Source organism: Eleutherodactylus coqui, chromosome 4 (assembly GCF_035609145.1).
Source record: "Eleutherodactylus coqui strain aEleCoq1 chromosome 4, aEleCoq1.hap1, whole genome shotgun sequence".
NCBI classification, from domain to species: domain Eukaryota; kingdom Metazoa; phylum Chordata; class Amphibia; order Anura; family Eleutherodactylidae; genus Eleutherodactylus; species Eleutherodactylus coqui.
This window is the reverse complement of record NC_089840.1, coordinates 243,923,164-243,991,860: the sequence shown is the minus strand read 5'-3', so window position 1 is coordinate 243,991,860 and position 68,697 is coordinate 243,923,164. Positions and strand designations below refer to the sequence as shown.

At 46.5% G+C, this 68,697-nt stretch overlaps 2 protein-coding genes across 3 annotated transcripts; both read right to left on the bottom strand.

Moving 5' to 3' along the window:
• Positions 1-3,258: 3,258 nt before the first annotated feature.
• LOC136624910 (free fatty acid receptor 4-like) lies at positions 3,259-20,049 on the bottom strand. Its single transcript, XM_066598825.1, has 3 exons — positions 19,503-20,049; positions 11,992-12,120; positions 3,259-3,803 (listed from the first exon to the last, which is right to left on the bottom strand). Exons 1-3 carry the CDS (start codon positions 20,034-20,036, stop codon positions 3,402-3,404), a joined length of 1,065 nt encoding a protein of 354 aa, XP_066454922.1. The 5' UTR covers positions 20,037-20,049; the 3' UTR covers positions 3,259-3,401.
• A 15,810-nt stretch (positions 20,050-35,859) lies between these two features.
• CEP55 (centrosomal protein 55) lies at positions 35,860-68,076 on the bottom strand. 2 transcript variants are annotated; one of them, XM_066600970.1, is made up of 8 exons: positions 67,995-68,076; positions 64,122-64,305; positions 61,366-61,599; positions 54,020-54,079; positions 48,500-48,641; positions 45,431-45,741; positions 37,635-37,760; positions 35,860-36,905 (listed from the first exon to the last, which is right to left on the bottom strand). In XM_066600970.1, the coding sequence occupies exons 2-8, from the start codon at positions 64,284-64,286 to the stop codon at positions 36,705-36,707; spliced, it is 1,239 nt and encodes a 412-aa protein (XP_066457067.1). In that variant the 5' UTR covers positions 64,287-64,305; positions 67,995-68,076; the 3' UTR covers positions 35,860-36,704. The 2 variants fall into 2 exon arrangements, with proteins under 2 accessions (XP_066457067.1, XP_066457068.1); XM_066600971.1 differs by lacking the exon at positions 61,366-61,599 and having other exon boundaries at positions 36,016-36,905.
• Between the last annotated feature and the right edge of the window lie 621 nt (positions 68,077-68,697).

Genomic DNA, 68,697 nt, shown 5'->3' with positions numbered 1-68,697 from the left:
CAGCAGGACACATATTGCCAGAAAACTGATGTATAGATGTGGTCCTCCTCACACATACGCATATAAATATTTGCGTAGGTGGGTGCCACGTTTGAACCCATCGCAGTACCCTGTCGCTGCTGGTAGTACACCCCCGCAAACACAAAATAGTTGTTTACAAGGATGTACTCCAGCAGCGACAGGGCAAACTGCTGGCAACCCACTGACCACTCAGATTTTTCAAGGCATCTTGTCACTGCTGATAAACCACGCTCATGGGTGATAGATGTATACAAACAAATATTTATGTGGGTGAATGATGTCGGCGGCTTTGTTGCCGCGTCATTTAACTCTCGCGATTCATTAGAGTATTTGCATATGCGCACTACACCTTGGAGACACTGCAAGGCATTAGGGAGAGTGAGGACACATTAGGGTTACACCAATGGTATGTCTGTATGTTTGTAAGCACACACCTGTTGATTGTTTTCCATTTTATTCTGCTGCTATATATGGAGGGTGTGATGTGGGTCTCATTATGCTTGACAAAGATCTCCTATAGAGATCGAAACGTTGCAGCTTTTACTCTGGAGGTAAAATAAAGTTTTGATTTTTTTTTGCATCACTTTATGCTGCCACAAACTACTTTCTCCTGTGTCTGGCTGGAATCCTGGATCCGGATTCCTCTTAGTGGCGTGCATTTTTCCAGTCCTGCTTCACTGTGAGACTATATAAGAGTGCTGCTCGTGCTTATTATTTGTTATGCTTCACATTTGGTGGTCTTTTCTCCAAGATAAGAGACTCTGGATCAGATTTTATTCCCTGATCTATTTACGAACTAGTTGTAACATACGTAGAAGTCCATGGGAAGCCTTATTTAATACACATATTGTTTTCCAGATTTGAGGAAATTAATCTCTTTTTTCTTCCTAGGTACAACAAAAAAACCATTGCCCATTCATGGCTGAAAACATTCCTGGACTTCTCTGAGGTAAAACGTCAAATGAACTAGTATTTCATTAATGAAAAATTAACATCAATAACTGCTGATAGGCATGATGAATTTCTGAGGTTTTGGACCCCAAGAATAGACTATGTCTTCCCTTCTTAAAACAATAAACCCCTAGCCTCATTATAATAAGTCAATCAAGGTACTTCTACGCTGCTTTGCACTTTCTTCCCAGGAGAGAAGATTTCCCATCTTCTTTTTCCCCTTTCCTTCCTTTAGTACTTTGGCCTTGGCCTGGCCAATTGTTTTACTCATGACACCTCCAGTAAAGAGGTTTACGGAAAAATCTCAAAGATTTTATCATTTCGAACACCACCTGTAGTCTTTTTGCCTTACTAGTTTACACATTGTTCTGATGTAATGCATTTATAATATGCTTCATTTTTTCTTTGTTCCAAAATTTCAAAATTTAAATAAGAACAAATGTAAAAAAAAAAAAAAAAGCCTTGTGCCAAGTTATCCCCTATCTACAGGATACGGGGTCACTTTATGATCAGGGGCAATCCAACTGATGGCAACCCAACCGATCTCGAGAACAGGGGTCCCAAAGGTCGTCTCATGAATGAAGTACCGGTTGAGCAATCAAACTATGGTTCAATTCATTTCAGTTGCTGCATATTGCATATTCTGCAATTTTCAGTGCTCCCATCAAAATGAATGGAGAGGCAGCACACATGTGTGGCCACCGCTTTATTCATGCATAGACTTTTGGGACCCCTGTTTTCAAGATCAGTGGGCGTCTCAGCAGTCGGAATCTGCTTTCTGTGCTCTCTGTAGCACACCCTCAGAAACAGCAACATGGAGAACAATGAAGTGAAGAGTCACACTCATAGACCAACCAAGCATTTACTTCCCAGGCTGACAGTGTGGGAACAGAGAGCCCAGTAAGTGTAAACAGTACACCACTGGACTGCTCAGGACCTGTGCTATAAGCACTATAACCTAGTTTATGGTGCATATAGGATGTGAAAGAGTCCCTTTAACCCTTTCCAATCCACTGTCTGACGTCTGAAGACATTATGAGTTAAGGCTGTACAGCTCCGATGTTGGAAGACATCCGTCGGGGTTCTCTTACTGTATATTGCCAGCCCCTCTGCTGTCAGAGCCTATCCAATGTGTCACCTCATGCAGTACTGGCTTTAGCCAGCAGATAGCGCCATTGTATAACGGCAGAAAAAGAGTAAGCCCCCTAGGACAACCAGGATACAAAATGGATTGGAAAGGGTTAAAATAATGGAAAGAAAATTAATTATTTTCTAAAAAGCAAGTTAAAGGGGTTTTCCCATAAGTAAATATTATATTTCTTTGGGATCAAGTTAAAAAAATGCTCTAGATTTTGCCATTAAATCTTTGTTATGGTGCTGCCTGGTATCAGATATGGAGAGAAGCAACTGCATGTTGGATGGGATAGTTACGGAGTAAACCATTCAACGCATAATGAGTATTGTGCATGGTGGGACAAGTATTCTAAGTGGTGGGACTTGTGCACGGTACTTGCTGGCGACACAAGTACCTCTCCCAGGATGCAATTATGTCTGTCTATGCCCAGTAACATATAGACTTGGATAATTCCTTTAATATTGCTTGATTGTTGGTTTAAGATTACAGGTTTCTTAGAAATGATGATCTTATTAAAGGCATTATAGTATTAGAAAAACATGGCTGCTTTCTTTAAAGATCAGTGCCCCACGTATCCTCCTATTGTACAGTATATGGTATTGCAGGCTAGTCACATTCACTTCAATAGAGCTGAGCAGCAACAGGAAACACAACCACTGGACAGGTGCGATGCTGTGTTTCAAAGTACACAACCATCTCTATGTAATTCTGGACAACCCCTTTGGTATGAATGGTGTGTCAAAAGTTAAAATAAAACCACTCAAAGGCAAATTCTTGTCATGGAAAAAAGCTTGTTGATATAAGATCAAGGTGAAATGGCAAGAGTTGAGTATATCAATAGATATCTATCAGCTGATCAAAAAGAAGGGCGTGCAACATTATAATATAGAAAGAAGAGCGACTGACATTAATGGGCTTTTAGGAAAACCCAATATTAAGATGTTTTTGCTCTATATAACAGAATGCTATCTATAAGAAAGGCTCACTAGATGGTTGCATCATGTCTCAGAGGAAAAGTGTCTATAGCAAAAAAAGTTCAGTGAAAGAAGGAAATATATGTTTATGGATGACAAACTAATTTGTCTTCAAAAAATATATATATAAGGTTCCATATACAACCCAGCACCATAATCTCTGTGGGGTATATCCTTTCCCCAATATGTCCTTGTATAACATAGCATATTGAGAATCTAGAAAGTCAACAATCATTACACCTCTGAACCGAACAAACATAACGGGTGTACAAGACTAGAGTACAATATTCATTTTTGCTGGAGTCCTTATATAAAATGTCTCAATTTTTATTTGGTATTTGATGTACCATTTTATTCTCATTCCGTTTAGTCGTTGTCCCTGTGTCGTCCTCGCTGTCCTCAAGGTTTCCACAAAAGATGACCCTCCACCATTTCTGCTTGAGCAAATTGATGTTGTACAAAATTGGATTAACTATTGAGTTGCAGAATGTAAACCCTATAATCCAGAAGAAAACAGTTGGCGATAAGTTAAAGTTGTTCATCAGGTTATAAAAAAGAAGCAAAAGGACGATTATAAACAGGGGGGCCCACATGACAAAGAAAGAGATCATGAGCGTTAAGAGAGTTCTGAAGAGTCTGTAGTCTTTCTGGGACACACGGTACTGGTGGACTTCAGAATAAGCCGTGCTGCTGATCATCCGCTCCCTGATTTCCTTTGTGATCTTTCAAAAAATAGAAAATGTATCAATTTGTTAATTTATATTCAATAGATCTTTATAATGTGTAGACAACCCCTTTCAGTAAGCAGCCCAACAAACCGTAAATTTTGCCAAGACAAAGTTTTCCAATATTTTTCCTACAGAGCGGCTCATCTTTCTGGCTCACAAAACAGGTTGGTGTAGACCCCTCTATAATGTCCATATGGCCTAATAGGGCATCTAGACTGGGGTTGTCTTCAGGAAACAACACATTTAAGTTATCCACCTCTCTACCCGCTTCAGCTCTGCTATGTCTTATTTTTACACTGCTGTCCAAAACTACACAATTTTCCATGCGTAGTCTTTTGGAGGCTAATGCTATAAGATGATGATACTCAGATGGAATGGCTCCAAAATTACTTATAAAAAAGGGTCCTCTGATGAACCTGCTATCCTGAAGAGAAAATACATCAGACCATGGCTGCCCTTTTCGGGGTGACCTCCCTGCATATTAGACAAGGAGAATATAGAGTGTAATAAGAGCAGAGTATCTTGTTTACTAATGCTGCATGACCGACACCTTGCCAACATTTTTAGCTGTGCCTTACTGCAAACAACAAGAAATGGTAAAGTGATACCACACAGATTGGTCTGCCATAGTTTATTGGTTTTATATCTAAAAAAAAAAAAATCATTCTGCAGCACTTTTGTTAGTTGAAATAGGATTTCCACCCAGAATGTAAAAATAACAATATATGTAAAGCTTATATTAGGGTATTTCACATTTGCACGCGAGGTTCTGCTTTCCTGCTCTGTTTGGAGATAGGACATGCCACAATTTTTTTCTCTCTCAACATCGCATGAGTGAAGACATCGCAAATGTAAAGGAAACCATTGGAAAACATTGGTTTCATAAATATGCTTTTTTTACTCACTCTTGCATCTCATGATTTTATCGCCTGTGTGAAACCACTCCTGAAGCTCCTTCACGCTTGTGAGAAAATCCCGCATGTGAGAGTAACTGAAAATGCAGAATTATGAAACCAATGTTTTTTAATGCTTTCATTCCCATTTGCAATGTTTTCACTCATGCGATGTGGAGTGAAAAAAAAACTTGCGGCATGTCCTATCTTTCTACATTTTGCTTTTTCTATTTCCCATGTTTCCCTATGGAGCCTCCTTTTTATCGCATTGCAAACCACAAACTTGCAATTTACGCGCGATGCACTGCGTATTTAACATTAGAAAGATCTATTGACTTCCGCCTGAGAAAATCGCAAGTGGCAGTAATGTTGCGATTTTGTCACAATCACCAGTGTGAAGGAGCCCTTAGAGTGATAGCTATAGTTTACAAATTATACTTTTTTTAAGCTTAGATATTTCTGTTCTATGTTCTGTTGCAGTTATTTTTCAGGTATTTGTGACAAGTTGTCACTATGCTATTGTTAGAACATGCTCGCTAAATGATAGTTGGTCATCAATTATTATAGATAACAACTAATATGGTTGCACTTCCTGTTGCTACTTCTGAAAAAATGCAATTAATTTGAGCCCCAACGATGTCCAGTAGAAGAAACCATTGAGCTTGAACAAAGACTACGACTCCTTTGTTCTAATCAATAGACTGACAATGTTACTTGTTGAAAGACCCCCCTTACCAGGGAAGCCACTGTAGACGTGTGTTTGAGCCACTGTTAGGGGATATTTTAGGAGAATGGTCCTCAGAGTAGGGATGTTCTTGGCTTTGGAGCAGTAAATACCAAATATGGGGCGCTCAGTTGTAGCACCCAGTCTGGTCAAGAAATAGATGCAAAAGGGAGCCGCAGTGCACAACAGGGTAAGTGATGCACTCTGTGCAGATCAATGGTTGTGACTAGAGATGAGCGAGCACCAAAATGCTCGGGTGCTCGTTACTCGGGACGAAATTATCGCGATGCTCGAGGGTTCGTTTCGAGTAACGAACCCCATTGAAGTCCATGGGCGACCCGAGTATTTTTGTATATCGCCGATGCTTGCTAAGGTTTCCATTTGTGAAAATCTGGGCAATTCAAGAAAGTGATGGGAACCACACAGCAACGGATAGGGCACGCGAGGGGCTACATGTTGGGCTGCATCTCAAGTTCCCAGGTCCCACTATTAAGCCACAATAGCGGCAAGAGTGGGCCCCCCCCCCCCCAACAACTTTTACTTCTAAAAAGCCCTCATTAGCAATGCATACCTTAGCTAAGCACCACACTACCTCCAACAAAGCACAATCACTGCCTGCATGACACTCCGCTGCCACTTCTCCTGGGTTACATGCTGCCCAACCCCCCCCCCTGCACGACCCAGTGTCCGCAGCGCACACCAAATTGTCCCTGCGCAGCCTTCAGCTGCACTCATGCCACGCCACACTCATGTCTATTTATAAGTGCGTCTGCCATGAGGAGGAACCGCAGGCACACACTGCAGAGGGTTGGCACGGCTAGGCAGCGACCCTCTTTAAAAGGGGCGGGGCGATAGCCCACAATGCTGTACAGAAGCAATGAGAAATATAATCCTGTGCCACCGCCATCAGGAGCTGCACACGTGGGCATAGCAATGGGGAACCTATGTGCCACACACTATTTATTCTGTCAAGGTGTCTGCATGCCCCAGTCAGACTGCGGTTTTTTATAAATAGTCACAGGCAGGTACAACTCCGCAATCGGAATTCCGTGTGCACCCACAGCATGGGTGGCTCCCTGGAACCCACCGGCTGTACATTAATGTATCCCATTGCAGTGCCCATCACAGCTGAGGTAATGTCATGTTTAATGCAAGTGGGCTTTGGCCCACACTGCATGCCCCAGTCAGACTGGGGTTCTTTAGAAGTGGACACATGCAGTTACAACTCCGTGTGGACCCACGGCATGGGTGGCTCCCTGGAACCCACCGGCGGTACATAAATATATCCCATTGCAGTGCCCAACACAGCTGATGTAACGTCAGCTGTAATGCAGGTGGGCTAAAAATTAATTGGATTACACTGTAGGCGAGGGCCCCCAAAAATTGGTGTATCAACAGTACTAATGTACCTCAGAAAAATTGCCCATGCCCAACCAAGAGGGCAGGTGAAACCCATTAATCGCTTTGGTTAATGTAGCTTAATTGGTAACTAGGCCTGGAGGCAGCCCAGTTAAAGTAAAAATTGGTTCAGGTGAAAGTTTCAACGCTTTAATGAGCATTGAAACGTATAAAAATTGTTTACAAAAATTATATGACTGAGCCTTGTGGGCCTAAGAAAAATTGCCCGTTCGGCATGATTATGTGAGGTTTCAGGAGGAGGAGCAGGAGGAGGAGAAGAAATGTTATACACAGATTGATGAAGCAAAAATGTCCCCGTTTTTGATGGTGATAGAGAACGATGCTTCCATCCGCGGGTGCAGCTTACGTATGGTTTAGGTATCGCTGCTGTCCGCTGGTGGAGAAGAGAAGTCTGGGGAAATCCAGGCTTTGTTCATCTTGATGAGTGTAAGCCTGTTGGCACTGTCGGTTGACAGGCGGGTACGCTTATCTGTGATGATTCCCCCAGCCGCACTAAACACCCTCTCTGACAAGACGCTAGCCGCAGGACAAGCAAGCACCTCCAGGGCATACAGCGCAAGTTCAGGCCACGTGTCCAGCTTCGACACCCAGTAGTTGTAGGGGGCAGAGGCGTCACCGAGGACGGTCGTGCGATCGGCTACATACTCCCTCACCATCCTTTTACAGTGCTCCCGCAAACTCAGCCTTGACTGGGGACCGGTGACACAGTCTTGCTGGGGAGCCAGAAAGCTGGCAAAGGCCTTGGAGAATGTTCCCCTGCCTGCGCTGTACATGCTGCCTGATCTCTGCGCCTCCCCTGCTACCTGGCCCTCGGAACTGCGCCTTCTGCCACTAGCGCTGTCGGATGGGAAGTTTACCATCAGTTTGTCCACCAGCGCCCTGTGGTATAGCATCATTCTGGAACCCCTTTCCTCTTCGGGAATGAGAGTGGAAAGGTTCTCCTTATACCGTGAGTCGAGCAGTGTGTACACCCAGTAATCCGTAGTGGCCAGAATGCGTGTAACGCGAGGGTCACGAGAAAGGCATCCTAACATGAAGTCAGCCATGTGTGCCAGGGTACCTGTACGCAACACATGGCTGTCCTCACTAGGAAGATCACTTTCAGGATCCTCCTCTGGCCATACACGCTGAAAGGATGACAGGCAAGCAGCATGTGTACCCTCAGCAGTGGGCCAAGCTGTCTCTTCCCCCTCCTCCTCATGCTCCTCCCCCTCCTCCTCCTCCTCCTCAATGCGCTGAGATATAGACATGAGGGTGCTCTGACTATCCAGCGACATACTGTCTTCCCACGCCTCCGTTTCCGAGTGCAAAGCGTCTGCCTTTATGCTTTGCAGGGAACTTCTCAAGAGGCATAGCAGAGGAATGGTGACGCTAATGATTGCAGCATCCCCGCTCACCATCTGGGTAGACTCCTCAAAGTTTCCAAGGACCTGGCAGATGGCTGCCAACCAGGCCCACTTTTCTGTAAAGAATTGAGGAGGCTGACTCCCACTACGCCGCCCATGTTGGAGTTGGTATTCCACAATAGCTCTACGCTGCTCATAGAGCCTGGCCAACATGTGGAGCGTAGAGTTCCACCGTGTGGGCACGTCGCACAGCAATCGGTGCACTGACAGATTAAACCGATGTTGCAGGGTCCGCAGGGTGGCAGCGTCCGTCTTGGAGTTGCGGAAATGTGCGCTGACACGGCGCACCTTTCCGAGCAGGTATGACAAGTGTGGGTAGCTTTTCAGAAAGCGCTGAACCACCAAATTAAAGACATGGGCCAGGCATGGCACGTGCGTGAGGCTGCCGAGCTGCAGAGCCTCCACCAGGTTACGGCCGTTGTCACACACGACCATGCCCGGTTGGAGGCTCAGCGGCGCAAGCCAGCGGTCGGTCTGCTCTGTCAGACCCTGCAGCAGTTCGTGGGCCGTGTGCCTCTTCTCTCCTAAGCTGAGTAGTTTCAGCACGGCCTGCTGACGCTTGCCCACCGCTGTGCTGCCGTGCCGCGCGACACCGACTGCTGGCGACTTGCTGCTGCTGACACATCTTGATTGTGAGACAGAGGTTGCGTAGGAGGAGGAGGAGGAGGGTGGTTTAGTGGAGGAAGCATACACCGCCGCAGATACCAGCACCGAGCTGGGGCCTGCAATTCTGGGGATGGGTAGGACGTGAGCGGTCCCAGGCTCTGACTCGGTCCCAGCCTCCACTAAATTCACCCAATGTGCCGTCAGGGAGATATAGTGGCCCTGCCCGCCTGTGCTTGTCCACGTGTCTGTTGTTAAGTGGACCTTGGCACTAACCGCGTTGGTGAGGGCGCGTACAATGTTGCGGGAGACGTGGTCGTGCAGGGCTGGGACAGCACATCGGGAAAAGTAGTGGCAACTGGGAACCGAGTAGCACGGAGCGGCCGCCGCCATCATGCTTTTGAAAGCCTCCGTTTCCACAAGCCTAGACGGCAGCATCTCCAGGCTGATCAATTTGGCAATGTGCACGTTTAACGCTTGAGCGTGCGGGTGCGTGGCGGCGTACTTGCGCTTGCGCTCAAACTGTGGCGCTAGCGACGTCTGGACGCTGCGCTGAGAGACATTGCTGGATAGGGCCGAGGACAGCGGAGGTGAGGGTGTGGGTGCAGGCCAGGAGACGGTAGTGCCTGTGTCCTCAGAGGGGGATTGGATCTCAGTGGCAGGTTGGGGCACAGGGGGAGAGGCAGTGGTGCAAACCGGAGGCGGTGAACGGCCTTCGTCCCACCTTGTGGGGTGCTTGGCCATCATATGCCTGCGCATGCTGGTGGTGGTGGCTCCCCAGCTGATCTTGGCGCGACAAAGCTTGCACACCACTGTTCGTCGGTCGTCAGGCGTCTCTGTGAAAAACTGCCACACCGTAGAGCACCTTGACCTCTGCAGGGTGGCATGGCGCAAGGGGGCGCTTTGGGAAACAGTTGGTGGATTATTCGGTCTGGCCCTGCCTCTACCCCTGGCCACCGCACTGGCTCGGCCTGTGCCCACACCCTGACTTGGGCCTCCGCGTCCTCACCCGCGTCCACGTCCTCTAGGTCTACCCCTACCCCTCAGCATGGTGTATTACCAGTAGTGCAGAAACAGAACGCTGTAATTAAATGTGCCACTTATTGGCCTGTGGTTGGACGCTGACTTCGCTTACGGAACGCCAGGAAATAATTTTGCGCAAGCCTGCTGTAACACTTAGCTGGCTGCATATGAATTAGGAGGACAACTACACCCAGCACAGACCCAGAACACTGAGGACGGTCACAGGCAGCCCAAATAGATTTTTTTCCCCAAATGATTTGCAAAGGCCCACTGCCTATATTCAATAAATATGTCTTCTGTCCCTGCGTCACCACTACTGGCCCTGGAGTATTTAAAATAACTGCAGACTGTTGCACTGTGGACTGGAATACAGCGGTGATTTAACAGCCAACACAGAGCCAGGAAATAATTTTGCGCAAGCCTGCTGTAACACTTAGCTGGCTGCGTATGAATTAGGAGGACAACTACACCCAGCACAGACCCAGTACACTGAGGACAGTCACAGGCAGCTCAAATAGATTTTTTTCCCCAAATGTTTTTGGAAAGGCCCACTGCCTATATACACTGTATATGTCTTCTATCCCTGCGTCACCACTACTGGCCCTGGAGTATGTAAAATAACTGCAGACTGTTGCACTGTGGACTGGAATACAGCGGTGATTTAACAGCCAACACAGAGCCAGGAAATAATTTTGCGCAAGCCTGCTGTAACACTTAGCTGGCTGCGTATGAATTAGGAGGACAACTACACCCAGCACAGACCCAGTACACTGAGGACAGTCACAGGCAGCCCAAATAGATTTTTTTCCACAAATGTTTTTGGAAAGGCCCACTGCCTATATACACTGTATATGTCTTCTGTCCCTGCGTCACCACTACTGGCCCTGGAGTATGTAAAATAACTGCAGACTGTTGCACTGTGGACTGGAATGTGATGTAACAGCCAACACAGAGCCAGGAAAGAATTTTGCGCAAGCCTGCTGTAACACTTAGCTGGCTGCGTATGAATTAGGAGGACAACTACACCCAGCACAGACCCAGTACACTGAGGACAGTCACAGGCAGCCCAAATAGATTTTTTTTCCCAAATGTTTTTGGAAAGGCCCACTGCCTATATTCAATAAATATATGTCTTCTGTCCCTGCCTCACAATATATGTCTTCTGTCCCTGCCTCACAATATATGTCTTCTGTCCCTGCCTCACAATATATGTCTTCTGTCCCTGCCTCACCACCACTACTGGCCCTGGAGTATGTATAATTACTTGAAGGGCGCAATGCTCTGCACGGCTGATATACAAAAAAAAAAAAGTGCAACACTGCAAAAAGCAGCCTCCACACTACTGCACACGGTTAGATGTGGCCCTAAGAAGGACCGTTGGGGTTCTTGAAGCCAAAAATACTCCTAACACTCGCCCTATAGCAGCTCCGGCACCAACAGCACTTTCCCTCCTCTATGTCTGAATGCATCTGTGGCGAGCCGCAGGAGGGGCCGATTTATATACTCGGGTGACACCTGATCTCGCCAGCCACTCACTGCAGGGGGGTGGTATAGGGCTTGAACGTCTCAGGGGGAAGTTGTAATGCCTTTCATGTCTTTCTATTGGCCATAAAAGCGCTCTAACGTCTCAGAGATGAAAGTGAAAGTAACTCGAACATCGCGTGGTACTCGTCACGAGTAACGAGCATCTCGAACACGCTAATACTCGAACGAGTATCAAGCTCGGACGAGTGCGTTCACTCATCTCTAGTTGTGACGTTTTGGGTGCTAGGCCTGACTGTTAGAGGATATATATACTTATTAGGAGGCCATATGACAAGGTCTTGATTTGTTGTTTATGCATTATGTTGATGTAAAGTGTTGTGAAACACAAAAATGCTGGAAGGAGCCAGATTGAAAATAAACTTTAATGTGGAAGTAATTTTACTCCGTGGGCCAACTGTCTTATGTAGAAAAATGGCGACTAATCCCCCAGTTGTGACATGCTGTCTGCTTATGAAATGCCCCCCCCCCCCCCCTGAGTGTATTGGTGTGTATGCCTTAGGTAGGGATGGTTATATTAGATTTCTAAAAGTACTGTAGTTATATTCCCAAAATATTAAAAATGTCATTACCTTGAAGATCTTGGTGTAGCTAACTATAATACTTAAACCTGGTATCAAGAAGTCCAATATTATAAATGATATATCCCATACAATTTCTTCTGCGACTGTTGGCCAAACAAGAGTGCAGACCTGGACATCCTGATGGGCACAAAGGAGAAGATCAGGCACAAAAGCAAGCACAATTCTCAATAAGTTGCATTGCACAAATAAAAATACAAACAGAGGTTCAATAATAATAGTAGACACATGTTACTTGCCCAACTTGTATGCAGCGGTTTTAGATCCATTTTCTAGATAACCTGTGAGAAACACATTGACATTGGGAGAGCTGCAGGGGCCATGAAAGATTGTTCCGATACTGAATAACATTGCTTATTATTCATTGCCTCTTGTGTAACACACAAACCAATGTAAGTGAATAGCTGTGGTCTTCTCCATTCTTATATAGCGTCTGTTTTTGAAGAAACGGTTGAAGACCCAAGATGACTCCTTGTCATTGTTAGACGTGGGAATTTGTCTGACCAATAAGTTTACTTGTGAAAGTGTGAACTTGTCTTTAAATTCGCATCATATCAGTATCCATAAAACTGGTAGGGCAAATCTGCTGCGACATCTACTCCTGGGAAGTTTGTTAACTGTCAGAAGCTTTTCCTTTTTGAATAATCTTTCTCACTGAAGAATGACAAATTTCAAATTATCTGGAGATGGCCTTATAACCCTTCCCAGATTGATGTGGAGCAACAATTGCTTCTCTAAGGTCATTGATGATCTATTTACTCCTTAGCATTGTGTTAACACACTTGAATGCTCCAGACCAGCAAACTGCCCAAATTTCTGCTTTTATGGAGGTGGTCACAAATACTGATGATCAATTATTCTTACTTCAGCATTTGATTAGCATTCTTCCTTAGAAGCATTGCCTTTTGCGGAGAATACAGTGTTGCACAAATACAACATATATTAGTCAAGGGAGTGGCTATTGCTTCGTTATACAGAACTGGTGTGTGCGATGGAAAAAAATCCATTTATACAAGCCAATGATAAGCTTAAAGGGGTTGTCTCGTGCCGAAACGGGTTTTTTTTTTTTGCATAGGCCCCCCGTTCGGCGCAGGACAAACCCAAGGGATGTGTTAAAATAAAAAAAAAATATTACTTACCCGAATCCCCGCTCTGTGACTTCTTCCTTCTTCCTACTTCTTCCTTCTCCAAGATGGCCGCCGGGATCTTCACCCACGATGCACCGCGGGTCTTCTCCCATGGTGCACCGTGGGCTCTGTGCGGTCCATTGCTGATTCCAGCCTCCTGATTGGCTGGAATCGGCACACGTGATGGGTCGGAGCTACACGATGACGCGTAGAAGGGGGCGGAGCCAGAACGCCGCTCGTGCCCGGACCGACCAGAAGGAGAAGACCCTTCTGCGCAAGCGCGTCTAAAAAAGCAAGAAGACCCCGAAATTAGACGGAGCCATGGAGACGGGGACGCCAGCAACGGAGCAGGTAAATGAGTAACTTCTGTATGGCTCATATTTAATGCACGATGTATATTACAAAGTGCATTAATATGGCCATACAGAAGTGCTGAACCCCACTTGCTTTCGCGAGACAACCCCTTTAATGAACGCTCATCTGAACATTTGTTCCTGACCACTAGCCCATGTAAATATGCCTACAATCAATAAACAAGAAAGCACCTATCCTCAAGATAGGTCATCAAGGATTGGTGAAGGTCCATTGCTCAGGATTAGAGATGAGCGAACGTACTCGGTAAAGCACTACTCGTCCGAGTAATGTGCTTTATCCGAGTACCTCCCCGCTCGTCCTGAAAGATTCGGGGAGCGCCGCGGAGCGGGGAGCTGCAGGGGAGAGCGGGGAGGAACGGAGGGGAGATCTCTCTCTCCTTCTCTCCCGCCCGCTCTCCCCTGCTCCCCGCCGCAACTCACCTGTCAGCAGCGACGCTCCCCGAATCTTTCAGGACGAGCGGGGAGGTACTCGGATAAAGCACATTACTCGGACGAGTAGTGCTTTACCGAGTACGTTCGCTCATCTCTACTCAGGATCCTCACCAATCAGCTGATATCAGGCCAGCTGTCATGGTGTTGTTAAGGATTGTTTAATCACTCATTTGCATGGCTTTTTCCCATGGAGCATTGCCTGTTCTAGATCATCCTATCTACACCTATTTGCTGCTCTCCACAAAGAAAAGCATTACCCCTCCCCTCCTAGAACAAAAAATGATTGTTGTTTTTTTTATTTGTGGGTATATGACAAATGAAACTGTACTTTAGTGAAAGCCAAGCAAACCTAATATTTCTCTCTGCTTATGTTACACTTATGATTGTGGGTCTAGAGAACTAGACGAGAAGAATGTCAAAGCTAATAATAAGTTTACAGGAAACCAGCAGAACTGAATAGCAGGTGCGCTGTGCAGAAAATTGAGATTTGAAGAGGATTGCTTAAAGGAGATGTCCCGAGGCAGCAAGTGGGTCTATACACTTCTGTATGGCCATAATAATGCACTTTGTAATATACATTGTGCATTAATTATGAGCCATACAGAAGTTATAAAAAGTTTTATACTTACCTGCTCCGTTGCTGGCGTCCTCGTCTCCATGGTGCCGACTAATTTTCGCCCTCCGATGGCCAAATTAGCCGCGCTTGCGCAGTCCGGGTCTTCTCCTCTTCTCTATGGGGCTCCGTGTAGCTCCGCCCCGTCACGTGCCGATTCCAGCCAATCAGGAGGCTGGAATCGGCAATGGACCGCACAGAAGCCCTGCGGTCCATGAAGACGGAGGATCCCGGCGGCCATCTTCAGCAGGTGAGTATGAAGACGCCGGACCGCCGGGATTCAGGTAAGCGCTGTGCGGGTGGTTTTTTTAACCCCTGCATCGGGGTTGTCTCGCGCCGAACGGGGGGGGGGGGTTTAAAAAAAAAAAAAACCCGTTTCGGCGCGGGACATCTCCTTTAATGTTGTACTTATAATGTTCACAGTGTTTTATTAATGACATGTAACAGTATACAGTAAAACCTCTACCAGCATTGACATCTACTAAGGCCCATTTTGAGTAAGGCTATTTTTTTTGCCAAAATTTTGCCTCTAGTAACATTGGTTGCCTCTAATAACACCGGCGTGTGCCAGACCACGTGACCTTGCTGCTGAACCCATGTGATCTCCTGCTCGGTGTCTCCTCCTCCTAATGCAACCCACCCTTCTCCATTATCGGCAACGGGTAATACAGTAGTACTGTACAATTGCACTCCAATGTAACACCCCAGAGAGCACAGTGATAACGCTGAGGACAGATGATGTACTGTAGTACAGCAGATGTCACCTGCAGTCCTATGTAACAGCGCGCAGAACACAGTGAAAACACTGAGGACAGATTATGTAGTAGATGTGACCTGCAGTCCTATGTAACACCACAGCTAACACACACAGTAACAAGTTCAATAACATGTTACATGCTCATTTATTCTTTACAGTAGTCTTTTATATTCATTTATTAATGTTTTTGATATTAAAGACCATATTTATTCTCCATTAAATGTGGTTTGGAGTGTTTTTTTGGAATGTCTAGAACAAATTAATTGGATTTACATTGATTCCTATGGAAATTACCTCGAGTAGCAAGGGTTTCAGCTGATTGCTTTTGGGACGGATTACCAACGTTAGTAGAGGTTTTATTGTACATACAAAAACATCTGACTCATTTTGAAGTCCCTGCCCCAAAATAAAGTATCTTACACTGGTGACTTTATTTTCTTTCCTCAATTCTATTTTTAAAATTATTCTTCCACTGAAAGTCCTTCAGAAAATGTATTCTATTATTAAATAAAACAGAACTCAGCGCCCTGTGTAGTGTAGTCTGGCCCTGCAGTCATATTGTACCCTCCTCTATGTGTCCACTACTTCTTACAAACCTCCCAAATATGTCAGCAAAAATGAGGCTTTGGATATGTAAGGGGGTAGTGTATTATGCTTCTAGAGCAGGGTATCAAACTGATTTTCACCGAGGGCCACATCAGCCTTATGGTTGCCTTCAAAGGGACGATTATAATTGTAAGACTGCAAACCCCATAGTGGCCCGAGTGGTAATAGGGTCACCCATAGTGGCCCCAGTAGTAAGTTACCCGCATAGTGACCCTTTAATAATAGCGATTCCTATAATGGCCCCAGTAGTCATAGTACTCCTATAGTGGTCCCAGTAGTAATAGTGACACCCATAATGGCCTCTGTAGTCAAAGTGCTACTATAGTGGCCCCAGTAGTAATAGTAACCCTCATAATAGCCCCTGAAGTCATAGTTGTCCCATTGTGGCCCCAATAGTAATAGGGTCCTCCATTGTGGCCCCAGTAGTAATAGGGTCTCCCATGGTGGCCCAGGTAGTAATAGGGTCCCCCATGGTGGCCCCAGTAGTAGCAGGGTCCCCCATGGTGGCCCCAGTAGTAATAAGGTCCCCCATGGTGGGTCCAGTAGTAATTAAGTCCCCCATGGTGGGTCCAGTAGTAATTGTGTCCCCTATATTTGCCAAAGTAGTAAAAAGTGACCCCTACATAAATAAGTTTATATGTATATATATATATATATATATATATATATATATATACACACATACATACACACATACACACACTATTAAACATATATAAATACACGCACAGGAGCGCACGCTTATATATGTACAGGCGCACACTTTATATATATATATATATATATATATATATAGAGAGAGAGAGAGAGAGAATACGCAGAGGTGCACACTTTTATATATACAGATATATATATATATATACACGCACAGGCACACACGATTATACATGTATATATATTTACGCGGGCGCACACGATTATACATACATACATATATATCTACACAGACACACACACACACATATATATATATATATATATATATATATATATATATATATAATACACACACACACAGGTGCGCACACATATATATACACACAAGGACACTTACATTCTTATATACAATGCAAACACGTGTTTATATACCCAACAGAACAATCTGTATATTTACCTGCATCCAATGTGGTCCCAATGGCAGGTATACTGGCTGCTCTAAGTCCTTTTTGGGGCCCTCCTGCATACTTGGGCCCCTAATGGCTCCGCAGATCTGCTGCCATGAACCGCAGGAGGGCCGGTGAGAGGAGTTCAGCGCTGACCGGCTCTCATCCTGCAGCTGCTCCTCCTCAGCCCTGCTCTCCTTGCACCAGGGATCATGTTATCTGTAGGCTTCTTCCCTCCTCCGCACACCGTTGTCAGGGTGATATCGGCACTCATCTATTTTTGTCTGCTCTAATAGACAAAACAAGCCGATAGACGATCTCATACTGACAGCAGCACAAAGGGTGAGGGAACTTGCTGCACAGCTGGCGGGACACATAAAATGAGGTGGCAGGCCGGATTCGGCCCGCGGGCCTTGTGTTTGACATGTATGTTCTAGAGTATTGTTTTTTACCCTGCAATGAGTGTTGTATTTTGCTGGCCTTTAGTTAGCAATTGCCGCTATTGTGTTCTGGTTTTACTAGGAAACTTTTCCCTGGTTGGTGGATGTCTCCCAGTGCATATACTTGAAATTTGGGAGAGAGGAGTGTTTTGGCTGCTCTTATGTTTAAGAGGTCTTTTAATTTGTTTCTGAGTTTTTTTTAAGATCGATATTTTAATAAGTTGTTGTTCATTGATTTTTTAATGTAGCTTCTCTATACTAGAAATTTGAGAAGGGAGTTAATTTCCAATTCTCTGCTTTTTGACCTTTTGATGTTGCTTTTGGAGCAACTGGTCGACTTCTACAAGCGAGGTGTTTACAGTTGCATAAAGAGATGGGAGTAGAGTGTGTCCCCTAAGTGGCACCTATGTAGAGAAGGACTAATAACTGTGCCAAGTTCCATTGCTCTCAGTCCACAAGAAGTGGGACAGGGAAAATCTTCAATGAACGCCCCTCGTATGTTGAAGGATTTCACAGTGTGTGCTTCAACCCTGTGGCCAATTTGTTTCACATCAAGTTTTATATCGGCGAGTTCATTTATCACACCGAAAAGAGATTGTGTAAAGATCTTCTTAATAAAGGAGCAGGAGATTAGATTGTGGTCTTGATCTTCATTATGATCTGAGGTGTTGGATGAGCCATCTGCATCAGAGTAATCAAGATCCTGTTTTGACAAGACATCTTGTGGTATTTTAGATCTTTGTGCAGCCAGTGAGTTGTATTTCTTAAGTATTTATCCACCTTTGCTTGGTTTTTATGAGGCCTGTTTACTTGTAAGACCTTTATTTTTGTCTTTGCTTGGCTTGACCACTTTACAGTGGTTTCAGGGTATGAGAGTTATATTTTCATTTTGATTAGTCTAGCTCGTCAGTTCAGACCTGAGATGAGCTGTGTTAATGCAAGCTGAGGTGGAACAGATTATAAAGGATGGAGAGTAGATTCTGCTTGCTATACAGTCTTTATGGCGGAGCTGCAGGGATGCACATATATTTAAGGCCTCTTTCACACAAGTGACAAGGAGAGAAAATAGTAGCGATAGCGCACCTGTGCAATATCGGTGCGTTTTCTTGTGGAGATATCGTGATTGTGTCACTACAAAGTCTATCTATTGTTTATGGTGATGGCATTTTGTCAGATAAAGCTATATTCTACCCATGTCCATGGACTTTGGAGACCACAACTGTAGTGGAGATTTTGTTTCCAAACTTTCATATACACTAACGTGTATGTATGTCAACTGTATGCCATTTTTGATGGTTCTGTTTTGTTTTTACACTGGTAGTGGACATATTAAGATAGAGTAACATGGCAACTCTTGGCCACAACCATGTTGGCGTGACCAGAAATCACTGTGTAGCCCTGCATCCTTACATTGTTACTGAAGTGAACGGGTTCACGGTGCAACTCACAAGTTGTAAGGACTCACGGGTAACAAAAGAATCCAAAGTTGTTTCTTTTGTTTTTGAGCCATGTGGGTTGATGCAACTGGCAAGTTGCACTGTAAACCCTACAAACAGTCTCCCCATGACATCCAATTGCAGAAAAAGATACATACAAGAAGACGGGTAAAGAGAATGGGTAAACATCTCCGTAAAAAAGGGAAAAAAAAACACCATCTTCCAGACCACTCCTTAGAACAAGAAGTAGAAAATATGGAAGTCAGAAAAGTTGGAGTACTAAACATCTCCAAATACATTTTCAAAAAGAAGTATCTCGAGGTCCTCCCTAAAAGGACTCTTTTAGTTTCACTCACCCCTCAGATTCTTTCATTTTATTTGTAGATCTCAATAAATTCATTAGAAGTCTAACCATTAGCCACTACTATTCCATTCAGAGAGTAGATAACACGCACAAAACAGAGGATTTCTCTTCACCCAAACTTTAGAAGTCCACTCTTCATATCCTTCATGACCCAATCACAACAAATCTTAAACCCAAAAGTAATTTTTATCCTGTGGAGAAGAAGGGACCATTTATCAAAACTTTTTGGAATATTCTTAAAGTGACTTACCCTATTATTCACTTTCTGTGTTATTACATTGAACAACAGAAACATGGGTAAGGCTGTCATGACTGAGAAACCCCAGATGGTCAAAATTCCTATTGTCACCACTTTAACATTACAGGAGGTAGCTTGGGACACCTTCATGATGTACATCATTCTCTCCAGGCTCACAGCAGAAAGGGAGATCAGGTTGACAGAGCTACTGAGGCAGATGATAAAGAAGATCAGATGGCAGAAGAAATCACCCAAGACCCAAGCCTCCGTCCATCGGATGACTAAGATGAGCGGTATTATGCTGATGAACAAGAAGTCCGAACAAAACAGGTTCAGTACAAAGCAGTCGGCAGTTACTAGTTTCTTCTTTCTGACTAGCAAGATAATGGCACAAATGTTTACAAAGCATGAGAACATGAACACTACAGAGAGGAAGGTGGTCTCCAAGACTTTCACTGCCAAGGTTTTGTCAAACTCCGAGTAAAAGTTAAAATAGATAAAGTTGCAGTTTTCTTCAGACTGACATGGTTCAATCATGTTGGCCATTGTAAATCAGAGGTTACAAACCACAATCATACATGAAGTGCAGCTATATCAAGTGGTGGTCAGTAGGCCTCAGAATTGATGACCGAGCAGTAGAGAGCAGAAGCTCTGGAGTGATGAGGTGCAGCTCAGGCGACTTAATATAGTTCTGCAGTGTAGCCAGTCCTTCTTTAATTTGTAAAAAGGAAGTTACACCGTATTCTTATAAATATCCACTCATCTAAAGCAAAGATGAAGGTGTTGTGGTTTTATGATGCCTTCTCTTGTATTAGTAAATAATTGCTTGTACTTATGTTCACAAGTGATGATAAAAATATACAGTTTCCTGTTCTGATTCTGTATCAGTATCTGTCCATCCCCAAATGAACAGCGTGGTAGATTGAGTTTTATTTTCTCTTAGATGAGACTTTTGTACTTAGTGGAAAATCTTTCTCATCTCGTTCATTGAGGGACACAGCTGAAGACCATGGTGTAGCTACTGCCACTAGGAAGTAGACTCCTACTAGCTATACCCCTCCAAGGAACCAAGCTAATCAGTTTGTATGCAAACAGTAGTAGCAGCGAATTAGGATAGGAAAACAGACAATATAGAAGATAAAATTATTTTCAAAACGCTAACAGCTTAGCACTATGTGCAACATGAACCCTCCAACAAAAGGATAAATATATAAATATAGAAAGTACTAATACAGCATGGGTGGGTGCTGTATTCCCCAATGAATCAGAAAATAAATAGATTTTATGGCAATTACAAAATTCTTGTTTTTTTGTCTATCATTGGGGAACACAGCTGAAGACTGTGGGACATTCTAGAGCAGTCCCTTGGGAGCAGTAAAAGGACTCATGTTCAGTTCATAGCAGTCTGTAAAACTCTTCAACTGAGGGAGATGTCGGCTGATGCAAAAGTATGCAACAAGAAAAATTTTGAAAAGGTGTGCAAAAAGGTCCATGTATCGGCCTCACACACTTGAATAGCGGAAACATCACTGCGTACGAAGCCCCCACTGCCCAAGTTCAGTGTGCCGTAATGTGGAAGGGAGGTGCTCTGCCACCGCTGATTGGATCCAGCGAGAAATTGCCACTTTGGAAGCCAAAAACCACATCTCGAGCTGTCAGGAATCATGAACAGAGTGTCTTAAAGAGGCCACCTGAGAAAGGTAGTTTCCCAAGGCTCACATAAGATCTAGTTTGTGAAGAGCGCGTTTTTCGGGTGAACTGCGAAGGGCAAAATAAATGAAGAACAATGTCTTCATTAATATGGAATGTCGATACCACCTTAGTTAGAAAGGAAGGGAACCAAACATAGGAACCCCTTTGTCTTGAACGACAGCAAATGGCGATGTGGTCAACAATGCTGCGAGTTTGGAAACCTGACGGATGGAGGTAAATGCTACCAAAAAAGAGGTAAATGCTTCCAGGTCGAAAAGCAAAGTGGAATCTCGCTCAACAGTGGTAGCGTATCCAGTACACGATTAAGGTTTCAAGGTGGAACAGGAGAATGGTATGGAGGGGTGGCATGATCAACCCCCTGTAGAATTGTACGTATTGCTGACTTTGAGGCCAGTGGGCATTGGAAAAGCATGGATAGAGCAGATACATGTAGTACTTTTAAGGAACAAAGGTTCAAGCCCATATCCACACCCTTCTGTAGAGAGCACAGGGGATGTGATAAAGAAAAACGTATATAGCCTGGAAGTTGCGTTGTTTGCACCATAGGACATTTAAAAAAAAAAAAAACTTTTACAAATACAATGGTAAACCCAAGAGGAGAAAGGCTTTTCAGCCTTCATCATGGTTTGAATGATATGTTCCATAAATTCCCGGGCTCTCAAGACTGCGGCTAATGCCGTTTAAAAAAAAACGTGGAGAAATTTCGGTGGAAGAGCGGTCCATGTATGAGAAGATTCTCTCAAGGAGGGAGGCGCCATCGAGAGTTAACGAAATCTGCATATCACGCCAATGGGACCAATCTTGAAGTGTAGAGGGATTAGTGGGAAGGGGGAAAATGCATACAGAAACTGGAATTCTGTTCATGGAACTACTAGTGCATCCACCACTCAAGCTTGGTGATCCTGAGATCTGTCCATATAGAGAGGCAGCTTGCGATTGAGTCTAAACGGCATCAGATCGACATCCAGTTGGCCCCACTTTCGACAAAGTGCTCGAAAAGCTTTGGGATGCAGCTCCCATTCTCCTGGATCGAATGTCACCCTGCAGAGGAAGTCAGCTATCCAGTGGTCTTACTCCTGGTTTGTGAACCGCCGAGAGCACTGGAAGATGATCCTTGGCCTAGATCAGGGGTGTCAAACTCATTTTCACCAGGGGCCACATCAGGTTTTTGGTGAACTTCAAAGGGCCGATTATAAGACAGTACAGTAAGGGCTCGTTCACACCAGCGTATTTGCGTACATAATATGCAGAGAACAGAAGCCATTGATGTCAATGATTTCATTCACATGATGTATATTCTCACACAGCATGACCTATATTGTTTCAAACTACGCACCCCAATAGGCCATTGAAGTGAATGGGCTGCGCAAATACGTGGTGAATGCGCAGGAAGCCTATGTATTCAATGCATATTTGCGCACCATCTCAGGGGCCCATCTGCGTTCTTTTCTGCGTGCCCAAATACGCAGGCATTAGCGATTTTCGATTGCGCAAATACGTAGCGTATTTGTGCGACCGAAATGCAATTACGCCCGTGTGAACGAGCCCTAATAGTGACCCCCATAGTGGTCGCAGTAGTAATAGTGACTCTGATAGTGGCCCCAGTAAAAATATTGACCCCCACAGTAGACCAGTTAGTAATAGCGATCCCCACAGTGGCCCCAGTAGTAATAGCGACCCCTACAGTAATATTACTCCCTCCCAGCAGCAATATTACCCACTCCCAGCAACAATATTAACCCCCCCACACAGCAACATTAACCCCCACCAGCAATATTAACCCCTCCCCCCTGCACCAATATTAACCCCCTCCCAGCAACAGTATTAACCCCCACCCACCCAGCAGCAATATTAACACCCCCCCCTCCTCCCCTTCCCAACCCGGCAGCAATATTAACCCCCTGCCAGCAACAATATTAACCCCCTCCCAGCAGCAATATTAACCCCCACCAGCAATATTACCACCCCACCCGACCCCCGCAGCAATATTAACCCCCTGCCAGCAACAATTTAACCCCCACCCCCACCCCCCAACACACCAGCAATATTAACTCCCTCAGCCCCGGCAGCAATCAGCATTATTAACCTTCTCCCAGCAACAACAATATTAACCCTCACCCCCCAGCAGCAATATTAACTTCCCCCTTCCCCAGCCATGTGCTTACCTCCACGATCCGAGGAGGAACGGTGCTGAGCCCGGGTGGCATATGAACTTTTCCCACAAGACTTCTGCACTATTGAGCAATTCCAGCAACCTGATTGGTTGTTTGGTTCTCTGGGTTGGCTGATTCCCCAATCAGATTGCTGGAATTGCTGACAAGTGCAGAAGTCTTGTGGAAAAAGTTCATATGCGTCCGGGTGTGCACTGACATCAGTGAACAGCACGGCACGCTTCCTCCCTGAGTCCTCTCCTGCGGAACTGAAGAGCAGGGGACTCAGGGGAGAAGGGACCAGCGCTGTCAGTGTGATTACCAGCGGGGAGCTGCGGCACCCCAGCTGGTAATCACTACAGTGGTGAGCGGCCGGATTCGGCCCGCGGGCCTTGTGTTTGACACATGTGGCCTAGATCTTTATTGCCTATGCAATGACCCTTGTGCTGCAGGCTCTGCCTTGATGATTTATGTATGCAACAGCCATCGCGTTGTCTGTACTTGAATTGGACAACCTGGCAGCTGAGGTGTGAAGTGACAGAATGGCCCAAAGCTCCAAACACATTTATCGGCAGTTTGGATTTCTGTTCGGTCCAAGTACCTTGCGGTATGAGACTTCGCAGAGTACCCCTCAGCCGAAGAGACTGGTTGTTTTTTTTAATTCTTTAAAAACTTTTTGAAGTATATTAACATAAAACATCACCAGAGGCAACTAGAGGTGAGCGAACGTACTCGTCCGAGCTTGATGCTCGTTCGAGTATTAGCGTGTTCGAGATGCTCGTTATTCGAAACGAGCACCATGCGATGTTCGAGTTACTTTCACTTTCATCTCTGAGACGTTAGCGCGCTTTTCTGGCCTATAGAAAGACAGGGAAGGCATTACAACTTCCCCCTGCGACGTTCAAGCCCTATACCACCCCCCTGCAGTGAGTGGCTGGCGAGATCAGGTGTCACCCGAGTATATAAATCGGCCCCTCCCGCGGTTCGCCACAGATGCATTCAGACATAGCTCAGGGAAAGTGCTGCTGATGCTGGAGCTGCTATAGGGAGAGTGTTAGGAGTTATTGTAGGCTTCAAGAACCCCAACGGTCCTTCTTAGGGCCACATCTGACCGTGTGTAGTACTGTTGAGGCTGCTTTTTGCAGTGTAGCACATTTTTTTTTTTTTTTTGTATATCGGCCGTGCAGAGCATTGTGTCCAGAGCATTGCGTCCTGCAGTAATTTTACATAGTCCAGGGCCAGTAGTGGTGAGGCAGGGACAGAAGACATATACAGTCTATATAGGCAGTGGGCTTTTCCAAAAACATTTGGGAAAAAAAATCTATTTGGGCTGCTTGTGACCGTCCTCAGTGTACTGCGTCTCTGCTGGGGGTAGTTATCCTAATTCATACGCAGCCAGCTAAGTGTTACAGCAGGCTTGCGCAAAATTCTTTCCTGGCTCTGTGTTGCCTGTTACATCACCGCTGTATTCCTGTCCGCAGTGAAACAGTCTGCAGTAATTTTACATTGTCCAGGGCCAGTAGTGGTGAGGCAGGGACAGAAGACATATACAGTCTATATAGGCAGTGGGCTTTTCCAAAAACATTTGGGAAAAAAAATCTATTTGGGCTGCCTGTGACCATCCTCAGTGTACTGCGTCTCTGCTGGGGGTAGTTGTCCTAATTCATACGCAGCCAGCTAAGTGTTACAGCAGGCTTGCGCAAAATTCTTTCCTGGCTCTGCTGTGCGTTCCGTAAGCGAAGTCAGCCTCCAACCACAGGCCAATAAGCGGCACATTTAAATACAGCTTTCTGTTTCTGCACTACAGGTAATACAGCATGCTGAGGGGTAGGGGTAGGCCTAGAGGACGTGGACGCGGGCGAGGACGCGGAGGCCCAAGTCAGGGTGTGGGCACAGGCCGAGCTAGTGCGGTGGCCAGGGGTAGAGGCAGGGCCAGACTGAATAATCCACCAACTGTTTCCCAAAGTGCCCCCTCGCGCCATGCCACCCTGCAGAGGCCAAAGTGCTCTAAGGTGTGGCAGTTTTTCACAGAGACGCCTGACGACCGACGAACAGTGGTGTGCAACCTTTGTCGCGCCAAGATCAGCTGGGGAGCCACCACCACCAGCATGCGCAGGCATATGATGGCCAAGCACCCCACAAGGTGGGACGAAGGCCGTTCACCGCCTCCGGTTTGCACCACTGCCTCTCCCCCTGTGCCCCAACCTGCCACTGAGATCCAACCCCCCTCTGAGGACACAGGCACTACCGTCTCCTGGCCTGCACCCACACCCTCACCTCCGCTGTCCTCGGCCCCATCCAGCAATGTCTCTCAGCGCAGCGTCCAGACGTCGCTAGCGCAACTGTTTGAGCGCAAGCGCAAGTACGCCGCCACGCACCCGCATGCTCAAGCGTTAAACGTGCAAATAGCCAAATTGATCAGCCTGGAGATGCTGCCGTCTAGGCTTGTGGAAACGGAGGCTTTCAAAAGCATGATGACGGCGGCAGCCCCGCGCTACTCGGTTCCCAGTTGCCACTACTTTTCCCGATGTGCCGTCCCAGCCCTGCACGACCACATCTCCCGCAACATTGTACGCGCCCTCACCAACGCGGTTACTGCCAAGGTCCACTTAACAACGGACACGTGGACAAGCACAGGCAGGCAGGGCCACTATATCTCCCTGACGGCACATTGGGTGAATTTAGTGGAGGCTGGGACCGAGTCTGAGACTGGGACCGCTCACGTCCTACCCACCCCCAGAATTGCAGGCCCCAGTTCGGTGCTGGTATCTGCGGCGGTGTATGCTTCCTCCACTAAACCACCCTCCTCCTCCTCCTCCAACGCAACCTCTGTCTCGCAATCAAGATGTGTCAGCAGCAGCACCACGTCGCCAGCAGTGGCTGTCGCGCGGCGTGGCAGCACAGCGGTGGGCAAGCGTCAGCAGACCGTGCTGAAACTACTCAGCTTAGGAGAGAAGAGGCACACGGCCCACGAACTGCTGCAGGGTCTGACAGAGCAGACCGACCGCTGGCTTTCGCCGCTGAGCCTCCAACCGGGCATGGTCGTGTGTGACAACGGCCGTAACCTGGTGGCGGCTCTGCAGCTCGGCAGCCTCAAGCACGTGCCATGCCTGGCCCATGTCTTTAATTTGGTGGTTCAGCGCTTTCTAAAAAGCTACGCACACTTGTTAGACCTGCTCGGAAAGGTGCGCTGGCTCTGAGCACATTTCCGCAAGTCCAAGACGGATGCTGCCACCCTGCGGACCCTGCAACATCGGTTTAATCTGCCAGTGCACCGACTGCTGTGCAACGTGCCCACACGGTGGAACTCTACGCTCCACATGTTGGCCAGACTCTATGAGCAGCGTAGAGCTACAGTGGAATACCAACTCCAACATGGGCGGCGTAGTGGGAGTCAGCCTCCTCAATTCTTTACAGAAGAGTGGGCCTGGTTGGCAGCCATCTGCCAGGTCCTTGGAAACTTTGAGGAGTCTACCCAGATGGTGAGCGGGGATGCTGCAATCATTAGCGTCACCATTGCTCTGCTATGCCTCTTGAGAAGTTCCCTGCAAAGCATAAAGGCAGACGCTTTGCGCTCGGAAACGGAGGCGGGGGAAGACAGTATGTCGCTGGATAGTCAGAGCACCCTCATGTCTATATCTCAGCGCGTTGAGGAGGAGGGGGAGCAGCATGAGGAGGAGGGGGAAGAGACAGCTTGGCCCACTGCTGAGGGTACCCATGCTGCTTGCCTGTTATCCTTTCAGCGTGTATGGCCTGAGGAGGAGGAGGAGCAGGAGGATCCTGAAAGTGATCTTCCTAGTGAGGACAGCCATGTATTGCGTACAGGTACCCTGGCACACATGGCTGACTTCATGTTAGGATGCCTTTCTCGAGACCCTCGCGTTACACGCATTCTGGCCACTACGGATTACTGGGTGTACACACTGCTCGACCCACGGTATAAGGAGAACCTTTCCACTCTCATACCCGAAGAGGAAAGGGGTTCGAGAGTGATGCTATACCACAGGACCCTGGCGGACAAACTGATGGTAACGTTCCCATCCGACAGCGCTAGTGGCAGAAGGCGCAGTTCCGAGGGCCAGGTAGCAGGGGGGGCGCGGAGATCAGGCAGCATGTACAGCGCAGGCAGGGGAACATTCTCCAAGGCCTTTGCCAGCTTTATGGCTCCCCAGCAAGACTGTGTCACCGCTCCCCAGTCAAGGCTGAGTCGGCAGGAGCACTGTAAAAGGATGGTGAGGGAGTACGTAGCCAATCGCACGACCGTCCTCGGTGACGCCTTTGCCCCCTACAACTACTGGGTGTCGAAGCTGGACACGTGGCCTGAACTCGCGCTGTATGCCCTGGAGGTGCTTGCTTGTCCTGCGGCTAGCGTCTTGTCAGAGAGGGTGTTTAGTGCGGCTGGGGGAATCATCACGGATAAGCGTACCCGCCTGTCAACCGACAGTGCCGACAGGCTTACACTCATCAAGATGAACAAAGCCTGGATTTCCCCAGACTTCTCTTCTCCACCAGCGGACAGCAGCGATACCTAAGCAATATGTAGGCTGCACCCGCGGATGGAAGCATCGTTGTCTATCACCATCAAAAACGGGGACCTTTTAGCTTCATCAATCTGTGTATTCGATTCATCCTCCTCCTCCTGCTCCTCCTCCTGAAACCTCACGTAATCACGCTGAACGGGCAATTTTTCTAAGGCCCACAAGGCTCAGTCATATAATTTTTGTAAACAATTTTTATACGTTTCAATGCTCATTAAAGTGTTGAAACTTGCACCTGAACCAATTTTTATTTTAACTGGGCTGCCTCCAGGCCTAGTTACCAATTAAGCCACATTAACCAAAGCGATTAATGGGTTTCACCTGCCCTCTTGGTTGGGCATGGGCAATTTTTCTGAGGTACATTAGTACTGTTGGTACACCAATTTTTTGGGGCCCTCGCCTACAGTGTAATCCAATTAATTTTTTGCCCACCTGCATTAAAGCTGACGTTACATCAGCTGTGCTGGGCACTGCAATGGGATATATTTATGTACCGCTGGTGGCTTCCTGGCACCCACCCATGCTGTCGGTCCACACAGAGTTGTAACTGCATGTGTCCACTTCTAAAGAACCCCAGTCTGACTGGGGCATGCAGTGTGGGCCGAAGCCCACTTGCATTAAACATGACATTACCTCAGCTGTGATGGGCACTGCAATGGGATATATTTATGTACCGCCGGTGGGTTCCAGGGAGCCACCCATGCTGTCGGTCCACACGGACTTCACAATAGGGAGTTGTACCTGCCTGTGTCCACTTATAAAAAACCCCAGTCTGACTGGGGCATTCAGTGTGGGCCGAAGCCCACCTGCATTTAATCTGACGTTAGCTCTGCTGTCCAGGGCACTGCAATGGGATACATTTATGTACAGCGGGTGGGTTCCAGGGAGCCACCCATGCTGTGGGTGCACACGGAATTCCCATTGCGGAATTGTACCTGCCTGTGACTATTTATAAAAAACCACGGTCTGACTGGGGCATGCAGACAGCTTGACAGAATGAATAGTGTGTGGCACATAGGTTCCCCATTGCTATGCCCACGTGTGCAGCTCCTGATGGCGGTGGCACAGGATTATATTTCTCATTGCTTCTGTACAGCATTGTGGGCTATCGCCCCGCCCCTTTTAAAGAGGGTCGCTGCCTAGCCGTGCCAACCCTCGGTAGTGTGTGCCTGCGGTTCCTCCTCATGGCAGACGCACTTATAAATAGACATGAGTGTGGCGTGGCATGAGGACAGCTGAAGGCTGCGCAGGGACAGTTTGGTGTGCGCTGTGGACACTGGGTCGTGCAGGGGGGGAGGGTGGGTTGGTCAGCATGTAACCCAGGAGAAGTGGCAGCGGAGTGTCATGTAGGCAGTGATTGTGCTTTGTTGTAGCTAGTGTGGTGCTTAGCTAAGGTATGCATTGCTAATGAGGGCTTTTCAGAAGTAAAAATTGTTGGGAGGGGGGGGGCACTCTTGCCGCTATTGTGGCTTAATAGTGGGACCTGGGAACTTGAGATGCAGCCCAACATGTAGCCCCTCGCCTGCCCTATCCGTTGCTGTGTCGTTCCCATCACTTTCTTGAATTGCCCAGATTTTCACAAATGGAAACCTTAGCGAGCATCGGCGATATACAAAAATGCTCGGGTCGCCCATTGACTTCAATGGGGTTCGTTATTCGAAACGAACCCTCGAGCATCGCGAAATTTTCGTCCCGAGTAACGAGCACCCGAGCATTTTGGTGCTCGCTCATCTCTAGAGGCAACATTGGAATACAATCCTTGGTTATAAATACTGACATTCTTTGATCTAATGATAGAGATAGTATGTTACTCTACAAGACAGCCCCCTGTAAGCCAAGGTTAAATGACAAAATCACCATCAGCTTCTGGTGTGCTCTTAGGCCACTCTCACATAAGCGAGTTTTACAACAGCATTTTTAACACCACGGTAATCGCGGTATAATGCTCCCATTGATTTCAATAGGGCCTCGCAGACATGCGCTCGAACGCAGTGTTTTCTAACGCCGTGATTTTCAATCAGTCTGCTCTATTTTTCCATGTTTAGTGCACCTTATCACCCATCACAATGATGGGGTGCACTAAAAACCGTCGAAAGTAAAATTGCGGCGTCTTGTCCAAAGTGGAAGAAATAGTGTCAAAGTAAGAAGAAAAAAAAGGGGGCAGAACAGTCCTACCCAAGACTGTATTTTTAGAAGTGCAAGAAATGGAAGAAAGAATGGAAGCACATAAAGGGAATGGAAAGACACACACAGCACAAAATTAAAAAAAGGGAGGGTGTGTGTGGGAAGTTGAGGTATTTGGATACTGTTTTTGTTTGCGAGTGGCTTCTAGGGTTTGTCACAACCATCACCCCACGCCTTTTAGTCTCCCCCAGATAGCTTATTTGGCCACATGATTGCTCTGTACTTCGGAATGCCTTGAAAGCTTACTCAGAGAGTCCATGTTTTGAACCAAGCATCATGTTTGTGCTGTAGAAAGGCTTTGAGTTCTTCCATCCATTGCCTCTCCTCCAACCTATGCACTCACAGAGAAGGAGGCCACTGGACTTCCACAGTGCAGGGATATCCGCTCTTGCTGCAATGAGATGTCGAAGGCCGGTCTCACACAGACTGGTCGGATTCCGTATGCAGAAGCCTGCAGCAGAATTCGTCCCTGTCTCCATCCGGCGACCGAACATACCTTTGAATATCTGTATTGCGGATGGCTGTGGCGAGTGTACCAGTGTAGGTCTTTGTCTTGTTTGTGGTCATCTCCAGGGGCAGGGGGTATCTCGTCGTTATCGAGTTCATTGCTGATGATAGTGGGCCAGTAAGCAAGTCTGCATATTTTTTATAGTAAGAAGCAGGAAGGCCATCTGGGCCCAGTGTTTTGCCTGGGGGTATAATTTCCAGGGGTTATTTCTTTTTCCCCAAAATGGGACCATCAAGTGCATTTGTCATTCCCAGGAACACCGCAGCCAGGCCTCATCTCTCCAAGTAATGTTGGATTTGGGTACCCCAGGTAGCATTTTCTTATATCCCTGGGGGTGGGGTCAGATTGTACAACTAGAGGTAGTATTGCGCAAATTCAGCTGCAATTCTATCCAGGTCCTGGATGATAGTCCCTGCGAGAGGAGACCCCGGTAGGGAGCTAAGGAGTCTCTGCTGCCTAAGAGATCTCGCCAGGGTCCCACTGCATTTGTTCCAAATTCAAAAAAGTTGTTCCCTTTCCAGGAGAGATTTGGTTTGGAAGACTAGTTTGTCTTTCAATCGTTTACGGGCTTTGACGAAAGAAGAGTGGAGAGAGACCGCATGGGATTGTTTATGAGCTTTTTCTAGGGTTTCAATTTTGGCTATGATGGTTGCCAATTTGTGTGATCTCTCTTTCTTGCGTTGTTGTTCCATGCCTCACAAGCAATCCCTGTACGACACATTTGTGCTCCACCCAAACAGTCATAGGGAAAGTATCTCCCGGTGGGTTTTCCTCAAGGTAGTGTGTTAGGTCTGTGTGACTTGACTCACTGACAGAAATGTCATTTAGTAGCAACTCATTCAAACACCAATACCTGGGTCTAGTTAGAGTTGCTGGGGAAGTCAGCAAGGCATGTAACATTGCATGGTCCCTACACTAATATAAATGCATCACAGAAGGGGAAACAAAAATTAAGTGGTTAGTGGGCTCATGTATCTTGGCCAACATCCAACCAATGCCTTGCATCTATTATCTATCATTCACATGCAGTGTGGATTTAAGACTCCAGCGGAAGCCCAGGGTGGCAGTACCAATGTGGTTCACTGATTGAAATGCAGGGCAACCCGCCGAATTATCATGGCGTCATTAATAGGTTGCTGGTCTGCATGGTGACCTACATATATCAGAATGGTCTGGCACACTGTATCCATTATGTGTGGGAGTGTACACCAAGCATCCACCCTCCTCATTATCTGGAGACAGTGTGAGTGGTTGTCTTATCGGTGTCCTGCACAGGTGTTATTGGCTCCTCCATTTGGTAGTCAGCTACCTGCATGGTGAGAGGATGCATCTATATGCACTCCTCACTCAGTAAGTAAGTAACGGCCATTTTCTGTGATTGTTTTCAATTTTTGTTTCCCCTTCTGTGACGCATAAACTTTTTTTGGGCACATGGCAGGACTCAAAAGGAAAGGAGCGCTTCTTGGCTTTTTGAATGCAGATTTTGCTGGAATAATTTTCAGACCCCATGTAGTGTTTGCAGTGCCCCTGAGGTACCAGTACATTTGAAACCCCCAACAACTGACCCCATTTTGGAAACTACACCCCTCCGGGAATTGTTTTAAGGCGTGTAGTGAGCATTTTGAACCCACAGGTGTTTGAGGAATTTTTTTTAACACTGAGTTGAGAACGAAAAATTCAAATTTTTCCAATAATTTTTAGCTTTAGGACCAGATTTTAATTTTTTACCAGGGGCAGAAGGAGAAAATGTAACCCATGATGCGTTACCCAATTGCTCTCGAGCATGGAAATGCCCCATATATGGATGTAAACTGTTGTTTGGGCACATGGCAGGACTCCGAAGGAAAGGAGCGATTTTTGAATGCAGATTTTGCTGGAATCATTTTTAGACCCCATGTAGTGTTTGCAGCCCCTGAGGTGCCAGTATATTTGAAACCCCCAAGAACTGACCTCATTTTGGAAACTAGACCTCTCAGGGAATTTTTGTAAGGGGTGTAATGAGTGTTTTGGACCCACAGGTGTTTGAGGAATTTTTTCAGCAATGATTAGCTATAGGCCCAGATTTTTATTTTTTACCAGGGGCAGAATGCGATAAAAGTACCCCATGATGTGTTACCCAACACGGAAATGCCCCATATATGGATGTAAACTGTTTTGAGCACAGGGCTCAGAAGGGAAGGACTTGGCATGTGGGTTTATGTACAAGCTGTGCGAAGTACACCAGGGTAAAACGTTAGGGCAATAATAAAATTAAAATTTCAGGGACAGTTTTTTTTTTTTATACACAGGCCGAGTTGTGTGGGGTACGTTTCACAGTGGTATACTGTGTCTTTTCTTATCCCGTCTATAGCAGACTCTGCATCTCTTTTGGGTCCTTCCCTTCGTCGCAGTGGAGGGAATTTCACTGGGAAAATGCTGCCCTGGTACAATCCTTGTGGCCTCGCTACCAGAAGCACTGGGCCTCTCCCCAACTTCCTGGTCCCCAAAATATTAGGTCCTTGATTACTTTTTCCTGAAATTCAAGGAATGCCCCCCACTGGCCTGCACATCAGAACAGCACGTAGGCATTGTACAGTGCCATCTGTACAAGGTGGACAGTTTTTTGTACCACACCCGTGTTTTCCCGCATGTCATTATAAGGGTTCAGTACCTGGTCTGATAGATCAACCCCTCCCATGTACTTATTATTACGCAGTCTGGGTTGGGGGTCTCTGCACTGGTACCTCGAACTGGGCAGGGGGTACTGCTGTGGCCGTGTATTGTGGTCACTATAAGAACATCCCTCTTGTCCTTATATTTGACGCACAATACATTGTCACTGCATTGGGCCTGGCTCTCACCCCTTTTGGGCAGTTGTCCAAGCAGCGTCTTAGGGAGGCTTTTCAGATTATTTTCGAACAGTGCCACATGCCACTGTTCCTCTGAAAGTGAGGCACTGAAGCAGGGGGACACTGGTATAAAAGTTATCCAAGTACAGATGGTAACTCTGGTCTAATAGTGGGTGCACCAGTTCCCACACTATTTTTCCTGTTATTCCCAGCACGGGGGACCGGGGTGGTGGGGACATTCTGGGGGCTCAATTTTAGTGTCCTTTCCCTCATAAATGTGGAACTTGTGGGTGTACCCTGATGTACTTTCTCGCAGCTTGTACAATTTCACGCCATGCCGTGTCCGCTTACTGGGCAGGTACTGGTGGAATTTAAGCCTCCCTTTGAAGTGTACCAGGGACTCCTCTACAGCTATATTTATCTCTGGGGTATACGCCTGGGCAAACTTGGAGTTAAAATGGTCTATTACGGGCCTGATTTTATATAACCGATAGTAATTGGGGTGATCGCTGGGGAGGGGAGGGGCACTGCAGGTTATCATTATAGTGCAGGAATTTTAAAATCCTTTCAAAGCGCGTCCTCGACATCGCCATGCGGAACATTGGGGTATGGTACAAAATATCGGTACTTCAGTACGCCCTGAATGTTGGCTTATTTATTAGCCCCATAGTTAGTATAAGTCCCCCCCCCAAATTTTTTTTTATCTCTAGTGCTTCCAGTGGAGTCCATCTATCGGGTCTGGCATAGCTGGAATTGAGATTTTCTTCTATAAAATTCTGGGCATACAAATTAGTCTGGGTAACAATGCGGGCAATAAACTCTTCTGAAGAAAAAAAACTTGAAGTCCTTCCCTCTGAGCCCTTCCGTATTAAATTGAATTCCTGGGTTCCCAATAAATTTAGAGATCTGGGGTCTAAAATTTTCAGGGGCACTGCAGGGGGGAGGAGGAAGAAGGAGAGGGGAGGGAGGGAGGAGGAAAATGCCAGAAAAGTGGGGTCATCACCACTATCTGAGTTTGATGCAATGATTGCATACGCTTCTTCTGCAGTGAACCTCTTGCGTGCCATAGTAATATAGAATTGGGCACATGGAAAAAACTTTTATTGGATAGGACACTGCGGGATGGGGTGACCACAGGATGGGGTCAGAATGACAGCAGAAACTTATGTGGTGTATTTCACACTAAACGATACTGCACTGAGCACACGCTGCTTTTTTTTTTTTTTTTTTTTTTACACTGACAGACTAAACGCTACACTGACTACACACTAGACGGACTAACTACACACGACGGGATAGGTAACGAAATGGGACCACTGTGATTGGTCAGGGAGTTTTTCACTGACCAATCACAGCGATCGTGGGGAGGGACCGCTGTGATTGGTCCCCAGCCCGCAAGCAGCGATTTGCTGCTGTCTATGTCAGCAGTCATCACTGCTGTGTCACCACGATTGTCACAGCAGCGACACTTTAATGACATAACGTAAGGGTATGTCATGTTACGGAAAGTACTCCGCTCCCATGACGTACCCTTAAGTCATGGGGAGGGAAGGGGTTAAATAGTATAATAAAGAAATACAACTCGGCCCGTAAAAAACAAGTCCTCAGACAGCTACTTCGATGAAAACCACAAAAAAGTTTACTTTTTTTGAAAGTGGGAAGGAAAAAATAAAAACACATGGGGCTTAGAAAAGGGGAAGAATAAATGAGGCAACACATACATTTATAATTGAACATTTCTGATTTACGAAAAAGCTAATATTTCCCTTAAAAAGCATAAACAGTTGCTCGGTGGTGCAATATCAGCCGATTGCTGGGAATTTTGAGTAGTGGACCACAGAATGATGACTGAGGAGAAGTCATGAATAATGAAGTGTCCAGGACAACCTCTTTAATTTCTAGTAAAATCCGATTGTGTATGGTCAGGTTTAAAAACTGTGGCAGTCATAGGATAAAAACAGAAAGGCTGTCTGCATACGTTTACAGCAGCGACCCTGCTAACTTTATGCCTGTTTTTTTCCCCCATATTCTCCTCGGTTTGCCAAGATAAGCACTTACGTCTGGCACAGTCAACGGGTCAAGTGGGCTGTCCCATGGCTCTCAATGGTGGGTGGACTGACATGTTAACATCACCCATGCAGAATGGAGCTGTGGGGACCACCCACCTAACAAAAAATAAAAAAAGTGATTTTATTCCATGACATGTCCTCATTAAAGAGATTCTTTGATTAAATTCATGCTGTCCGGACCAGAGATGCCTTTGAAGTTGGACTTAGAGCTGAGCTCCAAGTCACGGGAATGGGCCTTGCCAGCCTCTCCTCGCCCACTGAAGGCAGAGTGACAGCTTTCTCCCAATACACAAGCAGGGAGAGAGCCGTCAGCCTTCTTGCAGTGGGTGGGGAGAAAGTAGCCTGTGCAGCCCGCCCCCGTGACTCGGAGCTCAGCTCTGAGTCTAACTGCAAAGTGTATTTATTCTGAATTTCCACAGTATATCAGAATAAAACACTCATGGAGACAACAGGCATCCCAGTCCTGGGTTCATGCTGTCTGTGGTTTGGGCAGCATGAATCTGACAGAATCCCTTTAAAAAGGACACGGCTGAGATAAAAAAAAACCCCCATCTAAACAGAAAGTAAGAAGCGGTCTGCTCACCATATCAAACACCACGCAGATACATTATTTTCATACAAGCTTTATTATAATCCACTTCTCATTAAAAATCCATTTTTAAATTCAGTAACCAGATAATACTGGCAACAGGTTAATAATATAATGCAAAAAATATAAAAGCAGGCCAACTCAAGAATACTTATCAAAGAAAATAAAAGTGCAATGCTATAAGTTAAGCAGACAGTGCATCTTGTTACAGATCAGTTTTCTTGAAGACTACTGTTTCTCTGTGCAGGGAGACCAAATCCATGCAGGCGAGGAGACCTTAGTTCTGTAGAGTCCGGTGATTATAGATGGATATGCTTTATAAATGGTTAAGTGCAAAATGCTGGCCAGACCCCATTTATGTCAGTTCAGTTAACCCCAGTGCTGCCAGGGCAGGTCACCAGTGTAGACCGCTCATGTAATAATTTAATCCCCACCAACATTAAGACATGACAATGTATGATGTCAATGACCAACCTGGGAGGAATGAACTCAGTAGCACAATACGTGAAAACCAATGACTTACAGTAAGACTTTATGGACTGTGGATTTAGCACAAATAGGAATGAAATGGGTGGAGTGTAGAAGCGACAAACCCTCGTTTCCATTCGTTGCCCATCAGCTGTACCAGTAGGACCTCAGCTGGTGCACAGATCTATGTGTGCAAGGAGCTCCCGATGCTGGCTGGTTGGGTACACAACTCGACAGCTGGGACACTCCAAGAAACTGTCATCTAAGAGATTAAGCTTCGGTGATGGCTGCTCCTCTTGCAGGTTTAGCTTGCCATTGAAGTCAGAAGCAAAGTTGTAGGACGAGTCTACGAAGTAGACATCACATTTCTGTTGGTTAGAAATCATATATCTTAGTACTACATAGAAAACACGTTTAATTCACATACATTTGTACAGATATTTACTCATCTGCAAAACACTCATACAACCATAACTTTGGTTGCATATGAGGATTGTAAAGAAGCACAGCGACTCTGCATATAATGATTGTTCATATGGGGGGGTGGGGTGTCATGTGGTGCAACACGACAGTGGCTAAAACTCCAAAACTTAAATTTATGGTTTCATACAACTTCGCCATTATAGACTGCAACTCTATATGTTCAGATAACATAATTGCACGGCGGTAGATCCCACAATTTTTCTGATACACGAGATTACACAACCAAGACCATACAGTCCTAGCTCCATACTGAACTTTTTCCCACAAACTATATATCAAAGTTCTCAGCTCCCCCTGATGTATAACATGCTACCTGTAGAAAGGACAAGTTCAATGTGACAGATCCCTTTAACTAAAACTAACTAATAACTAGCAGTCAGTGTGGGCAATGATGACCAAAGAGATCCAACACACTCTGGAGCATTCGGACACTCTCAGAGGCACTTGATTATATTTTAGAAGCATGGCACTGAGAAATTCATAGATTATATGACAATCCCAAAATATCTCGACTACCGGTCCCCAAGGATTTGGCGTAGAGAAGAGCGAGACTAGATAAAATAGAGACTGCCCAGTATTTATCCTGTTTCTCCTTATACAAGGCTGTTACTTACCCCCGGCTCCAGCTTTGTGATCTGCTCCCTGGTTTTCCTCAGCTCTTTCAGTACTTTATTCAGCTGCTGTTGTACATTTTGTTGGTCAATCTTCCCATTTTCTAAATCAGAAGTGCACTTCCGAATCTAAAAGAAGAAAAAAAAAAAAAGGTGGCGGTTACTTTCTTTGGTGGCGATATATATTAGAGACGACTGATGCGAGTGAGCTTTAGTAAGCCACTTAAAAATACCTAACACTTCAGAAAAAGAATGAGGCCTTGTTGTGTGCAGGCACCAATCACAGCCATTCAATAATTGAATGACTATGATTGGTCAAAGCACTCAGCCAATCAGAAGCAGTGCTGAATCTGAGAAGAAAAAAAAAAAAAAAAAGGCGGTGTCAATTTTCTTGGGTGGCGATATATATTATAGACGACTGACGTGAGTGAGCTTTACTAAGCAATTTAGAAATACCCAACACTTCAGAGAAAGAATGAGGCCTTCTTGGGTGCATGAAATAGGCTTTTAATAACTTGCTTCAGTGCTGAAACAGAATTACTGCAAGTTACAGGAAGGACAATAAGCCTACATGACGGAGCGGTCATGTTCCATTTAAGGGCAGGGAAGTTACAAGATTGGCAGACAGAACGTCTTGCTGCAGCAATCAATGTGACGATGGGGGACAATGCAGGCCAGTGGGGTGGAGGTCAGAGGCACAAGTGAAAATAAAAAAAAGTCATTGCAAAGTTAAATTGTATAATGCCATAAAACCATTGTCCCATATTGCTTATTGACCGGACAACTGCTTTAAGCTGGCCATACACTTTAGAGAGCGGTTTGCTCAAAGGTTGTTCTTTATCTCCTCCATACATATGCATGCTTGGGTGAGCAAGCATGTCTTCTCAATGGGGAGAAAGGAATAAGCTGCTGCCAGAAATCTTTCTGGGGTTTTATTTCCCATGAGAACGAAAGAACTGGGCATGATGAAATCCAGCAGCCAGATCTTTCTTTCCCCCTGACATGCCCCATCAGGGAAGAGTTGAGGCGAGACTATACATATTAGAAGGCTGGCCAGTCCCGCCAGAATAGGCAGGTTTGGCTGGCATTCATCTACTCTATATAGAAACGTCCAACTGTGTATACACATCAAGCACACGGTCAGTACATGACATGAGGAGATCAGTAAAGTCTAGCTACAAATTTTGATTACCAAATGTTCTTTCCATAAAATCCCCATTCGGGCTACGTAATGATGTATATTTATGTCAGCAGGCAGTATGGGGAATACAGCTGCAGAGTTCTGGCCCGAGCCCCTCTTGGAAGAAATTATAGAAGTTAAGCAGAACCCAGACAATTAAAGATGACATGTCCATTCTCTTGAGATGCCCGTTTTTAGCAATCACTATATTAACCCCTTCCCGTGTTCGTCCTTTTTCATTTTCCTTTTTTTTTTTTTTAAATTCATGACACTTTTATATTCTGAGTTACAGAGCTACATGGGGGGGGGGCTTGATTTTTTTGCAGGACGAGCTGTATTCTTTAATGGTACCATTTAACTTTCCATACAATGTGCTTTAAACATTTCCAAGCGGGAAGAAATGAAAAAAGACAGGAATTAGGTTTACCTGTTAATTCCTTTTCTGGAGTCATCCTGACAGCATACACATGGAGGATGTCCACTGGACCCCTGTTGGGACAGGAAGCGGAAAAACATACAAAAGGCACCTCCCGCCACCGGCTCACCAGTGTGTACCAAATAACTACAGTGACCCGGCTTTGCTTAATCACTCATTTTTAATACCGAAACCATAGTACAATACGTTACTTCACGTAGAGAAGGATAACTGAAGGAGGGAAAAGCCCCTATGCTGTCAGGATGACTCCAGAAAAGGAATTAACAGGTAAACCTAATTCCTGTCTTCCCCTCGTCATCCTGACAGCATACACATGGAGGAATACCAACAACCGAGGGCTTTAGGGGGGGGGACCACTGCTTGCAGAACTTTCCGCCCAAAGGCCGTGTCCCGGCTGGCCCCCACGTCCAGACGATAGTGTTTTACAAAGGTATGGGTGCTTGACCATGTGGCGGCTCTGCAAATCTGGTCGGTTGTCGCCTGGGCTCTCTCCGCCCAGGAACAGGCGACCGCCCTAGTAGAATGGGCTCTAACTTCGCCCGGGAGTGGGATCCCTTGGGATCTGTATGCCTCTTCTACGGCCCTCCTGACCCACCGCGCTAGGGAGTCCTTAGTAGCGGCCCCTCCTCTGCGTGGACCCTGAAATTGAATGAAGAGGTTATTAGATTTCCTAAAGGTATGTGAGACCTTTAAGTACTTCAGAACTGCTTGTCTCACGTCTAGGTTATCGAACCCCTGTTCCGTAGTGTTCCGGGGTTCCTGGCAGAAGGAGGGAAGTACTATTCTTTGCTCTCTGTGAAAGTCCGTGAGGACTTTCGGTTGAAAGAAGGGGTCGGGCCTAAACTCTATCTTGTTCGGGAAGATGGTCATATATGGGGTTTTTATAGAGAGGGCTTGGATTTCCCCGATCCGCCTGGCGGCCACTAGGAAGGCAACCTTATATGAGAGGGTCTTAACTGAGAGTTCTTCCAGGGGCTCGAAGGGGTGTGCGCAAAGGGCCTGTAAAACAAGATTCAGGTCCCATGGGGGCATGGTTCTTCTTATAAAGGGGTGAAGTCTGACTGCTCCTTTAAGGTATTTTTTGACTAGCCCATGGTCGCCTAACGGGAAGTCAAAGAAGGCTCCTAGGGCGGCCACCTGGACCTTAAGGGTACCAGGTTTTAGGCCCATGTCCAGTCCATCCTGAAGGAACTCTAGAATCTTATTAATGTCTGGTTGTTGGAGGTCGTGAATGCTGTGCCCCAACCACCTAGAGAAGGTGTCCCACACCCTGGTGTATATGTTCCTGGTGGACTCTTTGAGACTCTCACATAAGGTGGTGGTCACCCTCCCTGATAGGCCCTGGTTCAGGTATTTTACCCGCACAGCTTCCAGGCCGCTAGTCTGAACTGTCGGGCTTTTGGGCAAATCAGGGGACCCTGTTGTAGGAGGTCGTCTCTCCACGGCAGATGTAGGGGCTCCTGTGTCGATAGAGCGGCCAGGAGCGGGAACCAAGGTCTCTTGGGCCAGAACGGGGCCACCAGGATAACGGAGCCCGGGGACCCCTGGATCTTCTTTAGAACCCGAGGGATCAGGGGGATAGGTGGGAAGGCATATGTCAGGTCCCATTCCCATGCTTGGGATAGTGCGTCTATTCCCAGGGAGCCCCCGTCTGCCCCCCTGGAAAAGAACCGGGGGCACTTGTTGTTCTCCCGAGAGGCAAACAAGTCCACCTTTGGAGTCCCCCATCTTTCTGTAATCAATTGGAATGCCTCTGGATGTAGTGCCCACTCCCCAGGGTCTATCCTCCTGCGGCTGAGGTAGTCTGCCATGGCATTCTCTGGGCCCCTTACGTGGAACGCTGAAACGGAAGGCATCCGCTGCTCTATCCACCCGAGTATTTTCGCCGCCAGGTCTTGTAGTCGAGGGTTCCGAGTGGATCCCTGGTGGCGAATGAGGGACACAGTTATGTTATCCGAAAATATCTTAATGGGTCTACCCCCGATCTGTCTCGAGGTCACGGATGGCCCTCCAGACCGCGCAAAGCTCCTTGTAATTGGAGGATTGAGTGGCCTCTTTCTGGTTCCAGACCCCCTGGACATAGCGACAGCCTAAGTGGGCCCCCCAGCCAGTTGCGCTCGCGTCGGTGAAAATGGATACTGGGGATGCCGGGTCCCAACTTGTGGACCTGGCGAGGTTGGAGATAGATGTCCACCACCCCAAGGAGGACCTTACTTTGTGAGTGATGGTGACTTCCTGATCCAGGGAAGCTGGTGATTTGTCCCAGTTGCTCAGGATAAAGTCCTGGAGAGTTCTACCATGTAACTGGGCCCACGGGACTACTCCAATACAGGCTGTCATGAGACCGAGGACCCTCATGCCTCTCCTAAGGGATACTTGGGAGGCTTTTCTAGCGGGAGGGAAGAGCACTGGTGGTGTGAGTCCAGGATAACCCCTAGGAACTTTTTCCTTTGTTCGGGCTGAAGATTGGATTTGTCGAAGTTAATGATCCAACCTAGCGACTCGAACAGGTGGAGGGTGAGGTTGACCCGGTGCTGGAGTTCCGAGGGTGATCCTGCTATAAGCAGGAAATCGTCGAGGTATGGGACAATTAGTACTTTGTCCGTCCTTAGTGCTGCTACCATCTCCAATACTAGTTTGGAGAATACCCGCGGTGCGGAGGAAATCCCGAACGGCAGGCATGCGAATTGGTAATGCGAGACTGACCCTTCTATCACCAGGGCGAATCGAAGAAACTGTTGGGAGTCTGAGTGTATGGGAATATGATAATAGGCGTCTTTTAAGTCCACCATGGCCATGACGCTATCTGGTGTGATTAGGGGGATCGCTGATCTTACTGATTCCATTTTAAAATCTTCGGTATGTTATAGATTCATTCAGGTATTTCAGGTTGATTATAACTCTGTAGGCCCCGTTAGGCTTCTTAATAAGAAACAAGGGGGAGTAGCAGCCTTTGAACCGTTCTTCTGCGGGAACCGGGATAATGGCCCCCAGGGATAGTAGGTCCCGTACCCCCGACTGGAGGGCCCGGGCCGACGCGGGTGACTGGCAGGGGGTAACCACGAACCTCCGGGGAGGGGGGGCGGAAAGCTCAATTCTATAGCCCTCTGAGACCAGGCGAAGGGCCCAGGGATTGGAGGTTATTTCGTTCCATCTATTGGCGAACCCCCTAAGTCTGCCCCCCACCTGCCGGATCCCGATGGGCGGATTCTCACCCTTTCCGCCTTTGGGGTAAGACCAGCGTCCGGTTTTCCCCTTCCCCCTGTATGTTCTCGGGGGGACAAAGGGAGGAGGGTAGGAGGAGGAAGGCCGCTTGACGGGTCTCTCTGCTGGTAGCCCCTGACTTTTGTCTGAGGCCTTCTCCAGGAGTGTGTCCAGGGAAGGTCCGAAGATGCGATGTCCTTGGAAGGGCAAAGAGCAAAGCCTGTTCTTTGAGGCATTGTCCCCTGTCCAGGCTTTTACCCAGACGGCCCTCCTGGCTGTGTTCGAAAGTGCCGCCGACCGGGCCCCGAACCTTACTGACTCCATCGAGGCGTCCGCCAGGAAGCCGGTGGCCTGTTGGAGGAGGGGAAGGCAGTTGGAGATATCTTCCCTCGAACCCCTTTGCGAGACCAGGGCCTGGAGTTGGTCTAGCCAGACCGTCATGGATCTCGCTACCGACGTGGCCGTAATGTTGGTTTTCATGGTGAGGGCCGCCGACTCCCAGGCCTTCTTCATTGCCGAATCCACTCGTGAATCCAGTGGGTCCCGCAAATGGGAGATGTCCTCAAAGGGGAGGGCAGCCTTCTTCGAGACCCTGGCGACCGCCAAATCCACCTTCGGGACGGTGTCCAAGAACTCAATGTCTTCCGGGGTGAAGACCATACGCTCTTTAAACTCCTTAGGCAGGAAAAACTTGTGTTCTGCCTGTTTCCACTCGGTCAAGATAAGCTGTTTTAGGATATCATTGACCGGGAATGATGGTTTGGGCTGAGGTATGAGTCCCCGGAACAGGGTATCCTGGAGGGATGGCTGCTGCGGCGTCTGTTCCTCCACCTGCATGGTGTGACGGACCGCTGTTAGTAGCTGCCCCAGATCCGCCGATGCGAAGAAGTACTTCCTCGTGTCTTCCATGGGCGGTATGGATTCTGAGGGGGAATCTTCTAAGAACCCTTCCTCCGAGTCTGATTCTTCTATCCGTGACCGCCTTACCCTTTTCGTGGGGGGCAGAACGGAAAGAGACGAGAGAGAGGCCTCGATCTCCTCGCGGATCATAGCTCGGATGTCCGATATGCCCGAGGGGCCTTCCTCACGAACCACTTTCTCTGTGCAGGCTGCGCATAAGGGTTTGGTGTGTCCCTCGTCCAGTCGCCGCAGGCAGACTGGGCACTTGCGCACGCGCTTCTTGGCCTCTCTGCCCTTTTGTGCTTCTCTGTCCTAAGAGACGGAGACAGCAGAAAAAAAGGGGGGGTTTTCCAGCACCTGCTCCCTTCCTTACCCCTGGTGTGAGCCCCCGGAGGTTTACTCACCAGCGGGCTGCTCTCCGTGTCTTCTCTGGCCGACATCTTTACTTAGGTGCTGACCGAAGACATGTGGGGAATACCTGCTTTTTCTCCTCTTTTTTTTTTTTTGATTTTCAAATTTGGCGCCTTTTCCCTCGAGGCCCTGCCCCCCGTGACGCGGCCGTGCTGACGTCATGCCGCCGCGCCGGACCCGGGGGATACACTCTGCGTCGGGCTCTGAGGAGGGCGCATAGATGTCCGGGGATGTCGGATCGAGCGCAACCGTCGGTCCGCGCCGCGCGCTCTCCCCCCCCCCCTCGCTGGCATACCTGCTCAGCCGCCGACAGAGGATCTCTGGAAGCCGGTCCCGACGTCCAGAGCGGGTGCCTGATCCGGAGGGCGGCTTCCAAGCCCTGCAGGTACCGGGCTGTATCTTCCCAGTGCGACAACCCCACTGGGCAGCGCGCTAGGGAAGGGTTCCCCGCAGGGAACGTGGTGCTGGTCCTTGGGATCCTGCGGGTGAGGGTCCCCACGTAGGGTCTCGCCCACGCAAGCCCGACCAGAGAGTCGTCCCCCCACGGGCGGACAGGCTGCATAGGAATTTTCCTTTCTTCTTTTTCCTTGCCTCCAGCATACACCTGGAGGCTTCCGCTTGGACTGTCCTGTAGGGACAGGAAGACACTGGTGAGCCGGTGGCGGGAGGTGCCTTTTGTATGTTTTTCCGCTTCCTGTCCCAACAGGGGTCCAGTGGACATCCTCCATGTGTATGCTGTCAGGATGACGAGGGGAAAAAAGCAATTGCGCCATTTTTGGGGGAGGTTTGCTGTGACAACGTTCAGTAAAAAATAATCTGTTATTTTTATTATGTGGGTTAATATAATTACAGTGGTACCAAAATGTATAGTTTTTTTTAATGAAGTACTAAAAAAAACCACATTTGTTAAAAAGGAAAAAAAAGTGCTTTCTGTCAATATCTTTTGATCACCTTAACTTTATTTATTTTTTTAGTCGATCAGATTGTGTGAAGTTGCAGTGATTTGTAGTTTTTATTAATACCATTTTGGTGTGCATATAACTTTTTGATCTTTTTCAAAAACTGCAATTCTGACATGCATACTTTTTTTTTAAAAGCATTCAAAGTGAAGAATTAAAGGGATATGCCTGGCTTATCAGTTGGTGGACTGGGTCCCACTGCTCGGTACCCAAACCCATCAGCTGATCGTACGACTATTTCCATGTCCTGTGTTTTGCGATTCGCACCTAAGTTAGCTGTAACTCGCCAGTGTGAATCTGCCCTTAGGCTGGGTTCCCACCGAAGGGAAATCCCGCGGAAATCTCTGGGTTTGGCCGCACCGAAAAAACGCGAGATTTCCGCGGGATAAGCGCAGCTTCAAAACCCACAGCTGCAGCCACGGGTTTTGAAGTGGCTTCGCTGCCTGCATCTCTGCTGTGGCCATCTCTTCAAATAGAGAGGCCGCAGTGGGAAAAAAGAAAAAGAAACGACATGCTGCGGCTTTAAATTCCCACCGCATTGCCGGTTCCACCCGGCTTTGCCGCGACGGATTGGCCGTCCCGTGTGGACGAGATTTTTGCAAAATCTCGTCCACATGGCTGACTTAACCCGGGGATAAAAAGCCACACAGAATTTCTGCAGCAATTCTGTCCCGTGTGAACCCAGCCTTAGGGTGGAGAAAACCCATACCTGATTTGAAAGATCACAGTTTTTATTCTTTTCCTCTTCATACTTCTCACGATAAAAATCAAGCTCATCCTTCAATCTCAGCATTTTTTCCTTAAATCGCCTCCTCTCATCCTCCCGCTGCCCCTTCTCGCTTTCTCGCTGAGACTTTAGGGAGGCCGATACATTTTCAAGTTCTTTCTTTTTCTCCTCATACTTTGTCTGTAGGGCAGAAAGCTCGGAATTTAACTGGGCTGATATTTGCCGTTCCCCTTCAAGGTCTTTTTTGGCAGTGAGCAGAAGCCGGTCGTAGTACTTCTGTTTATCTTCTTTTGCTAAATCAGCAATTATAAAAAGCATTACAATTTAAAAGGGAGGTGCTGGGGTCTAATACAATATAATAAGACAACAAATGCGTTAATAAATGTTGGGCTTCATGTAATAAGAACAGAACCAGTAAACAGCGTTGTCATGTAATACAGATTTCATCTTTAGTTTGTTAAAAGTGTAAAACATATCCACAGGGAATAAGTGTCTTATTGATGGACTCTGACCCCTGCGACCACGACCCCGCCCCCACCCCCAATTACGAGACTGGGGGTTCTGTATCCCCTTTAGCAAAGAGAGTGGTTGTTTAGTGTGTGCGCTGCCACTCCACTCACTTCAATAGATAAAGACTTGATCTCTGCTTTCTCTGGCAGTCCCACTGAAGTGAATGAAGTGGCAGCACACATGCGAGACCACCACTCTTCATTTGGCGGTACACAAGACCTCTGTTCTGGCAATGGTTGGGAGTTCAAGCAGTCAGACCCCCACCAATCAGATAGTATCCCCTGTCCTATGAATAAGTTGATAATACTGGAATACCCCTCTAACAAAGAGGAATTACTGATTTCTATGCTACAACAAAAAGTTTATGAAACTGCTCACAGTTTTAGAGGGAATATATCACCTATATTTTTGCTCAATAAATCCAGAGAGACATATTCCATTTTTCATTTTCGGATTGTAGATTTCTTCTTTTTTTGTCTGTACATAACTAGGCGCACGGCCATCTTGCTTTTGCTGCAGAGATATGCTTTACAGCAGCCTCATGGGCCATTCACACAATAGACAGAAGCTGAATTCTATAGGAGACTGTTCTAGGCATGCTCTGTGACCTGTCCTTTAAACAGACTGCAGCCCATATGGTATGCACCAAACAGGAGTCTCTACAAGTTAATACCAAGACTGATAAGCCTTTCCAAGCAAGTGGTTTATTTAGTCTGCTGGTGGAGTGAAGGTTCCCATATTAGACCCCTTAAATTATGCCTTAACCCTTTCCAATCCACTGTCTGACCTCTGAAGACCTTATGATTTAAGGCTGTACAGCTTCGATGTTGGAAGACATCCGTTGGGGTTCTCTTAGGCCGCCTGCAGACGAGCGGGTCGGATCCGGCGGCGAGAATTCTCGCCGCGGGACCCGACCCGAGCGCCTGCAGAGACGAGCGCGTACTCACCCGCGCCCGGCTCTTTCATGTGCCGGCTGCTGGGCAGCCGGCGCATGCGCATACCGGAGCCGGCGGCCGGGTTAGTGACGTTTCTGTGCGAGGCTCTGCGAGCCCCGCACAAAAATAGGACATGCCGCGGTTTGTTTGCCGCGCGACATTTCGCGCGGCCGTCTGCATAGAAGTGCGTATTGTAATGCACTCCTATGCAGGCTTTGAGCGGCGGAAATCCCGCCGCGGGATTTCTGCCCGTGTGCAGGCGGCCTTACTGTATATTGCCAGCCTCTCAGCTGTCAGAGCCTATCCAACATGTCACTTTATGCAGTACTGGCTTTAGCCAGCATATAGCACCATTGTATAATGGCATAAAAAAGTTAGTCCCCTAGGAAAACCAGGATACAAATTGGATTGGAAAGGGTTAAGTGTCTGATAGGTGAATCCCCTACCTATCAGGTCAGGGGACCCCTGTTCTCCCCATATTTAGGTTAAAATTCCAAAGGATACTGCCATAAATATCTCAGATAGAAATACCCTTTTAAGATCATGGGGACCAACACTAACATTACTGATGGGTAAAAATGGATAGATCAGCGAGGATCTGACCGCTGGAACCACCACAGATCCCGAGAACAGGGGTTCCCTCTTCCCAGTCATCCTCACTCCCTGGTTTATTCTTTCATGGCAATGAACTGCCGCTCCATTTAGTGTCAATGGGACTGCCAGAGATGGCCAGGCACTGTACTTTATCATCTTCGGCAATCCCATTGACACGAAGTGAGGCGGCAGTGCACTTGCGTGACCCTCTCCTCTGTTCATTGCCATAGGAGAATAAATCGGTAAGTGAGGAGGGTGTGGAAAATAGTCCCCCACCGATTTATCAGTTTTCAACCATCTAGCGGATGGGTGAAAACGTGTGTACAGACTATCCCTTTAAAGGGGTTGTCTCGCGGCAGCAAGTGGGGGTATACACTTCTGTATGGCCATATTAATGCACTTTGTAATGTACATTGTGCATTAAATATGAGCCATACAGAAGTTATTCACTTACCTGCTCCGTTGCTAGCCTTCCCGTCTCCATGGATCCGTCTAATTCTGATGTCTTCTGGCGTTTTTAGACGCGCTTGCGCTGTGCAGTCTTCTGCTTCTTGTTTGGCCCCGGCACGAGCGGCGTTCTGGCTCCGCCCCCCTTCTACACGTCATCGCGTAGCTCTGCCCCGTCACGTGTGCCGATTCCAGCCAATCAGGAGGCTCGAATCAGCAATGGAACGCACAGAGCCCATGGTGCACCATGGGAGAAGACCCGCGGTGCACCATGGGAGAAAACCACAGTGCATCCCTGGGAAAGGACCGGCGGCCATCTTTGGAGAAGAATTTTATAACTCCATATTTCATCGGATCGGTGAGTAGCAAGCGGTTTTAGGCCGGGGGGGGGGGGGGGGGGGGGGTGTGACAGGGGGAATGGCGTAATGTTAAATTTTGAGGTTTGCCGCGAGACAACCCCTTTAAGTATGTGAATTATTTATACTTCAATTATATAGTGAATAGGGAACTCTAGTAAAGTCAAAGGGAGAAGAGAAAATTAAAATTGAAGATTGCACCATCCTACCATCGGAGATGCTCTCTTTTGCTTGAGTCTGCTTGGCATTGGCGACTTGTTGCTGCAGGTCCCCTATATGAGCCATTAACCCTTGTACATACGTCTCTCGTTGCTGGTCATACACCAGCCACTGCTTGTTCTTTTCCAGGGCCTACATGACATGAAGAAAGAAATACCGAACACTAATGAGTTATTCTGGCACTATAGACACTGCTGTTCCATCTGTAGTTCATTAAATAGAGATGTACTGTGTGGGCAAATCTGGTATTCAGTATTGCAATGCACGCTCTTAGAAGCAGGAACAAAAAAACAAAACAAAAAAAAAAAAACGCATGAATCTGAGAGATTCCAACAAGGGCCAAATTGTGACATCTAGACAACTGGGTCTGAGTATGCCCAAAACAGCAGGTCTTGTGGTGCGATCCTGGTATGTAGTAGTTAGTACTAAAGTGGCCAAAGGAGGCCAACTGATGAACGTGCAACGGGGTCATTGCTACCCAAGACTGGATGTGCACAGGGAATGAATCTAGACTATTTGGACCGATCCACAGATGAGCAACTATAATACAAATTAATGAAGAGATACTGCCAGCTATTAGAGTGGCCCGGAGGGTCCTACAGGATAGCCACATACTCATGAGTCCTGGAATACCTTGCAATGTGCTCCTGCGGAGACATAGGGGGTATCGTACAGAGGAGACCCAGTCTTTCCCCTACTTCAGGGGCTAAGGCTAATCTGCCTGGCAACAGCCTGTTCCTCATTCAATTCTCTCATTGGTAGAGGGGGGGGGGGGGGGGGGGGGGGGGGGGAGTAGAGACAAGCCTGGGAAAGTGAGCAGGGCAAGGCAGGATGTGGGGCGGAGAATAGAGAGAAAGTGCAGGAAGGGGCAGGAAGTGAAGGAGGAATGAGGTGGTGTGTTGTCGTCGGGACATGGAGGGGAGAGGTGGTGTGTTGTCGTCGGGACATGGAGGGGAGAGGTGGTGTGTTGTCGTCGGGACATGGAGGGGAGAGGTGGTGTGTTGTCGTCGGGACATGGAGGGGAGAGGTGGTGTGTTGTCGTCGGGACATGGAGGGGAGAGGTGGTGTGTTGTCGTCGGGACATGGAGGGGAGAGGTGGTGTGTTGTCGTCGGGACATGGAGGGGAGAGGTGGTGTGTTGTCGTCGGGACATGGAGGGGAGAGGTGGTGTGTTGTCGTCGGGACATGGAGGGGAGAGGTGGTGTGTTGTCTTTAGGACATGGAGGGGAGAGGTGGTGTGTTGTCTTTAGGACATGGAGGGGAGAGGTGGTGTGTTGTCATTAGGACATGGAGGGGAGAGGTGGTGTGTTGTCATTAGGACATGGAGGGGAGAGGTGGTGTGTTGTCATTAGGACATGGAGGGGAGAGGTGGTGTGTTGTCATTAGGACACGGAGGGGAGAGGTGGTGTGTTGTCATTAGGACATGGAGGGGAGAGGTGGTGTGTTGTCATTAGGACATGGAGGGGAGAGGTGGTGTGTTGTCATTAGGACATGGAGGGGAGAGGTGGTGTGTTGCAGAGCAGCAGAAGTTGATGGCGCTAATAGTCCAAATAGGAATACACAAGCATTCAGGACAAGCGCAGAGTGGATTACAAGGATCTGGGAACGGTCTACACAACAGTGAGTGTACAAGCTCCTGTTAAATGCAAAAGTCAGGGAAAATGCAGGCGGCCATATCCAAGTAACTTCATCATCCGCTAAGTAATCCTTAGGAATACATCCTTCAGATAACTAGGACTGAGGAGATTAGTCCTGGGTAATTTTGAATAGGGAGAGCGTGTTAAAGAGAAATTGTTTCTGATATTCTGTACTTGAAGCATCGTTTGATGCAACTGCAAGATAAGTCTGCCGCACTGTGAACCGTTAATTGTTGGTGTGTTAACAAGAGCTTAGTAAACTGTGTACCTTCTATGCCTTCTTTCTTCTGTACTGCGGACGTGCCAGGTGTCACACATGTGCCGTACAGATTTTTTTTCCAGATCTCCTGCTCTTCCAGCGGAATCCACAACCAATGTCAATTGCGGGCAGCTGTGGGTCGGACGGCTTCTGTTGACTTCAATGGAAGCAGTCCGTGCGTGAACCATGTAAAATGGAGCATGCTGCGATTTTTCATCCGCGAGTGGAAACCACAATTGCTTTTTCTCGTGTGCATGAAGAATCGTTTTTCCATAGCATGCTATGGAGGGTTATTGCTGCGGAATCGGGAGATGGACCCCTTCTCCAGATTCCGCAGCAAAAATCCACCCATGGACATGAGGCCTTAGGTATGAACTGCTCACATTAAGTATTTGAGATATTTTTAAACTTTTCTCATTTGTTGTCTGTACTCTTATTTTTGAGGATATTGTCCCAGTCAATAAGGTTAAGGGCATCTCTGAGCTGGTCGAACTTTGCCTTCCTAAAGTTTATATTTTTTGTAGCTCCCCGATAAAACTTGCCTTAACAAGCCGTGCGGCCAATCAGGGCTGTTAACCCTTTAAATGCCACTGCCAAATCTGACAGCGGCATTTAAATCCCCCCGCAATGAGATCAGGAGAGCCGTGCGGGTGTCATGGCAGTCGTGGTCCTTCTATATAGACTCATCTCTCACACATACATCTTCCCAGAGTGTGGGCTTTAAATATGATTTTACATAAAGACAAACCCTTTTGAACAGACTATAGCCCTGTAAGTTCACTGTCCAGTCAGACCATCCAACCAGGTCTCCGTTATTCCCACTATGTCACATTCTTTCACACGAGCGGATATAGTCAACGGCGTTTTTACATTTTCACACCCACTCCGTATAAGCGCCTGAATAGGCGTTTTTCCGCGATCATGGCCAGCGGTTTCTTGTCCATTTACACCACCGCGAGCGTCATTTTTAGCGAAATAATACGCTGCACCCCAGAAAATCCTCTCTCTGCCAAAATCCTTGAGATGCCTTCCAGTGCTTATACAGAGGCACATGTAAGCTTGTCGCAGCGTTGGACGCTGCAAAAATGCCTCCCCCTCCCTTCTTTTTCCTGCCCCTATAGGAGTCTATGGGACCCGCTGGCGTATATTGACCAAAAGATAGTTCCAGAACTATCTTTTTGGCCACCGTATATACGCCAGATGTATTTCGGCTACCTATGTTCCATCTTTCACGGTACCGACGTATTTACGCGCCGTATGATCGGTCATATGAATGAAAGCATTAGGAACCAATGCTTCACATGGATAGCGGTAATACACCCGGGCATAAAAATGCACTCGTATGAAAGTGCCCTTATTGGTAAGACTTTTAGCATTACTCATTATACAGTTTAGAAGATTTTGGTTATTTTTTATTTTAGTTTAAGTGTCTCTCTATTAACTATTCTGCCAGTTCTAACTATACTAACCCCTCCCACCGCTCCATCCACATTCTTAATTATTACTCCCAAGTCACACTACCTTCCCCTCTGGCTCTCTGGTTGCCTTCCCCCACCCCAGTCCCTAGTTTGAGCACTCCAACCATCTAGCCATTTTCACCTCCAGCACAGCTGCACCCCCTCATTGAGATGTAGCCCGTCCCTACGGTAAAACGTGTAGCCAAATATTTAAGTCAGCCCAGTTCTTCAGGAAACCAAATCCCTCCTTCTTACTCCAATTCTGGAGCTACTTGTTTAGGTCCCTAATTTCCCACTACCTTTCTGCTGTGGCACAGGTAGTCTTTCAGAGACTACTACTTTGGAGGTCCTTGCCCTAAGCTTACATCTTAGGTCCATGAAATTGCTTTTAGGAATCTTCCACCTAACTCTCACTTTGTCATTAGGGCCAAAGGGAACAATAACCATTGGGTCCTCAACAGCCCCTCCCAGTAATCTGTCAACATGATCTGCAATGCATCCAACTCGAGCGCCAGGAAGAGAACACACTGTTTGCTGATCCCAGTCTTTGTGGCAGATTTCCCCATCTGTCCTCCTAATAATGGAGTCTCTCACTTTCAGGACTCATCTAGTCTGCCATGCATTCCCATTTCCCCTTCTTACTGGAGCAGACATCCCCCTGGTGGTCAGAGGCTATTTTGTGCTGCAGCACTGCTAATCCTGTAATGGCATTCCCCTTATCTGCCAACTTTACAAACTTGTTGGGGTGTGCCAGTTCAGGACTAGCCTCGCTGGATCTCTTCCTTCTAGCCCTTTTATCACCCAGCTAGCGGCCTGCTCTTCCATACTACCTTCCACCCCCATATCTGTTCCAGCGAGTGCAAACTCAGTGAGCAGCAAACTCCTTCCCATGTTGCTAGGATCCGGACTTTCAAACGCACAACATGCTCACATTTTGTACAGCAGTATGCACCCTCGAACGGCAGGCACAAGATGTACACTGGACGGCATTGTCAATGATGGAGTACATTCTAAGTGTGGATCGTACACAAAGGTAAAATATGCAAAAATTCAAATAGATAACTAGTAAATAAATAGAAGTGACAAATCCAAAGCCCCTGAATCCAAATCCCCACACCTAAATAGCAATACCGTTTAAATAGCCGTACCGTTCAGTACTGAACAGCCGCTATTTAAACTATTACGATAAGCGATCCATCATTTATGCTGCATAAACGATGGACGATGAGCTGATCGATTATCGTTCAGTTTAAATAGCGGCAGTTTAGTATTAACGGCTGCTGTGTTATGTCAATCGAGAGGGACAGGGGAGAGCAAGGGGAGGGAAATCTCCTGCAGCCTCCCCGCTGAGAGCTAATGATACTAGTTCCCGGGGACAAGTGTCGGGCATTGTTTGCCCGACACTCGTCCCGTCTAAAAGGACCTTAAAGGAGTTGTCCTGTGGCCAAAACGAAAAAATTTTCACACCCGTCCCCCATGTTAAGCAAGCATCACAAACTACCCCTGTAAATCGTTTTTTTAGAGCGTTTCTACTCACCATGAAGCTGTTTCATGAAATTATAAAAATCTTCTTCCAAGATGGCCACCATCATTTCCCAAGGTGCACCGCTGGTCTTCTCCCATGGTGCACCGTGGATGTTCTTCTCCAGTCTGAACTCCACTGCCGATTACAGCCACCTCATTGGCTGATCGGCACCACGTGACGGGGCGGAGCTACGCGATGACGCTGAGAAGGGGAGGAGCCAGGACGCAGCTTGTGAGCCCGGACCATACAGAAGAGGATTTCTCTCTGCGCAAGCGCGACTGTTGCGGCGACCAGAGGAGAGGTTTGGTAGTTGCCATGGAGACGGGGATGCCAGCACCGGAGGGGGTAAGTGTATAACTTCTGTATGGCCAATATTTAATGCACGATGTATATTACAAAGTGCATTAATATGGCGATACAGAAGTGCATAACTGCACTTGCTTCTGCGGGAGAACCCCTTTAAGTTATATTTTTTCATTTTGCTCAGTTATGTCCTTGTATTTGCCATAAAGCAGATCTCAGAAGCTGCTGTAACAGTAACTCAAAACTAGAAGTCTCCATAATCATATAAAGAAAACACTGTAATGCTCATGAACTCTATACATTGTTGCTTGCTCATGACCAAACACTCACGTCTTTTAATTGAGCCTCCAGGATGCAGACGCTGTTCATCTCTTCTGTCTTGGATGGATTCTGGAAAAATAAATAAATCATTATATTGTAATCTATTTTCATCAGTATGCACAGACATAAGTATGGCTTATTGGTCATCAGATGACAACAGGGCAAGTCTGTGGGATGGCTTCTCTCTATTGTTACCATCATGAGAGACTATGAATAAGTAAATCTCCAACCTCCAAATAGCTGGGTTTAAATATTAGGGAATGTCAGGGTTGGGTCCCACACAGGAGCCACCGGGTGACCACCAATGTCTAAAATTTGACTGCAAGGCAGATTTTCTAATAATGTCTATGGGCTCATGCACATGGCCTTATTGCGTATTTCAGTCTGTGAATACACAGTATATTTATGGACCAAAATACATTGATTTCTTACGTAAATACACTGGTTTCTTGAGTACTTACACAAGCCCATTGATTTCAGTTACTGCATTTTTCCGTGTACAAGATGCTGTTTTTTGCCCGTTTTTTCGGGTTAAAAGTCAACCTGTGTCTTATACACAGGGGGCTGGCTCAGGAGGGTGGGGGGGGGGGGGGTGTCTTATACTTGCCTAGCAGCCGACGTTCTGGTCCCTTGTGATGGCCTGCGGTGCTGCTGCAGGCTGCCGTGTACTTCTGCACTCCGACAGAGCAGTTCTTCCTGGAAGCGGGGCCTGAATACCTCGCCTCCAGCAAGCTAATGCTCTGATTGGCTGACACTATGCTGGATTAACCAATCACGGTCATTCAATTGCATCATTAAAGTTTACAGTACATTAGAAGCCAAAATCAATACAGACATCCTACAAAAAGTCAATTTACACAACGCTTATTGCTCAAAATCCATTCAAAACGAAGAAATTTGAGGGATAATCTTTCAGTGTAAATGCGAAAAAAACAAAACCTGCACATTTGTTGTTAGAGGTCATTTAAGCTGACTTTTCAGTCAGTTTTAAAAGACCTCGTTAGCTCGCTGGCTTGTTGTTCCGTATAAATGCTCTCCCCTCAGCGTTCCCATAGGTGGTGAAGCGAGGAACCCGCAAGCGAACAGCAAGTCTTAGTTTAACCCCTTAGTGACCAAGCATGTTTGCGCCTTAATGACCAGGCCAAATTTTGCAAATCTGACCGGTCCCTTTAACATGAAAAAATACCAGAAAGGTTTTGCATATCCAAGCGATTCTGACATTGTTTTTTCGCCACATATTGTACTTCATTTAGGCGGAAAAAATAGACCGATAGAATTTGTGTTTATTTATTAAAAGCGCCAAAATTGGGAAAATTTTGAAAAAAAAAAAATCGTCATTTTTTTACATTTCCAACTGCAATATCTTAAATATGTGCAAATATAATATAGAAATTTTTGCTAAGATTTATATTTCCACCCGTTTATTTTGGATGCACATTGGAAAAAACGGTCATTTTTTTTTTTTTAACCATTTAGGAGACGTACAAATTTAACATTACTTTTTAGCATTTTGAGGAACACTGTTTTCCTACACTAAGCCAAGATTGGAAAGGCTCATGAGTGTCAGAATAATAGATACCCCCCCGAAAGAGTGAGCGGCCGGGCCGTTTTAAAGCCGCCGCGGCTTAAACCGCGGCGGTAAACTCGCGGTTTTTGCTGCGGCCAAACCGCGATATTTCTGACGGGAATACGCCCCATGTGAACCCTGCCTAAGTGTATTCACTGAGGGGTGTCATGAGTATTTTGACCCCACAGTTTTTTTCAGGAATTCATTCAATTAAGAGGAGAAAAAGTACAATTTCATATTTTTGCAAATCTATTATTTTAAATACATATTTTTTTCCTATAGTTTACATGAAAATGAGGATTTACACCCCAAAATGGATACCCCTGTTTCTCCCGTGTTCAGAAACATACCCATTGTGGCCCTGATGTTATATCTGAGTCCACAACGGGGCCCAAAATTAGAGGAGTAGTCAGTGTCTTTCAAAACAGAAATTTTGCTTGAAGTCCTTTTTGGCCCCATAGCACACATGTCGAGTTCTTGAGCGCCCAAAACCATAGAAAACCCACATAAATGACCCCATTTTAAAAACTAGACCCCTTAAGGAATTCATCCCAGGGGTGTACGGCATATTTTGACCCCACAGTTTTTGAATGAATTCAAGCCAAGCAAAAGGAAAAAATTATGATTTTCGTTTTTTTGGCAATTCTGTCATTTTAAAAACAGCTTTTTTTTGTACAGCACACATATGAAGGAAGACTTGCACCCAAAAATGGATACCCGTTTGTGCCGTTTTCAGAAATATACCCATTGTGGCCCTAATATTATGTCCGCATGCACAACGGGGCCCAAAATGAAAGGAGTAATCAGTGGCTTTCAGAACATAGATTTTGCTTAAAGTCCTTTTAGGCCCCATTGCCCACTTGTAGAGTTCTTGAGCGCCCAAAACCATAGAGAACCCCCACAAATTACCCCATTTTGAAAACTAGACCCCTTAACGAGTTTATCTAGGGGTGTACTGTGTATTTTAACCCTACAATTTTTGAATAGATCTAAGCAAAGAAGAAAAAAATTACGATTTTCATTTTTTGGGCTATTGCATCAATTTAAAAACAGTTTTTTTTGTACAGCACACAAATGAAGACTCACCCCAAAATGGATACCCCTGTTTGTCCCGTGTTCAGAAACATAGCCCTAATCTACTTACAGGACACATAGCTCAGCCTACAATGAAAGGAGCACCTGTTGGATTTCAGGGTACAACTGAATAAATTCCAGGTCCCATCGCCCACTTATAGAGCCATTGAGCGGCCAAAACAATAAAGAACCCCCTCAAATGACCCCATTTTGAGAACTAGACCCCTTAACAAATTCATCCAGGGGTGTACTGCGTATTTTGACCCCACAGTATTTGAATGAATCTAAGCAAAGCAGAAGGAAAAAGTTACGATTTTCATTTCTTTGGCAATTTTTTAAATTTAAAAACAGTTTTTTCGTACAGTGTACATAGGAATGAAGACGTTCACCCCAAAATGGATACCCCCGTTTGTCCCGAGTTCAGAAACATACCCATTGTGTTACAGGACCCATGGCAAGGCCTATAAAGAAGGGAACACCCGTTGGATTTCAGGGCACAACTGAATAAATTCCAGGCCCCATTGCTTATTTGTACGGAATAAAAATTGACTCCCTAAAAATACCCCCCCCCCTCCGCGCGCTTTTTGGCGTTCGCAAATCTTAGATAAAAGTAATAATGTGAACTGTGTGGTATTTCCAAAGACAAGGGTAATTACGGAGGCTGGTTGGAATGGGCCCATGGGGCAATAAAACCGGGTATCCCCCCTCCTCTCATGCTTTTTGGGGGGTATTTCGTGACCTCAGTGGCAGGTATGGGGTGTAAAAAGTGGCGTTCCGCGAGTCTCCGTAAGCTTGATGAGGTGCGGCGGTCTCACACAGAAGGCGCTCAACAAGCTGCTCCTGGAACTGCAGGAAGGCGAGCGTTCTCGGGGCTTCTGGTAAATTACGTATTACCGGTAGCGGTCTGAGTAACGCCGGGCTCACGCAGCCGTATGTGGAATCCGCTTGTGAATTTGCCTGTAAAAGGGCCTTAAGTCCTGGCACTTATGTGTAGTTTTGCTTATTGTCATGCACTTAAAATGCATTATGTGAGCTTTGGCGGGTTGCTTACACTGAAATTTGTGGCTGGAGTAGTTCTCAGCATTGATCAGCACCGCTCCCCTCTGCTCTGTCAGAGGGGATGTAATCACACCTACTCAATACTACACAATGCTCTCTGCATCTCCTCACTGTTTACTACTGGGGGAGAGACTGGCAGTGCTATCTCTAGCTCAATTAACACCATGGTGAGAGATCAGATGCACTAAAACAGAGCTGAATCGTACAATGATGGGTGGAGAGCACAACAAAACTGTACTAGAAGGTGCAGCATGCTGGGCGTGGGGGCTGGAGAGATGATCAGCATCTCCCTACACTGCCCTGTGTAATAAGGTTTCTACCTCCACACATCACAGGGGTTTTTTTATCCTCATTTACTACTTATACGTTGGAGTGACTGTAACAAACAGGCTGATTTCCACACACTGTACCTCCCTGTGGGGAAGAATCAGAAATTTACAAATGACAATGTACCGGATTTCTTCCTGTCACTGCAGAAAGCCCATGAGTGGTCGTGTCTCTGAAATCCCTTGCTGTGCAATGTGCCCACCTCCCAGCATGCTTGTATCGCTGAGCGGGCTAGAGAAGGGGCTGAGAACCAGCCATCAGTTTACTCTCCCTGATCAATTTTGCTAATCTGTCAGTCCTCCAGTCTGCAGTGCCTTGGATAACACTACAAGCACCGAAACGAAACAAAAATTTTTAATGAAAACTAATTACAAAAAGTTCTTTAATCAATATGTCTTTAGAAATAAAGGGGGAAAAAAGGAGTGCAAAGGTGTACATAGCCTTTAAAAATAGTTCCATTGACAAATACAACAAAACAAGCCCTCAGACAGCTATATTGGGAGAAAAATAAGTGAATGAGTGCAGGACTCTTGGCCACATTGCATCCACTACATGAGACTAAACGCACACGGGGCAGACATTTTATTTTTATTCTGCTGGATAGAAGACTAGAAAAGGGACAGAAAATAAGTGAAGTGAAGACCAGAGGTCTCCATCTCACATACTGACCCCTATAGTTCTATCCCTATGTAGTTTCCTGCATATAGACAAGCAAAGACAGAACCAGCGCTAGAAAGGAATACCATCATGTGAAAACAGCCTCAGACAGGGGTGACCGGAACAGAACCACAAGCATTCGTGTTACTGCGGGCTTCTTCCGAAGACTGGGATTTTGTCCCGTTTTGTGGTTGTGACAGTCACGGCTGGAAAACGGGATAGTCAACACCACAGATATCAATGGTTTCGTTTTCACTAGCAGGATTCTCGTATATGTTTATACTACGCGAGAGAAAAGATAGGAATTGCCCCATCTTTCTCGCACATAGTTTTTCTACATGCAAAAAAGATAAGACATGCCCTACCTTCCTGCTTTTTAAAAAATACAAATTGGCAAGCAACAGCGCAGAGTTTTAGTAGTAAAAAAAACAAAAAACAAAAACAGAATGCTGGTTCGAGGGCTAATACGCCATGTAGTGGTGAGCAAATTAGCGCATGTACCCGACTGCCTGCAGTTTACGGGTAAATATTTGCTTCACATTTATCAGTGTGACTACAATATAGCAGCAATTTGTTATTTCTGGCACATATACATAATCAGTATCATCATGCTTTCCTTTTAACATTCTCTACAGCCTATGGGGAACCTCAGGCTAAAGACAGAGAAATGTCGCCATCTTGTGGAAGCAGCAAGCTTATACCAGAATACTTTAGCCCTGTTTACACCACGTTTGCTCTGTACACCTCTCTTGGGGGGTACCAGTTCTCATTGAGAAGACCACTAGTAGGTAAAAAGAATCTTACATGTAATGTTCCCTTGGGGAAAAAAATTCTATTCATGTTTCCAGGCTCCACAAAAGGTAGCCATTCACAAAAGTATGCCCCATAAAGAACAGTAAAGAGTAGACAGACAGGTCCCTACCTCATTTTGCCCTGAAGGTGCAGGTAGACAAGGGCTATGAGCAATTACAGATACTGATCGCTGTACCTGAATGAGCTCCAATCCATCCGATTGGCAGCCGATTGTCTGCAACCCTTTCCTCCATAGCCTCTCCACCTACCTTATGACTGATGTCTACAGCTCCAATTAAATGGGTTGTGCCAAGTTAAAGTTATACCCAATCAATTGGAAACTTTATGATTGCAGGGACCACCAGAAATCCTCAGAACAGTAATCCCAAAGTGTACTGCGTGACTGGGCAGAAGTCGTACATGCATGCACCTCTATTAATTTCAATGGGAGGACCAGAAATTGCTGAGTACGAGTGTTCGGCAATCTCCAGAGCTGTAATTAAAATGAGTTGAGCCACAAGCATGCATGTGCAGCCGACACTTTAGGTGCCTTCAGGACGCCTGAACTGAAGATCAGTGGTGGTCCGAGCAGCTGGATCAGCATGGATCACACAGTATACAGTGGATAGGGGATAACTTTATAACTTGGCACAGCCTTTATCATCAACTGGATGGATTGCTGCTAATTTACATATAGTGGGATGTATTTACTAATATACTATATAAACGCTTCAGTGCAGATAGTCCCCGACTTGCGAACGTTCGATTTACGAACTTCGCAAGATGCGAACAATCTGTCCTGCACAGTATGATGTAATGCTATGGCATTACATTATTGCTGTGCAGGGACCAGATCGCGGGACACTGTCCGGTTGCTAGGCAGCTGGGGGCCCTCTGAAGGGCCCTAAGGCTGCCTATCCAGAGCGCCTATCTAGCGTCCCGCGATCTTATCACGGGACACTGTACAGGGCCCCTGAACGTCGGGTGCAGGCTGTTCTTACAGCCGGCACTACCAGTTCCAACGAGCCGCGCCGCTCGTCGGAACTGTTACCGCCGGGTGCCGGCTGTAAAAACAGCCTGCACCCAACGTTGTATGGAGCGGGATCCACCAGCGATTCTGCTCCATACAAACATTTGTTCGGGCATACGAACAAATGAACTTGCGAACAGGTTCCTGGAACGGAACCTGTTCGCATGTAGGGGACTATCTGTACAACTTTATACTAGCTGCTCTTATAGTGCGCCTTATCACTGTAGCTTTGCTAAATGATAAATCTGTTGAATTGTAAGACTGTATTGTCCAGGTTTAGATCACCCATTAGTTGGCTTAGTTTATGCCAAAATTTTGCTGCAGTTTAGACCACTCACTTTTTTCAGAAAGGTCGGAAAAACTGTCAGTGTTAAAATCACATAGTAAATGTTGTGCAAAACATGTAAGACAGTGTTCTGTAACAATTTGCTCCTGAAAACTGTCATATTTTGAATAATCTGCCCCAGTGTGTGCAGTCTGCAAACGCCAATACCCTTAATCTGCCTGCACTTCAGGGCAAAATTAGGTAGAGTCTTACCTGACTGCATAGCCAATCTACTGTTAGCAGCGCTTTGTGGGGCATATTTACGTGGCAGGTTTCTTTCAGTCGGTCGGACATGTAGGTTAGCCATCGCCACTAGAAGGCTACCTGGCACTAGAAAGCATTTTTTCATTCTCTAAGCTATACACATAACGTATACAGACAAAGGCCTTCAGCACACTTGCATGTTTGGGTCTGCGCTCCATTTCAATGAGGGTCTACAGGATGTGCTCTCACTACAAGGAAGGGAAACTGTTTTATTAGGGTAAAACAACATGGAAGCATCTACACGAGGCTGCACGAAGTACCTGGACACTTGCAGATGTGCTTGCCTTCGCCTGACCCTTACAAGGTGACACTTCTGGGAGCCGCTTGCGGATCTCTGTGGAGATTTCTTCCAGTCTCTCGGCTTCCATCTCCACTGGGACTACCTGTCCGGTATTTCTAGCATTAAGTGAATCACTGAAATGTTCTATTACTTCACCTTGTCTGGCCCTATTATTGCTGTCTTTCACATTTTGGGTTTCCAGGTCAAGAATTTTCTGCACCCAAGGAATATAAAAAAAACTGAGTGAATATTATATACCATGCAAACAGTTCAACAATTATGACTATAATCAAAATCGCTAAGCTACATATAGAGGAATTCTATCTAAGCTACACTGCTCATAAAAAATGAAGGGAACACTTAGGCTGCCTTCATACAGTGTTTACACTAGATGACAGTCGCCCATAATCTCTCTTTTGAGCAATTATTATAAAAAAAGGACACAGATGAGGTTGTTGAAAATGGAGAATTTCAACCATAAAAGATTTTTGTACTTTCCATAAAAGCTCTTAATATTTTCTTCATTGGGGAATACAGTTCAAGTCCATGGGTATAGCTACTGCCACTAGGAGGCGGACACTAAGCAGAAAAAGTGTTAGCTCCTCCTGCTAGCTATACTCCACCTGCAGGCACCAAGCTAATAAGTTTGTACGCAAGCTGTAGGAGCAGCCAAGTAGGATACAAAAAACAGTCAATATAACTATTTTTCTTTTCAAAACCGTAACTCGGGGGTTCAACATGTGCAACTGCAAAGCAGAGGCTCGAACAAGGAGAAATATATGTGAAAGTACTAATACAGCATGGGTGTGTGCTGTGTCCCCTAATGAATGAGACAAAGATTTTACGTTAAGTACAAAAATCTGTTTTTCACATTTGTACCATTGGAGGGCACAGCTGAAAACCATGGGACGTTCCAGTCTCTCAGGGGTAGGAAAAGTAAATGACCCATGCGGTCAGTTTATAGCTGTCTGTAGAACTTTGACCATGGGAGGCGCCCGCACATACAAAAGTATGCACCCGGTAAAATTCTGAGAAGGTGTGCTAAGAGGTTCAATTAGCACCGTTGCGTACCATCCACGAAGACCCCACTGCCCAAGTAAAGAGCGTCATAATGCGGAATGGATGCGCTCTGCCCTTGGCACAGTAGGCCTCTACCACCTTGGGCCATCAGGAATCACGAACAGGGAGTTACAGCATCTGAAAGAAGCAGTCTGCAAAAGAAAAGGTCCGCACGATCTAATTTGTGAAGAGCACGTTTGTGCCTTGGATTTTGGAGTCCTCCCTGACGCTCTTCCGCCCCATGGATGCACTTGGTGCATAAGGGTTGTTGTTTTTTCAGCCTACCTAGACTGCAGGTGTGGCAGCTTGGGACTTGAACTTGCGATTGCTTGATTACTTATACCATATACTGCAATACTTGTTTTGCAGTAAATAGTTTTTCTGCCATGTCCCAACCTAGCAGACAGAAATAGATAGCAGCCGTGAGGGTTTCAGGGGATGAACAGCCAACTAAAGGGCCTGCAGAGCTGTAATGAGCGCCACAACCCTTTCACTTAGCTGATCAGTGACGTCGTCATGAGTCAGACCTCCCAATTAGATACTGACAAACCAGCAATGTCGTAGTACCAGAACACCCCTATAAACATGGGGGACATCCCGTCAACAGCACCTAGTCTTCTGCTGTTACATGGGGCTCGGAAGAAAGAGGAAAAAAAAAACCTGTGCTGCAGTGAGCTGTCAATGACATCACCGTAGCGGTCAGTGGTTGGATGCTTCAGCGATATGGAGATTGACAATATGGCAGCAGGAAGTGCAGGGGGGACCTTCGCAATTTTTGAATTTTCAGACCAAAGACGTCAACGATGGCCAAGAAGACAGCACGACTCAGTACTATGTGGCTAGGATTATGGAAACAGTGGCTGGAAAGATGACCTGACTTCAGTCACCAATCACTGTGCACGATACATTTCTACTAGGTTCGACTTTTGATTGCAGATCAAGTGAACTTGGTTTTGCAAATTTTAGATCAAAAAGTGTTGGTGCAACAGATTTTTCTTAAACAAGTTCAACGTCTGATCACAGTTTAATTAATCCTGCATTGACAGCCTAGTTGATGTAACCAGGCCTAAAACATTTTTTATTATAAGGATGGAGGTGGTGGTAGGGAAGATGGTGTCACTGTCTCAAAGAACACTACTAAATCTTCACTACTGTATCCCCCACCCTACACACATACATTGTATCATATACAAAACCTCATATAAATCACATAGCCATAACAGATCAGTAAAGCCCGTTTCATACGGCACGACTATCATGTAAATCGTTTGTTAGATTGAGCAGTATGCTTGGTAATTGTGCAGTGTGAACGCGTGCAGTGACAGAACCATCAGATCTTTCATGCGGACCATAAAGTCGTTGCCAGTCTGCTGCTGCATCAACCTGTGTAAATAGGCAATTGTTTGCCTATGAAGGACTGCCCGTTTACTGTGAAGGGAGGCGGGTGGGCTATAACGATCCCCGGTCCTCTCCACCTCTATTCATAGAGCGAGGATCATTCCTGTGTGAAAACACACACAATCGATCACCACTGGGACGGCTGGCGAGTGCTTTAGCACCCAACAGTCCTCCTGTGTTAAAGGGCCCTTAGACGGGATGTGAATATTTGGGGCTTTAGAATACAGATCATGACCCATTGCAGTGTAGTATAATAAGTTAACCAAGCAGCCAAATCACCTCCAGCAGTCTGGTCCTCTCTGCACCCGATAGTTTAGATTTAGAGGATTCTTCCAGCTTCTTTTTCAAGACCGCATTTTCCTTCTTGAGTTTCTCCAGATCATTGTCCAACTTTGATACTGCAGTTTTAAGACCCACCTTGTTACTTCCATTTTTGGAGTTCATTTTTGTTTTTTAGGCTGTTCTAAAGAGGACAAAATAAAAAATACATCAGACCAAATATACAACAGGTAGCATTCTTCATGTCGTTAACAGGTGGAGGAGCGACCATATACCATACGATGTCAAGGCAATCGTGGATAAGTAAAAATTGTGAGAAAGCAGCAGACTCTTACGGTTACCTTCAGAGGGCCGATTATAATTTGCAGCAAAACGCATGATTTAGTACGTCACATGCAGGCGAATAAAAATCCACGCCATAGATTTTCTGATGTGCGGAATTTCCGATGCAGATTCCGCATCAGGTTTAGTGTATATGCACATGATTTAAAGTCACATCAGACAGCATACATCTATATGCGGGACATCACACATTTACATGTACTACTCTCGCTCGAAAATCAGACAAGAATAGGACATAAAGTGATTTTTATTTTACTTTAACTATTTGTCCAAGTAAAGAAATAATAATCCCATGTGAACGCAGCAATTCAAATGAACCGGTTCTATTTCCATCCAGTTTTTAGACCGAAGAATCGTGTGTGTGCATGTAGCTTTACTGGATGATGACGACAAACAGGCTGCAGGCAGCTGCGCTCTTTCAGTATCCTGACAGGCTGGCACCGCTGACACAGGGTCCCTTTACGATCATCAGTGTCCTCAAGCGCTTTTGATAGGCCTTCTATAGGTCCGCAGCCGTGCATCTGTGTCCTCATGGCCGACAGTGGTCAGTTGTGGGCCAGAGCACAGGGCTGAGGTAAATAAAGACTTCTCGGCACGGACCATAGGTGGCCCCAGTGAAGATGGGGAAACTGGGTAATTGCCTCCTGCTGGGTCTAAAAGGCTGCTGTTATAAATTTAGTAGAATGCACTACTTAAGTAATGCAGTGTAATATCTGACCAATCGCATTTTCAAATACCTTTAAAGGGACAAAAAAAAGTGCGAACAAAAGTTTTATAAAGTTTAATTTAAAGACAAAAAAAAAAGAAATTCAATAAAAACATTTTTTCCCCCTCACTTTTTTTTTTTTAAATAGCTTAAAAAAAAAAAAAAAAAAACACAAAAGGAAATATTGAAGAAACACATAATAACTCAGACAATAAAAATATCGTTATTTATGTCGCATGGTGAATGCTGTAAAAATAATTTTAAAAAAAATCAAAGCTAGCATTGCTAATTTTTCTTTTGTTTACCTCCCCCAAAACACAATAAAAAGCAATCCAACTCTTCCCATAAAGAATAAGACCTCATATAGCTGCAGTGCCAGAAAAAACATGTTATGGGTCTTCGAATGGGGTGATGCAGATTCAATTGCTTTTCTTTAAAATCATGCTTTCATTGTGCAAAAAGTAATTAAAAAAAAATGTAAACAAACAAACAAAAAATTATATCAGTACGTGGTCTTGTAGTAATCGTGACGATCCAGAAAAAGTTTTGTTTTTACAGCATTCACCATTTGTTAAAACCATACCCCTATACCTCTGAGAAGGCGTCCAATGACTGCTACTTCAGAGGACCGATTCATCGCGAGGGAGTAAAAACACGACATACTCCATTTTACCGCGGATTCCGCGCGGATTGGCCACATTGCTAGCAATGGGTGCGGATATCCGCATGAAAAAAACAAACATTTAAAGCAAATCTGCAGCAGATTCTGCGTGGATTGTATTTTTCTAATGGACATGAGGCCTTAAAATCATTATGATAGGTTCATCGCGGAAAATCGCGTCATGCTGCAATGTGAGCAGAAAATCACATTAGATTTCCACTCGTGGACATCGGGCTGCGCTTTTAATGGTTATCCTATGAAAAGTGTTTCATGCGTTACCCGTGTGCGGATTATCACCGCGGATAACACAGTGAAGAATCGCCCGTGGACAGGAGGCCTTACTGCAAAAAATTGAATATTTTGATTTCAAATCAAATTGTTAAAAAAATAATGATCACAAAACAGCTGTAGGGTCAAACACTCGCTACACCCCTCGATGAACTGCCTGGAGGGGGGTCTAGTTTGTAGAATGAGGTTTCAAATGTACTTGTACCTCAGGGTCTGCAAACACAACATGGCACCTGAAATTATTCCCCCCCCCCCGCGCCCCGCTATGTGCCCAAACAGCCGTTTACAGCCTCATTCGGGGCATTTCTAAAAACTGCTGAATCAGGATTTGTAGAGACTTAAAAAAATAAAACACTTAAAAAATGATTGCAATATAAAGTAGGCTGGGGCCGCGATGTGACAGCGCGCCCAAAGATAGGACACGCCGCGATTTGTTTCCCGCATCGCAGTACCACGCAGGAAACCACTCGTGTGTATGACCCCATTCAGAACTGGGTTCATATTCGTGGGTGTCGCAGCGCACAATTCTCGCCCGTGTGAATGCAGCTTTAGGCCGAATGCCCACAGACAGATTATCGCTGCGGAATTCACGGTCAGGAACCCTTCGCGAATTCCGCAGCAATGTCCGTCCATAGACCTGCCATGTTAAACGATTCTCCCCTGCCCACAAGCGGAAATCAACTGATTTTCCGCTCAGTGGGGAGAATCGCAGCAGGTTCTATTCTGTGCGGAAAAATTGCACAGACAGCTTCCAATGCAGTCAATGGAAGCCGTCCGTCCCGCAATGCCTCCGCTGTAAGGCTGGGTTCACACAGGGCGGATTTGCCGCGGTTTTGCCGCAGCAGATCCGCCCGCAGCAAAACCGCCCGTGGCCGCTAATCCCGGGATTAGCCAGCCATGTGGACGAGGTTTCTCAGAAATCTCGTCCACACGGGATGGCTAATCCGCTGCGGTAAATCCGGTTGAAACCGAGGCTGAGGCCGCGGCAGCCGGGGTTTTGAAAGAAGCAGCATGTCCATTCTTTTTTTCATTCCGCTGCGGCCGCGCTCTCCTCTATGGGAGCGCCGGCCGCAGCGAAAGAGGGAGCAGCCGGGCCGCTTCAAAGCCACTGCAGCTTAAACCGCGAGATTTCCGACGGGAATACGCCCCGTGTGAACCCTGCCTAGCGCAGCGGAAGTACCATGGGAATCCGCGTCATGCGCTGCACTGCGCACTGGCCAAGACACTCGCGGGGGATCCAGAGAGGCGAGTATAGGGTCTCTGGGGGGTTAGGGGGGCACTGGCTCTGATTCCACTGCGAGATTTCACAGTTGGAATCCGACCCGGCTGTGAGCACAAGGCCTCACAAGGAGAAAAACCAACAACAAACTTTAAAAACTGCGAGTTTTTCCAAATTTTTCACGCAGGAAGGCCCGAGCAGCGCCAGCTTTGTCGCAACCCAAAGAGAACAAGAAAAAAAAAAGTGAAGATTCCTTCCCCACACGCACATAGATTTTAAGTGAATGACTTTGGGCCGTTAATTCCCTTTTATTGTTTTTACACACAATAATCGGTGCATGTAGGGAAAAGAAACATGTCTGAAACCACCAATTTAATCCAATGGATCCGTAGTCAGTCAGTCAAAAGTGTGGACTGAATACAGACAGAAGAATCCGCCCGCGGGACACGCAGTTGAAGAGGCCTGATATTATATGGCCCCAGGCGAGAAAAAAACAGCATCCCAGGGGTCCATACAGCAAAGAAGCCCCTCCCAGCTCCACATAGACCGACATAACTGCCCTCTCACAGTTCTATTACACACACAGTAGAACAGAATGAGGGCGACCGGTACAGAGCGGTCACATATCCGACGAGACACCCGAGCACCGGGACTGACCTGCGGACGTCACCTGCCGGGGGCCGCCAGCATCACAGCCTCCACTCACTTCCGGGCTGTTTGAAAACCGCGCCGAACGCCGTGACGTCATCGTCATACACGCTGACCGTACGCCTCAGTACGGTGCCTCAGAAGGGACAATCTTTAGACGTTTGCGTCTTCTGTTTGTAAAGGGATGCATAAGGCCTCCTTCCCACGAGCGTGACGGGCTCCGCAGCGTAATATTACGCAGTGAAGCCCGTCACGGCGCCCCCCAGAGCCCCTATACTTACCTGCGGGACGCATATTAACACATTCTGCCGCAGTTCTCCAGCGCGGCCGATTCACCCAATCAGCTGGCTGGAATCGGCACATGTGACTACACAGCGTGCACGCGGATTGCCTGCAGCAGCCGTGTGCACTACACAGTACAGTTAAGCAGCCGTGTACTACACACTACACTTAAGCAGCACGGGGTTAGGTTTAGGGTTAGGTTTAGGGTTAGGGTTAACTAAACCTAACCCTAACCCCAACCCTAACCCTAACCCTAAACACTAACCCTAAACCTTAACCCTAAAGCTTAACCCTAACCCCAACCCTAAACACTAACCCTAACCCCAACCCTAAACACTAACCCTAAACCTAACCGTAAACCTAACCCTAAACCCTAACCCCGTGCTGCTTAAGTGTAGTGTGTAGTACACGGCTGCTTAACTGTACTGTG

Excerpts from the sequence above, each read along its gene's own strand:
- CEP55 (XM_066600970.1), bottom strand. The coding sequence starts at position 64,286 with ATGAACTCCAAAAATGGAAGTAACAAGGTGGGTCTTAAAACTGCAGTA. Across the intron at positions 54,080-61,365 it reads GCACATCTGCAAGTGTCCAG|AATCCATCCAAGACAGAAGA; the intron begins GTACTTCGTGCA and ends TTATTTTTCCAG. Across the intron at positions 36,906-37,634 it reads TCACAAAGCTGGAGCCGGGG|AAATGTGATGTCTACTTCGT; the intron begins GTAAGTAACAGC and ends TCTAACCAACAG.
- LOC136624910 (XM_066598825.1), bottom strand. The coding sequence starts at position 20,036 with ATGGCCAACATGATTGAACCATGTCAGTCTGAAGAAAACTGCAACTTT. Across the intron at positions 12,121-19,502 it reads CACAGAAAGTGAATAATAGG|GATGTCCAGGTCTGCACTCT; the intron begins GTAAGTCACTTT and ends TGTGCCCATCAG. Across the intron at positions 3,804-11,991 it reads GCTACACCAAGATCTTCAAG|ATCACAAAGGAAATCAGGGA; the intron begins GTAATGACATTT and ends ATTTTTTGAAAG.